At 39.7% G+C, this 67,866-nt stretch overlaps 1 non-coding gene across 1 annotated transcript; it reads left to right on the forward strand.

Moving 5' to 3' along the window:
- The first annotated feature begins 37,702 nt into the window (after positions 1–37,702).
- On the forward strand, positions 37,703–37,839 carry LOC114610113. Its single transcript, XR_003709639.1, has one exon. It is a non-coding gene; the product is annotated as a small nucleolar RNA SNORA48 (small nucleolar RNA).
- Positions 37,840–67,866: the final 30,027 nt, after the last annotated feature.

Here is a 67,866-nt window from a genome sequence, read left to right on the forward strand (position 1 = left end):
ATAAACAGCTGCTGTCCATCACTAAACAAAAGTCACAGAGCAGAACATTGCAAAGGCTACTTCACTAGCCCCTCATAGCTCACCACTGTCATTTCAGATGAAAACTGGTTAGCCATGAGAGACATCATAGCTAGGTACCTACAAGCCTACTTCTACTGACTGAAACTCTGCCTCTGAGTGACTGAAAACTTTGTTTGGCTATCAACTTGGGGAGGAGCTATGGGAGGGATTCAAGAAAGGGTTTCTAGGAGGGAACCAGGGAAGAAAAATTAAATTCTACTTCAGTTAATGTTTTTAAAAGTGCTAGTGAATACAAAACAACAGGAATGCTGTTATACTACAGCTGAAACCAAAATGGTCTCATGAGTCCACAAAACAGTTTGCTGGTTTCTGACAGTCAATTATGCATGTGCTATATGAACCAGACATTCTAATTTTAGATATTCACTCTAGAGAAATAAAAACATGTTCATATAAAGCTACATATGAACATTTATATTTATTTAACTTCTATTTAATCTTCCTAAAAATGAAGAAAATATTTCCAGTGGATGAATGAATGAATGAATGAATGAATAAGCAGAATGTGGTGGTCCTTATAAAACAATGATCCTCATCAATAAAAAAGAATGAACTATTGATATGTTCAACAAAAAAAAAGGATGAATTTCAGATTCATTATATTATTGGAGAGAATCTAGACTCAGTTGTATGATTCTATTTTAGGCATGATCTTGAAAAGTCAAAGTATAAGAACAGAAAAATAATCTGTTGCCAGGGATAAGGGTGAAGGAAGAATAGTTACAAAAAGACATCATGGGATGAGAATTGAGGAAAGACAAAAACTTTGTTTCTTACTATGGTGATGAAAACATGGCCAGAATTGACTGTGCTCCCGTGCTCCCGTGGTTGTGCACACAAGCACAGACACACACACAGACACACATGCATAAGAGAGAGAGAGAGAGAGAGAGAGAGAGAGAGAGAGAGAGAGAGCAAGGAGGGAGAGAGAGCAAATTAAGCTTTATGTTATATAAATTCAAACATAGAACAGAAGAAAACATAAACAAAAATAAAGATAAGATTGGGATATTTGGTATGAGTTGGTAAACAGAAAAAGCAGACAATGGTGTGTGTGTGTGTGTGTGTGTGTTCACTTGCCTGCATGAATGCATGTGTGTCTCTGAGTGTGTGTGTGTGTGTGTAGGTGCACAAATGCACATATGCACATGCATATGTATGTTAAAAGACAATCTCGAGTGATTCTCCTTAGGCATCATCTACCTTTCTGAAGAAAGAGTCTCTCACTGTCCTGAAGATTCTTGGTTGGCCAAGAAACCCTATAATCCACAAATCTACCGGTCACTGTCTTCCCAGTGCTGGCATTGAAAGCATGTGCCACTGCATCTGACTTTTCGTTTTTAGTGTGAGTTCTGCAGAGGAAACTCTGGTCCTTGCGCTTGGAAGACAAATCTTCTACGTTCTCTATCTAGCTCTGATACAATAGGTTTCCACTTTGAAGGCCAAACTTTACACCTTTCCTTCATTAGAAAGACGCTCTATAACTGAGCTAAATCCCTTCGGCTAATTTTTAATAGAAGAGTAAAATAATAGTACTCATATCTTCGGGATAAAAGAAATGGTAGGAATAGGGAGAAACAAAAGCATGGGGGGCAGAAAGATGGTGGCAGGGAGCATTTGCAGTGGTCTAGGCATGTCATGACAAGTTCTTTACTATGATGGCTGTGAGTACAGCCATTCAGAGAGGAGAGAGTGGAGATATCGGAAAGATGAAAGGGATAGAGAGGTACCAAAACTTAATCAAATGCTACAAGGTTAAATAGACAGAGAATAAACAGAGAAATGAATGAAGTCCAGAAAATGAATAAGTCTATTCTCTGAGGTCTCTGAGATTGGGAATGAGTTTAGTACAATTTAGTCACAAACCCAGAGATGTCATTTGAAACTTCTGGGATAGACAAGTTCCCAAATTAATAGGAAAGAAAGGGTAACAAAGAGGAAGGGCTAAGAGAACAGAACCCTAATTACTGAGGAAAGGTTCTATTCTCCAAATTCACCACAAGCTGCTCGGCTCACTTCCCCAAGTAAATGAAATGGAAAGATGTACTATCCAGGATAAGGCCTTTGGCACTGAGGCTTGTGAGGAAGATGCCCTATTAGGAAAACACTTAGAAAAGTCTATTAAACAATACGCTCCAAGTGAGCCAGGAGCCACTGCCAAGATAAAGTTACTTATCGTCTCCCAACGTGACACATTTTCCAGGAAAACTTGCTGCGGCCTAAGCGCCCGTCTTTGAAATCTCGTGCTATAACAGTGTTGAAAGTATAAAGCTTGAAAACGTTAGACATCATCATCCTCAGAGCATTGTCCTTTTTGTACATCATTCTCATATTATTGTATCTTCCCATCCTGGAATAGGAACTCCGACATTCCCCTCCAAGTCAGCACAATTTAAGTAATGAAGAATGACGTACCCTCTGACTTATGTTTGAACAAACTGTCTTTTAAAGATGCTTATTTTTTTTAACTAAATCAAAGTTTACTCCTATAAAAACTTAGCCTATATTTTTAATTTAATTTTTTTTTACTTATTCATTTTATATCCTGCTCACTGCTCCCCTACCAGGTTACCCACTCCCAAAATTCTTCCCCCCTCCTCTTCTCCTTTGAACAGATGAGCCCTCCCCCCTTTACTTCATTAGAAAGACACTCTATGACTGAGTTAAACTCCTTCCCCTAATTTTTTATAGAAGAGTAAAATAACAGTATACCCTAATTCTGGCACTTCAAGTATCCGCTAGACTAGGCGCTTCCTCTCCCACTGAGGCCAGACAAGGCACCCCAGCTAGAAGAACATATCCCACATACAGGCAACAGTTTTGGGGATAGCCCCTACTCCAGTTCTTCAGAACCCACATGAAAGTCAAGCTGTGCATCTGTTACATATGTACAGGGAGGCCTAGGTCCAGTTCATCTATTTTCTCTGGTTTGCAGTTCATCTCTGAGTGCCCCAAGGGTCCAGGTTATTTGACTCTGTTGGTCTTCCTGTGGCGTTCCTATCCCCTTCAGAGCCTCAATCCTTCCTCCTATTCTTCCATAAGAATCCCCAAGCTCTATCCACTGATTGGCTGTGGGTATCTAGATCTGTCTGAGTCAGCTGCTGAGTGGAGCCTCTCAGAGGACAACATGTTCCTGTCTGCATGCATAACAGAATATCATTACTAATGTCAGGGATTGGTGCTTGCCCATGGGATGGATCTCAAGTTGGGCAGGTTATTGGTTGTAGGCTACATTTTTTTAAGACATCATAGAGTCAAAAGATGTTATTAAATCAACAGATGAAGAAAAATTCTACAGTAAGATGAGCTGAACATTGACATTGTGGACTTCTTTTCTCCTACCTGGAGCTGTAACGAGTGTAAAAGAGTGAAGATTCTTAAGTAACTAGAGTGTATTTTCAGTTCTGCAGGCTTTCGCCCTTGGTTTACTTTTTGACCTCAGTAAGTGGTAGTATGCTAGTGAGCTAAACACTGAGGTTTCCTGCATCTGATGTTTTTAGAACAAAGGAAGGCAATATTCATCAGATAAGGTATTGTGTGGTGGAGGCACAGGAATGTGCCTTCTTCACAGCTTACTTAGTTTAAATTCACCTCAACTAAGGGATAACTTTAGGTAAGTCATCCCTTAACTAAAAATGAGCTAGATAAAAAGGGTCATTGAATTATGACATGTTTAAACTAACCCTTGAACATTCCTTGAAAAACAAAATAGTAACTGCATAGTTAGTGGAAAAGAAACTCGAAAGACACAATTTATAAATTTATACTGACCCAAACTCTTTATTGTTTTTACTGGAACAGAACAGAGTAAGGGGAGGTATCATTTCCTGCCGGAAGGAAGTTTAAAGGGATACCAAGACCACAGTCATCTAATTAAGACAACTACTTAAATACAATTTTTAAAATTCAAAGTATCAAAGTTTCAAATAAGGACAGTATCAACCATCACAACCTGAAGTCCATTGCATTTAAGAGAGTCTTGCTTACCTTTAAAGGTTGTCTTCACGTTCTCCAAATAGACTCTCTTGCTTTCACATCGTCTTCCTCTGATATCTCTGTCCATCACAATTTAACCTTCCTTTTTTTATTATTGGATATTTTATTTACATCTCAGATGTTATCTCCTTACCCCATTTCCCCCCTCCTGCCCAGGAACCCCCTATCCCATCCCCACTCCTCCTGTTTCTATGAGGATGTGACCCCAACTACCCCCCCACTCCCACCTCCCCACCGTCAAATTCCCCCACACACCGCATCCAGCTTTTATGGGACCAAGGATCTCCTCTCCCACCTGTATCTGACAGGACCATCCTCCCTTGCATATACAGCTGGAGCCATGGGTCCCTCCCTATGTGCTCCCAGGCTGGTGGTTTAGACCCTGGGGGCTCTGGTTGGTTTGTATTGATGCTCTTCTCATAGGGTCGCAAACCCTTTCACCTCCTTCAGTCTTCACTCTAACTCCTCCATTGGGAACTCCAAGATCAGCTCAACGGTTAGCTGTGAGCATCTGCCTCTGAATATGTCAGACTCTTGCAGACCTCTAAGGACACAGCTATATCAGGCTCCTGTCAGCATGCACTTCCTGACATCCGCATCAGCGTCTACCTTTGGTGACTGCACATGGGATAGATACCCAGGTGGAATGGTCTCCAGACAGCCCCTCCTTCAGTTACAATTTAACCTTTCTCTATTTTGTGCTGTATGTATTTTCTATATCTTCTTCTGATCAAAATGTGAAAGCTTTTAAATCATTTCTGAATCCCTTAATTCAGGCCTATCATGAGTTCCATATTTATTCATTATATGAGCAGACTTTATGAGAACCATGCATGTGTTAATGACTTTGATCCCATGATGGACTTAGTTAGGGTTTCTATTGGTGCCCTGAAACACCATGACTAAAAAAGCAAAGTGGGTAGGAAAGGGTTTGTTTCATTCACATTTCCATATCACTGATCATTATCAAAGGAAGTCAGAACAGGAACTCAAACAAGGGCTGGAACCCAGAGGTAGGAGCTGGTGCAGAGGCCATGGAGGATGCTACATATTGACTTTCTCCTCATGGCTTGCTCATCCTGCTTTTGTATACAACCCAGGACCACCAGCCCAGAGATGTCATTACCAACAACAGGCTGTGTCCTCTCCTATTGGTCACTAATAAAGAAAATGCCCTACAGTCTTCTCTACAGTCCGATCTTATGAAGGCATTTTCTCAACTAAAGTTCCCTCCTCTCAGATGACACTCTTGTGTGTCAAGTTGACATAAAACTATCCAGCATGGAAGCTATAGAAGGTAGGGAACTTCCTTGGTAGAAGGGTCTATTGGTCACTAAGGACATGCCTTTGAAAGAAATCAAAGGGTCCCAGTCTCTTCTCTTTCTTCCTCACTGATGAGTTTGAGCTGACACATTTTCTATTTTGTGTTGTCTCATCAGAGGCTCAGAGCAATGTGTGTATCCCCAATATCCCTCCCTGAAACACTACTGGACCAGTAATTCTATAACGGAAAAGCCAAATAAACATTTCTAACCTAATTATTTCAAGTATTTCAATATAAACACAAAGTTTACTGACAAACTGAGACACAAAGTTTGGAAATATCAGGAATTCTAATTAATTGTACCTTGGCAACCTACATATTTATCAGTTTTATGATTCTGGGTTTAAAAAAAAAATCTCTGAGCCTCAACTCCCAATCTGTACAATGAGAATGAACTTACTTCCAAAGAACTTTGGAAGCGAATCATTCTTATGAGAGAGGACAAGTAGAATAGGCATTTGTTCATTTGAAGCAAAGAAGCTGAAGAAAGAGAAGAAAGAAAAAGCTACACCATCAAAAGAGATCCAGGAAAATCATCAAGCACACTGTTTGGGGAACAGAAAGTGGGTCAGTGTGACTTCATATAAACAGAGATGACCATCAAAGGGTGAGTCAGCAAACACAGTAAGGAGCATTTAGAGGACAGACTAGGAGATCCTTGTTTGATACTCTATCCCAAGAGTCTTAGCTCCACAAGGAAACTGATGGCAGGCCTGAGTTACCCTTAATTCAGCAAGCAGGAGCCTCCAAGGAGCTTCTACACATGGTGTCTATGAGCTAAGCCAAATTTTTCTACAGGGAAAACACAACAGACCATTAAGCCTTTGAATACTTACTTTTGCCTATTTCTAATGCATCCTACGATGAAGTTGCAAGAGGAAATTATAGAATGGATAGAAAGAAATCCCTAAGATATTGGGGAAGTAGAATATCTAATATTTTGAAAGAAACCACGAGAGACATAGAAGTTCCTGAGAGAGGCCTATTTGGACTAGAACTATACGGTTTGAGAAGATGCAATGCATGAGCAATGCTAGCAGCTTAAATTTTAAGATGATATCATGGATATCTCATCATCGGCCCAAATGTTCATATCTTTCCATAAATCACTACTTTTGCCCAGGCATTCCTCTCATCTCATACATGACTTTCTTTGACCTCCTCCACAAAGAATTTAAGAAAAAAGGAAAGGAGAGGGGGAAAGGGAGAAGAAGGAGGAAAGAAAGAAAGAAAGAAAGAAAGAAAGAAAGAAAGAAAGAAAGAAAGATAGAAAGAAAGAAGGAAAAGCAAGGAGAGTGAAAGGAGAGAGAAGAGGGGAGAGATACCACACTGCTCACTCGTTCTATCCTTACTATGTCAGAAAAGGCAAACAGCACAGGTTAAAAGGGCACTACGAAACCAACACTGAGTGTAGGAAAACATATAACAACGAAATAAGGTATCCCTAACCCAGAATGCCCTGCATTCGGGAAGAAAATATATATTATCAATACTTGACGCTCAACGTATTTATTAGCTTTACAGTTGTAAGTTATCCAAATCAGGGTCCCCCATGGAATAATAGGAAGCAGTTAAAGAAGGCTGAGTGACAGGATTGTCTACAGAAGTATGTGTGGGGTGCTGAAGAAATACTTCAGGATGCACAGGGTCTTAAAGGCCAAGAGAAGAAACTGTTCCTAGAACTCATAGGGAGATTGCAGCTGCAGCTTCTAGGGAAAAGGTGGTTTTCCCTACTGAATGGAAGTAGACGTCTATGAATATAGTCACTCCAATCCTCCGGCTAGCAGGAACCAAATGCTGTTCCCAGCCTCTCGTGCCCTCTGGCACATCCTCTGGTCTAGATTCAAATGGAAGCCACATGGCTACAAAACTGACCTGAAGCTCCTCACAGATGCAAGCCTGAGGCACAGAATAGAGAAGTCAATATAGAGAAGAATAGAAATTATTAGGAAGCATATACAAAATATCTAGATTCCTGGACCATGTCAGTTCCTTTGTCATTGACCTTGATACGGACATGTAGTCACCATACCTCATCAGCCCAACCCACATAATTTATGATGCTTTACACATTGGAGACCCCTCGAAAATATTTAATGCATAAAAAATATAAGAATGTTCACATTCTAGTTAGAGTTAGAGATAATAGTAAGGTTGGGGACAGGTCAGAAGCTAAAAGAAAAGTAAATTCTATATCAAGTTTCAATCTCCTTGGGTCTTTGCTCCAGATTTACAAATCCACAAAGAATCTTATAAGAAAGGGTAGCAGAGAGAAGAAAAAAAAGTACTATCATGTGTTTTTCCAAGACTCTGTTAAACAGGGAAAAGCACTTATCTAGAGACACTTTGGTAAATGGATTCAACATCATTTTCATATTTGATATTATACCAGTCTGCCTACACTCTCTGTCTTTCCACTAATGGCACCAAATAATTTCTTCATACCAGGAAAGTTTCCCCTTACTCTTCTTCTGTATTCATTTAAAATGTCACTACATACTTGGCTCTTCTGCATACTTTTGCCTTTTTTAATTTTAGGCATATTGCTCGCTAAATCATACCCTGAAGGATAAGTTTGAACTTTTCTATCATAAATTCAAGATATATTACAATCCTAGTATTTGATAAATAGCATCTCTTTATTATAGTTATAAATTATATCATAATTATTCAGTAATACAGATACTTATATTCTGTTTGCAAAAAATTAAAGATGGCTAATTTTCACAAAGGTACACATTAAAGCAAAGATTCATGTACCATATTCTTGGAATGAGAAGAACACATAAACTCTTTCTCTCCCATTTCCATCTTGTACCACTTGTGGTAGGCTTGTGGGACTGATTCTTCATAGTACACACACACACACATACACACACACACACACACACACACTGTATCAATATCATTTGCCATGTGACATCACAGTTCCTCCCAGTGGGAAGAGAGGATATTCTTCTCCTTGTCGTGGCTGCAGCCTTTTGACTTCATTAATAGAATTTGAACTCCTAACATATCCTGAGGCTCAGAAAGGGCTTAAAGCGCTTGTACTTGCTCACTTTTTCCACCACCATTGCCATGACAGCATGCTCCAGTTGTCCCACTGATCCCAAGAGAAGAATGAGGCACAGAAAACAAAGCCAAGTCATCCAGCCAAGCCAAGCCTACATTAGCTGACTTCCAGACACAGGAGTGAGCCCAGATGATCCCCACATGATCACCCAGCTGAGCCAGGCTGAGATCAGCCAACCCTCAACTGACCTGCAGATCTAAAAGATTGTTGTGTAAGAAACAGCATCAAGTAGACCTCCTTCACAGTGCCTGCTTCTCCTCGATGCAGCATCATGAATTAGCAGGATAAGCTCAGCCTGATGCAAATTAGCAGGATAAGTTGAGAAGCATTGATCTCTTTGAGCCTCGATTGGCATTGGAAAAGAAGGGGCTGGACTCCTTATGTCAGTGTATAGGCTCTAAAATTTTAGTATTAAAATTGTTGTGATATTGTTGTGTATTGATATGTGTATTGTTGTGATCGTTAGAGATTGTCACTCCATTATTTGTTTCCTCTTTTTCATTCTTTTCCATGAATGATAGAGCAGTGGTAATAATAGAATCTGATAGATAATATGATCATCAGTTACTACAGCATATATACATATGTATATATGTATATCTATTACAGCTTATATATAATATATTATAACATATATACATATTCACACATCTATATCTATATAGATATATAACTCAGTTAAATAAAATAACTTTTATGTTGGGCAAAGGACAAAGCTCGGCAATCAGAAACTTACCATAGGTAATAAATAAAAACCAATTATGCTAAACACATTATTATTATTATTATTATCATTATTGTTATTGTTATTTTAGGTTTTTCGAGACAGGGTTTTTTTGTACAGCCCTGGCTGTCCTGGAACTCACTCTGTAGACCAGGCTAGCCTCGAACTCAGAAATCCACCTGCCTCTGTCTCCCAAGTGCTGGGAGTAAAGGTGTGCACCACCACCGCCCAGTGCTAAGCACATTATATACACTATACAGAGGTTTACAATATTTATTTATGCATTCTATAGATAGGCAGGTATGTCTCGTCTAGTTGTTCCTATTAAAAGTAATGCTTCGGTGGATTTTTTTCTGTCTTCTACCTTCTTTTCTTTTTTTTTATTGGATATTTTCTTATTTCATTTCAAATTGTTATCCCTTTTCCCAGTTCCCCACTCCTGAAACACCCTATACCATCCCCCCTCCTGCTTCTATGAGGATGTTCTCCTACTCTCCCACCCACTCCCACCTCCCTGCCCCCTAATTCCTCTACACTTGGACATCGAGCCTTCACAAGACCAAGGGCCTCTCCTCCCATTGATGCCTGACAAGGCCATCCTCTGCTACATATGCAGCTGGAGCCATGGGTCCATCCATGTGTACTCTTTGGTTGATGGTCTAGTCCCTGGGAGCTCTGGGGAGTCTGGTTGGATGACATTATTGTTCTTCCTATGAGGTTGCAAATCCCTTCAGCTCCTTCAATCCTTTCTCTAACTCCTCCATTGGGGACCTCATCGGGAACCCCGTACTCAGTCCAATGGTTGGCTGCAAGCATCTGCCTCTGTATTTGTCAGGCTCTGGCAGAGCCTCTCAGGAGACAGCTATATCAGGCTCCTGTCAGCATGTACTTCTTGGCATCCACAATAGTGTCTGTCTTTGATGACTGTATATGGGATGAATCTCTAGGTGGGGCAGTCTCTGGATGGCCTTTCCTTCAGTCTCAGCTCCACAATCTGTCTCAGTATTTGTTCCCGTGAGTATTTTGTTCATCTTTCTAAAAAGGACTGAAGCACCTACACTTTGGTCTTTCTTCTTCTCGAGCTTCACGTGGTCTGTGAATTGTATCTTGGGTATTCCATGCATATGGGCTAATATCCACCTATTAGTGAGTGCATACTGTGTGTGTTCTTTTGTGACTGGGTTACTCAGGTGGACACTTTTTTTTAAAGGATGGTCATGCCCCTCTTCAAGCTTTTTCCATAACAACATTATTGCTTTCAGTCACAGATAAACAGTTGTGCTACATTTGTAATAGGTTTTTTTTTACAGAAAAAAATCAATGCTAGAAATTAAACCCATAATTTCCATGCATGCCTAGGAAGTCCTTTACCACTTAGCTACACTCCCATCCCAAGAAAATTATATTATTGTACAGTAACAGAAGACTACATGAACAAATAGTCACCTTCCAGTTAGTATTCCTGGAGGCTCACTGGGAGTCCACAGCAGCCAGTTCTCTCCAGGTCTGAATACATGTAGTAGCCTTTTTTTACGTGTTTCAGTGGGAAGTAGGAACATGTAAGCCAGAGGAACACATCTAATCACAATGCGTTATGGTTTGAACTATGTGCCTCAAAAAGAAATGCTGGCTTCTTAGCATCCTGTACCTCTGAGAGTGCCCTTAATTGGAGACAGGGACTTTATAAAAATGATCCATCAAAATGAGGAGACCAGGGAAGACCCTGATCTGAAGTGACTATCATTCTTATAAAAGAGAAAACTTATAAAGAGACATTGACCAGCACAGAGAGGATGAAGCAATGAGACACAGGGAAAGACAGTGTCTATGAGTCAAGGAGACAGGCCTAGGACAGATCCTACCGTCTAACACAGATCTCTGGCAACTTGATGCCAGGCTTCTAGCAACCAAACCTTGGAGAGTAAAATTCAGTTTATGTTAGGTTGTCACAGCCGTCCTGACAAACTAGTGAAAGCATCCTGGTATACACATATCACAGGCTAGCCCATTCTAAGCACAAAGGGACCCACTTGGTCAAAAGAAACTACTCGTAAATTTAGAAACCACGCTTGCCTGTAAGCCAGATATTGTCTCCATAATAAAAGAGGTACATCTGCTACAGTGACTAGGCCCTTTCTATGTTTCTTGAGCAATGATTAAAAAAAAAATATGTCTGTGGATTTGTGGCTGGCATTGCACAAGGGAAAGGGGAAATTGTCTAATAAACCACTTTTGAGGAGTGAGACTTCTCATACTACCCTCGGATGGTCATGCAAACTCATCATAAAGTTTAAACCATGAAATCATTTTGATTTTTTTTTCTTTTTAGAGTGTGCGAGCGCTCAGCTTGTACTTGTAGAGCCGAGGCATATGCTAGGGAAGTGAATTATTCATAGGAAAATAGGGGTCTCTATTCTTAGTTACAGAAATCTATTTACATTTTAGCATTGGCAAGACTTTTTGTTTCAAAGTGCTTGTGAAAGCAAATCTCTTCATTCCAAAGTCAGACCTCCATATGCTAATTTCACATGTTGAACGTATTTGAAATCGCTTTCTCACAACCCGTGAATCCAAACATCTTTAGGGAAGCAGAAATTTATTTGCAGTCTTCAGTAAATTCTATCGGTTCCAGATAGCTTTTATATTTGTGTCCCTCAGTATATACTAACTTAAACATCATCTCCCAACTCCTGCTCTCTGCCTTGGATATTTCTGTTGATTTTTCCTCCCACCCTGTAGCCCCATGGCACTAATTACCATATCTTATAGATTCTATATTCATATCATCTGCATTTGTTTAGAACTATGTTGCCTTATTTCAATTCACTTGCCTTTGCTGCTAAAGCAACCTATTAAATGTACCCCATCTCCAATACATTCCTGCTCAGCTAAGCCAGCCATTTAGTTTAATGACCTTTTCATACAATGTCAAAGTTATTATACTTAAAGGCTGACCAATTCCTAAAAATAATATCCAATGTATGATGACTTTATTATGTATATGGTCCTCATTTCCCCTTCTTTACCCACTCCTACTCTTATTTGCTATTTACCACGTGTATTCATGTTCCCTTTCCCACAGCTTTCTTCGTAACTTTCATCTTACCCTGAGTGCCCTTACTGCTCATCTCTGCCATTCACCCAATCCCATGGGGCCAATTTCAAAAGTAACGCTTTCTTAGTTAAAATGTTCTAGAGTTGTACAACTTCCACCCTATGCCTAAGTCCAGTGGATTTATGAACCCAATCATTTGGAGTCTATATGTGCAAATTCCATGTATTGCATGACCTCCTCACTGGAATCTGGTTGTCTTCTGAAATCCAATTCCTTAATCTTGCTGCAGTAAGACCTATCGATAAACAGCTATAAAATTTCCAGGAAGCTTCGTAACAATTCAATTCAGAATTTGCAATCAAATATGTTTTCTGCAATTTTATTTTAAATTCAGATTTCAGAGCTTTATAGATTTGGGAATTATGAAAAGTGTTGTGGGCCTGTGTGGTACTTTCCTCAGGTTTAAAAAGCCTTATAGATGGACTAATTTCCACATCCTTTATTTTGCTTATAGACGTTGCATAAGAAAAATTATTGTCGAGCAGTGATGGCGCACGCCTTTAATCCTAGCACTTGGGAGGCAGAGGCAGACGGATTTCTGAGTTCGAGGCTAGCCTGGTCTACAGAGTGAGTTCCAGGACAGCCAGGGATACACAGAGAAACCCTGTCTCGAAAACACCAAAAAAAAAAGAAAAAAGAAAAGAAAAATTATTGTGCAGATGCTATATTGAATATTTTATATTTACACATCAATAGGAACCAACCAGACAAACAGACACCATTTCAGAATCCCTTAAAGAATCAGTCACGTAAGTGACTAGAGGAGCTGACCAAGCAGACATGAATGAGGACGCCACAGAGTGGCACTATCAGCAAGTGTCTGCTACCTCTAGGGTATACAGATAAGGTTGGTGATAAAGATGCATGAACCCAGGGTTAAAGGGGGAAAAGGCATCCTAATAAGTCTGCCCAGCAGAAAGAGTCAAGTTAGTAAGTCCTGATGTGACCTACAGACTCAATTCAATCCGAGTCAGAATCCCAGCGAGCCATTTCACAGATGTCAACGACCTGATTCTAAAAACTCATGGAAAGAGGCAAGAGATTCATAATAGACGGCCGTCTAAACTTCACGATGATTCCTAAAGTTCAACGGTAAGTAAACAATCACCCTAATTTGAAAACAGGACATGGAGATAGCGCACGGGAGAAGCTGTACAAGACGATAAATCGGCATGTGAAAAGACAACTCACGTATGCCATCAACGCTGACAAGCATCCAAGGCTGGCTAGAGAGCACCAAGGACTCTGTTTTGTCGCTGGTGGGAATGCAGAGCGAACGGTACAGCCATTTTGCAAGCCACTTTGTTAGGGGCTTATTCTTGTTTGGTTTGGCTTGGTTTGGTTTGAAGCAGGTCTTTGGTAGCACAGGTAGGCCTCACACTCATTATGTAACCAAGAATAGCCTTCAACTTTCGATCCTCTTGCCTCTGACTTCTAGAGACCGACTAGCTCTCGGAGCTCATCATAAAATGGAGGACTCGCTTTCTCAGCGGGGCTTCCCCTTCTCCATTGACCTTATCTGGAGTGTATCTCTAAGCTCAGATGCCTGCCCTTGCTGGGGGATGAGCTTGCCCAGGGCTTCCTGCAAGTGTTGCATGATTCAGAGCGTAAGTCCTACTCAGTTCCCCTTGCCATATGATAATTACGTACTAGGTTATCCTTTACATACCCTCTGCCTGAAAATTAAAGTGGAGCTGTCTCACTGAAGCTGCCTCCAGAGGTCCTTCTGTCATCCTCACAGCCGTCTGAACACTGCTTGCTGCTCTCATGGGTCAGTGGTCAATGACCCCTGAGGAGAAGGGGAACTCACACACCACCATGCTTTGTGTATGCTAGATAGTCTAACAGAGTTACAAACCCAACCCTGGTTTCACTGTGTTATATGAAACCAAGCACACTTGGGTTTTTTGTTTTGTTTTGTTTTGTTTTGTTGTGTTGTGTTGTGTTGTGTTGTGTTGTGTTTGTTGTTGTTATTTTGATTTTTTGTTTTTTGTTTTTTCCAGAGCTGAGGACCGAACCCAGGGCCTTGCGCTTGCTTACTCTACCACCGAGCTAAATTGCCAATCCCCCAAGCACACTTTTTCTCATGGGAATATAAGCCTCCTTAATACTTACCCAAAAGAATCCAAAGCGTCGGTTCACACACACACACACACACACACACACACACACACAAAGCACAACGCTTTTTACATGGATATTTTAAGTCTTATTTGTGACAGCTCCACCTTGTAAGTGTGTATATAAATTAACAAATTGTCATATTCAAAACAACTATTTTTTCCACAAAGGTAACCTGAGACCCAGTAGAATTATAAAAAGCATTTACTTGGACAAATAATGGTTTGTGTATGTCACAGTACTGGAACAAGAATTGCAAGTGGACGTCTTTTATAAGATGCACATATACAAATAGAGCAGAAAAAATTGTTTGGTCCTGGCTATAAAATTACCTTACTTGGTCTGCCTTGATAGAAGGCTCTAGTTATACATTTAAAAGTTAATTTGTGGCTTTTATGGGTTGAACTTGAGTTTCATTTTTTTTTCATATTGGCATTTACAAGAAATAGCTCAGGTTAAGTTTCAGTTATGTTTGCAGGTCAAACAAGGATAAAGTCACTTATGAGGCCTGACTGGTTTTTGTCTACTCTGGAATTCTTTCATGCCTGGTCTCCATTTGAATTCAGCTCAAGAGTCTAGACTATTATTTGCTACCAATTGCTATTACTGTAGATGAGATATTTTCCACTCTTATAGAAATGTGTAGTTTACTCAAGGAGTGCAAAGACCTTTTAATACTCTTATGCCTCAACATGTAGTACCAAGTTACATATCTTAGATTTGTGTTGTGTTCAAATGGTTCATTTAAAGAATATCTGTTTGAGTTGCTGACTTCATAAAAAAATTACTAAATGAATTTTGGACAGAATTTCCAACCACTTCTGAAATGGGCACAAACTGCCATTTTGTATGTGAAGCCACACCCAAAGTACTGATTATTATAAAAAAAAACAAAAATATTGATTAGCTCTGAGACATGCTAGAAATGTTCTACATCCTGCAGAATCAAGTTCTTAAACAAGATTTAATCCTTTCTGCAAAAGCAAAAATGTGTATTCATCTCATTCATGTACAACTATCTGTCCTTAGTAAATGATAAAATTTTATGTGTTCCAAAGAAGAGTTTCTTTCTTGTTTATTAGTAAATGTTTTATTTCAGTACCTGTTTTACATGCCTAAAACTCCAGAATCACATGAACTTTCTCAGGTATAGAGGAGTCACAAGGGGGGAAAATTTAAGAAATCTTAATGCATTGTGGTTCTCAACTTTCCTAACACTAAGACCCTTTAATATAGTTCCTCATTTGTGCCGATCCCCCAGCCATAAAATTATTTTCATTGCTACTTCACAACTATAATTTTGATACTGCTATGAATCATACTATTAATGTCTGCATTTTCCGATGGTCTTAGGTGACCCCCATGAAAGGATCATTCACTCTCTAAATGGGTCATGACCCACAGGTTGGGGACCTCTGCCTTAAGGTGCCCTCTGAGTGATCACAATGTGCCAGCACAGATAAAGCAGTTGTAACAAATGAACCATCCTAACGGAGAATATTGACAGAGGGAGATGTCGCACATATGGAGGGAGGGAGGCTGTAGACTGGACACATCACCACCCCACCCCCGGTCCTTACATCAACATCTCAATAACCAGGGTGATGAGTGATGATGTTGGGTCAGGCAGGGAGATTCAGTGAAGATTCTTATTGCAGAGCCTTCGTTAATGACATTAGCATTATAGTAAAAGGGAAATCCATAGAGCTCCCGCCTCTTTTGCCATGTGAAAACCCAGTGAATAGTCTGTGACCGAGGCTTCAGGCCCTCATCAAACTCCAAATCTCTTTATACATTCTCCTTTGTTTTCCTACCTTCCAGAACTATAAGAAACACATTTCCATTGTCTGTCCACCACACAGAGAGCACTTTCTTATAGCAGCCCCAAAGGACTGAGATGGATGATACATGTAAAATCTACATGTGTTTCTCTCGATTTTGTAGTGAATCTAAAATGGCTCTAAAGACTAATAAGGTATATAGGTAGATAGATAGATGATAGATAGATAGATGATAGATAGATAGATGATAGATAGATGATAGATAGATGATAGATAGATAGATAGATGATAGATAGATGATAGATAGATGATAGATAGATAGATAGATAGATAGATGATAGATAGATAGATAGATAGATGACAGATAGATGACAGATAGATAGATAGATAGATAGATAGATAGATAGATAGATAGATAATAGATAGATAGATAGATAGATAGATAGATAGATATTAAAGATGACAAAGGTTGAATATTTTGATTCAGGGAACCGAGTCTGATGCCTAGCCTCAAATTTTAGGAGCATACAAAAGTCATCTGTGACCATAAACTGTCTAAGAGCCAAAGACTGTCTTGCTCCTGGGTTCCCGGGGTTCTTTTGGATGAGTGCCCTCAAGTTCAGTTGTTTATTTGCATCTACTTTGTCACTTGGTTTAGAACATACTGTGTCTTTGTCACAATTTGTTCCAGCACCTCTGACCCTCCAGCATTGAGCTGGAATTTGGGAGGGGAAAAAAAACCCTCTAGATCTTCATTAGCAAAGAATAAAACACAAAACTTACTGGGCATCTGCTCCTCCCCACTTTCTTAAAGAACTCTTTTCTCATCATGATCAAACTTGAATATTTGGGGGTGATCTCTGACAGTACAGGAAATAAGGGAACTGATTCTGTGTTCTCTACCACCAAACTCCTTGTACCCATAAGCTACTGCTCTTCCCCACGTCCTACCTTTGTAGGTCAGTCCATCGTGCTCAAATAACCTTCATTCCTTCTACCCTAAGAGTCTGTGGTTCAATTCGAAAACCCTCACTGAGTGTCTCTAGTAAATGAGCTGTTCTTGACAATGTGAAAAGAGAAGATGCCAGACACTCGAATGTAACGATTTGGAGGGACCAGTTCTTTCACCCTTCTGACATTAATATCCTCGAAATGGAAGGATGATAATATTTACTAATACTAACTAAGATCTACAGTTGTAAAGAGAACTGGCATCTGTGGTGTGAACTGTAAAGTCCAGAGCAAATAAGTGTTCCGCTATTTCTGCTGGACTTCATTCAGCCATTTATTTGATGCTCTATGAGTAGAGGGTAATGCTCAAACTCTCCTAACCTGGACAGCCATCCCCACTTGCCATGGTTCATGGCTTTGTCACCATTTCCCATCTGTTACTACCATTATCTTTTCTGCTCTAAACAATTTGCAGCATGCAAGGACTCCATGAAAAGGAATCAGTAAACAGCCAAAATCCCCATCCCTGAAAAGGCTGTGCTGACTCAAATGAGTATGATGGCTCCATGTCCCTTGATCTTTGTTGATGTCTTTCCTTTTTAAATGTCTCCAGATAAATCAGTATTTTGGACTTACACAAAATAATAATAATAATAATAATAATAATAAACCACTTGTGATGATTTCTTTGGACCTAACCTTTTTGCATGGATTTTTGAACATAATTGTGTTGTGATTTCTGTTACCTACTATGTCAGTAAGAAATACTTTCATAGTTAAACAATTAAAACTTATTTCGATGCATTATTTCTTTAAAGCACACATAGGAAGTAACATAATTTACAGAAACAAGCTCTTTAAAAAGACGTTTTAAAAGTATCTATACCTACTTGTTTTCTCCGCTTCTTTTTGTACTTATACTGTGTACAGGCATGAGATTTCTCATAATATGTGAGGCTGTCATAAGTACATGTATCTTTCTGGGGAATGGGTCTGTATGCATCACTCATCCACAGCCCAGTAAACAGTAGCTGCCCCCTGCAGCTAGGACCTCATGGAGAACCAATTAAAGTTACTGTGAGTGAACTTTAGACCTGCTTTTGATTTTTTGCTTTGCATATGACAGGGCTTTGGGGCTTTCTCCAGAAATTGTACTATTCGTTTTCTGTGTTAGAAATTGCAAAACTCCAATTTTATGAGAAATCTGGATGACTGTCACATCACCCACTGCCAAGATGAAGGATAAACAGAGATGAGGGAGTGGGTCCTGAACAGTGCTATCTGGTCTCCAAGGCTGCTGGGGGATCCTTCTGAAGCTTAGCTCGCAGAGACACTTGGAAGCTGCCTTTGAACAGCTTCATTTTTTCATTTTTATTGGATAAGAAATTACTTGGCATTCTGCTCAGCGAGGAACACATTATTCTGTCATAGCTACATAGACAAAGAAGCATTCTTAAAATGAATATCTCATAGAGGACAGATATAATTTTTGAAAGAAGTTTGGCTCAGCAAGGTAAACAAAAAAAAAAAACTCCGAAGAAAATTTACAGAGGACAAAGGCCTTTTGGTCATGTAGGACTCTATTTAAAAGAGAACATACTCCTTTCTACAGTTGCTGGCATTTCTTCCATCAGAGATCATCTTAAGAGAGGCACAAAGTGACAGGGAAGGGTCTGGGAGTAGTGGAGGGGGAACTGCAGCCAGGATGCAATATATGAGAGACAGATTTTAAAAATTAAAAAAGAAACCCTACTAATGTTCTGATAGCCAAAAGACTATCAATACATAAAAGGCATATATGGATCTCTGTATCCAAATGAGAAGTTGTTTTGTGGGTGTAGAATATCCCTTCCTAGACTAACATTCTATCTTTCATCGTGAAATATTTTCTAGACGTGGAAATACCACACATGACTAGTAATAGCTTACCTCTCTTACATGATCAGTCTCTGTGCTACAAAGAAAGCAGAGGGCAGGGTACCCATGAGCACATTTACCATCCCAGTTCTGACTTCATGCCATCAAGAACAACTAACATCCTATCAGCTGTAACGGGCCTGCGTCCATACATCCTCTGCTGTCCGCAAGGACCTCTGAAGTACACGCCTGAGTGGTAGCATCCTTAACTCAAGAGTTTCCTCAGAAGACCTGCAATGCAACAATTTCATGTTAAGAATTGTAATCAGGGTCACGGGACTAAAAAGAAAACTTGTTAAATCTAACGGATGGGTCTATATCTGTAAGACCCACTTTAAATATAGACAGGGAACTTCAGCAACGCCCCTCAGGCTCTGAAAAGGTACGCCCATTCACCCCAGCACCAAATACAAATTCTAGTCCACAGTCCCTCCCTGAAAATCTAAGAGACTGCTGTAGCTTCAAATTCTGAATCTTTTGAACATTGGAACATTAGTAGGGTTTCTCTTTTTAATTTTTAAAATCTGTCTCTAATATATTACATCCTGGCTGCAGTTTCCCCCCTCCACTACTCCCAGTCCCTTCCCCCACCACCTCCAATCTCCCCCAAATTCTCTCCTCCATTTCCCTTCAGAAAAGAACTTGTCCCAAGGATAACAACCGAACACACCATAACAAGTTACAATAGGACTAGGAACAGACTTTCATTACAAGGCTGGAAAAAACAATTCAGTAAGAGGATCCCAAAAGCAGGTAAAAGAGTCAGAGACACCCTCCACTCCCACTGTTAGGAGTCCGACAAGAACACCAAGCTACACACTATAACATATGCAGAAGGCCTAGCTCAGATCCATATAGGCTATACGATTGTCACTTCAGTCTTTGTTAAACTCTATGAGCTCTGCTTAGTTGATTCTGCAGGCCGTGTTCTTGTGGCGTCCTTTACTTCTCTGGCTCCTACAATCCTCCTTCCCTTACATTATGTAACTTCCCATAGCTAGATTCTGGGAAGCACGGACAACCATTAACATTTCTGCTGCACCAGGTAGATTTGATAACTGATGGACTGCATAGCAATTAAGATCCTTTTTACTCCCAAGAATTTCTTATTCTCAGAAAACAATGAACTCTGAATGTCTGAAGTCTTGAATTTAAATTTCAGGGATTCAAAGACTCAAAAAGTTTAGGGGCACATAGCTGTATTACCTAATCTTCTAAAAACTCTTTGATCTTTGTACTCTTTTGATAAAACAATAAAAACAAAAATAAAGAAAACACAATAAACTCTGACATTGTGCAAAAAAAAACATTTCTGCTGCACAATATAAAAAAAATCACATGCTGCAAAATATAAGAAAATTCACCTTGCATGTGAGATGAAAAAAACATATCAGTCTTATGCCAATTCATTTATGCTTTGGGATGACTGAGGGTAGGGTGGGAGTACTAGACCTGATGGGATGGATTATGAGAACTAAGATCATTACTCCCAATTAAAACACAGTAAGTCATATGGAATTTAAATATCTCCTAGGAACACCAAGCAAGCAAGCTAACTCTCTCCTTATCTCAGGTTATCCTAACTTGACTGACCTGAGCAATGAGGAAAATTCTAAACTAATTAAGGGAGATCCTATTGTTTTGGTCCTTTTATAGAAACTAATGTCATTAGGTTCTAGAGAGATGGTTCAGAAGTCAAAGACAAGCTGCTCTTTCCGAGGACTCGAGTTCAATTAAACATTCTCAGAGTGGCCATTCTGTGCTTTCTACAAATAGCATATCCAAAATGAACCCTGCTGCTAGCCTTAAAAGACAAAAATAATTCCCTTCTATTTGTTGATAGAAAGACCATTTATAATTATGAACTTTGCAGAGTCTATGGAGAATCCAAGGGACCTAAAAGTTAACCTGCTTCCTTCCATTTGTGAAACTGACATGAAAAAACTCTTAAATGATAGATGATCCTTTCAGTCTAGGGGATTCCAAGAACATGACTAAGGAAGGAAAACAGAAAGAGATAGATGTCCTTTGATGGGAGAAGATGCCTCTCTTTCTGTGTACTGAGCAGCTGCCAGAGCTGAGCATGTGGGCCCTACAGTGGGGATTCAGACTGCTGACATTTTCTGGATGCAGCAATATCTCCCCTCCCTGTCAACAGCAGGAGACAATGAGCATGTGGCAGTTTTCTATTTCCATGATACATTGTAATGTCTAAAAAGCAAGTCCATTAAAATAGGAAAATGACAACTCCATATAATTTCATTAACTTGTATAGATGTTGGGGTATGGTTTCCATTGGTGTGATGTCTCCTGTTTCTGAAAGTTTATTGCACAACAGATATTGATGTTTAAAAATAAGGTTAAAAGATAAGAATGGGAAGATAATTACACATCTTAATTTTATCTCAATTCCTGGTTTCAATTTTTTGTTTTTTTTGCTGATGTCACCCTCTTACTTTATACAATATAAAAGCTCAGGAAATTTGATAAATTATAACCAATGCCTTCTTTAAAAATAAGAGGTACAAGAATAAAAAGATTTCCAAATTAGAGTGCACATCTGTAAGAGCTATATAAACATCATGGTTCTAAATTTTTAGAAATAAAGTTAGTAGATAAGGCAAATTTTAGAAAGTTATTCTATATTCATGTATTTCAAAAATGTTGGGGGTATATAAATATCAAAAATACTGACATGTATGTATTTTCTGAGATACTGGCTTTTATCTTTTATTTAGCAAGAATTTCACAACATTAAGATAATTTAAAAGCTTGGAAAAATTAAATGAATATTTAATAATAAGAGTGAAAGCACTTTCTATATATTCTAATTTATTTAACCCTTATAACAGAAGGTGTGACTGTCAGTCACATTTTATAGAGAAAGCTAAAGCAGTCAAAAATTAAGCTACGTAGCCAAATCATCAGATGACAGAGCCAGAGTGAGCCTAACCCAGTGAGCTTAACTCTGGAGCTGTTGTTCAACTTTGTTCTCAGTTTTTTATTGCTTAAATGGTGTGGTAAACGAATCTCCCACTCATGAACAGCAGGCTGAAAGGAAGGCAGACTTGACGGTATAAGTAAGGAATTCAGTTTGAAGAATGTTCAGCTTAGAGTATTAGCAACACATTCGAACGGAATACCTGGGAATGATAGGACAATGGCTAGGATAGGTCTGAAACTTAAGGGAGAGGAAGAGAAACTGAGCAGATATCAGTGAGCATTTCATTGTCCCAGCTGTAGGTAAACTACCCCAAGGTGTAGTGATTCAAATGAAGCCTTCCTAAGTGACTGTGGTGGTTTGATAAGCTTGACCCACAGAATGGTGCTATTAGGAGGTATGGCCTTGTTGGAGTGTGTCACTGTGGGGGTGGGCTTTGAAGCTCCACCCAGTGCAGAAGAGTCAGTCCTCTTCTAGCTGCCTTCTGATTAAGATGCCAGAACTCTCATCTCCTTCTCTAGCACCATGTGTGCCTGGACACTGCCATGCTTTCTGCCATGATGATCATGGACTGAACCTCTGAACCTATAAACCAGCCCCAGTTAGATGGATGTGGTCCCTTAAATAAGTTGCCTTGGTCGTGGTATCTCTTCACACCAATAAAACCCTAACTTAGACAGTGTCCTGGTTAAATCCCTCCAGTATTCATCAGCACTCACTGTACCTGTGACAGTGTAATAGTCATTGTGGGAATTCAAAAGTCTTAAAGTAATATTTTAATATCATAGTCCCCCAAAGCACTTACATTTTGGTAAGAAGGAAAAAAAAATGAGATCAAACAGGAACAAAACAGCTCATTTGATTGGTCAAACACATTTACAGAATTCAGAAAACTAGGGGATCAAAGAAAGAACGTTAGCTCGGGAGCATCAGGGAGTATTTAAGGAAGGAAGTGGAGATTGATCCACGAGAGATTGAAAAAAAAAAAGATGAGAAGAATAAAGTTGAAATTCATCATTCCATGTGTCACTGAATTTCAACACTAAAAGCTCTAACCAGGAGAAAACAATTTATTAGTGGATTCCATTCAGGCCTTTCTGGACAGAAAGAGACCTCTACTCTTCCCAAATATTAAGAGTTTTACAGAATGATTATAATCGATAAGTTAATAAACTTGAGCAGAGAGTCCTAGGACAGCTGCCAAGGCACAGACACAGAAATGGGCTTTCAAAGATAACAGCTTCTGGAAGCAGCTACCTCCAAGACCAGCTCCGTTCCAGGCACTCGGGACCATTTGCGCCAACCGAACAGCTGATGCTGCCTTCGCTTTCTCTCCACACTGAGTGATTCAAGACCTGAACTGACGTCTCACATGAACTCATTCAATAGACTAAACTCAAATCACGTCAGACAGACACTCCTACCTGAATGAAGTCTGGAAATGTGAATTTTTAGCTTTCCGTTCTCTGCAGAACAAAAGGGCTCATTGAAAGGAAGTTGATGATTTGCTAGGCAACACAATCTACATGTCTGTCCTAATATCTACGTCCAGAGGTTGTGCCTAGGATAGGAATGACCTATACAACCACCAGTTTTGACTATACTCACTTTAAAAAGCATCTCAGGCTTGCTAAAACAACAGATCAGTAAATAGTAACTTGGCATTTCTGCCTTCACTCTGGCACAGGAGCCAGCTATTGTGCTTCTGCCATTTCTTCTTTATTCAAAAAGAGATTATATTTTTTGCCTTTTGTTGCTTAATTACATCTTGAACTGTCATTTCTGAGTACTGGAATTATTTGACTACTGAAGCACTTAATAGCACTTGTATCTGATTGGCAGAAGTGTTCCTAGCCAGTGTTTGAAATGCAAGGGGGAAAATGATCACCTACTATTCCCATTCACATTCATATTGAGCTAACTGTTTCCGTCTTGATTTAATAGCCATCATCATTTAATATCAAGGGGAAACAGGATGAGAGGATTGATCACACTAATAAGTATACGGTACTTGTCATATGTCAAGCACTATGCTGAATAATCTGGTCCAGTCTATTTGGAGTTCTGTAGACTTGTATATTTATGGGCATCTCATTCTTTAGATTATGGAAGTTTTCTTCTATAATTTTGTTGAAGATATTTACTGGCCCTTTAAGTTGGGAATCTTCATTCTCTTCTATACCTATTATCGTTAGGTTTGGTCTTCTTATTGTGTCCTGGATTTCCTGGATGTTTTGGGTGAGGAGCTTTCTGCATTTTGTATTTTCTTTGACTGTTGTGTCAATGTTTTCCATGTTATCTTCTGCAAATGAGATTCTCTCTTCTATCTCTTGTATTCTGTTGGTGATGCTTGCAACTATGACTCCTGATCTCTTTCCTAGGTTTTCTATCTCCAGGGTTGTCTCCCTTTGTGATTACCTTATTGTTTCTATTTCTATCTTTAGATCCTGGATGGTTTTGTTCAATTCCTTCATCTGTTTTGGTTGTGCTTTCCTGTAATTCCTTAAGGGAATTTTGTGTTTCCTCTTTAAGAGCTTCTACCTGTTTACCTGTGTTCTCCTGCATTTCTTTAAGGGAGTTATTTATGTCCATCTTGAAGTCCTCTATCACAATCATGATGTGTGACTTTAAATCAGAGTCTTGCTTTTCTGGTGTGTTGGGGTATTCAGGCTCGCTGTAGTGGGAGAACTGGGTTCTGATGATGCCAAGTAGCCTGGGTTTCTGTTGCTTATGTTTTTGCCCTTGCCTCTCACCATCTGGATATCTCTAGTGTTATCTGGTCTTGCTGTCTCTGACTGTGGCTTGTCCCCCCTGAAAGCCTGTATGTCAGTACCCCTGGTAGACCAGTTCTCTCTGGGATTAATTTGGGTTGGAGAGCTGTGACACAGGGTCACCCCTGGGGTACAGAAGGAAATTGTAAGGGTCCTGTTCCAGCTATTCCTTGGTTCCTATGTCCTGGTGACTGGTCTGGTCCCGCTTGGACCAGGAATTTGAGCAGAAGTGGTGGTCTTACCTGTGCTCACAGGTGTGTCGGCACTTCTGGGAGATCATCTCTCTCCCGACAATATTTGGGTATGAAGTGCTATGGCATAGAATCAGCTCTCGGCACAGACAGAAACCAGCAGAATCCTGTCCCAGGCTGCTCCTTGGTTCCTGTGTCCTCTATGCTAAACACTCAACCTGAACCATTTCATCTAATTCTTCCTGCAACTAGAGAAGTTTTACCATGATGGTCATTTGAGGAACAAACCACATACACATACATACATACATACATACATACATACATACATACATACATAAATACATAAATACATAAATACATAAATACATACACATACAAATATATGTATGTGTGTATGTGTGTGTGTGCACACACACATATCTGGATCTGTGTGTGACTGTGTGTGTATCTAGGTGTATGTTTGTATAAAATACAAAATAATCTTACCAACAAGCTGATGGTTTTACAAGTATAATTACACTTTGAAAAGTTTCTTTCTAAAATACAGGAGTCCACAGCCAAAGGTGGGATTCAGAAGGAATTCTATGTTCCCTATGAGGAAGTGGTACATTTTTATTAGACTCTCCTCTGCATTTCTATAACTGAGTTGTGGTGGTTCTCAAATGTCTTATATGATCACTCTGTTAACCTTGAAAAAGAAACCATAACGCTAGATTTATTTATATACAGTAATATGCTCTTATGCTAACATCAGGATATGTGGAGATTTGTATATTTTTCATGGAGTCTATTGGTTTAACTCCTCTATCTAAAGAGTTGGGAGAAATCAAAATCATGATACAAATACAGTTAGAGATCCATTTTTGTCAACTTAAGCCAGGTCTCAGCCCAAGAATAAAATTGTGATGGGAGCTTTTAATCACCAGAATAGCAGTGGAGAAGGCCAATTATCAATGATCAACTTCCCAGGTCCAGACACTAGTGACTATACTAGCAATAGATCAAGACAGGAATGAATTTTCAAACATGAGCAGAGAGCCTTACATAGAGCCCCAGCTTGCTGTTAATTTGTGATATGTTTTAAATAAGCCATTTAACTTCTTCCTCCCTTGGCTCCTCATTTATAAAATCGGGATTAGAATTAAACTCGCCAGATATTTTTCAGTATTAATTATTATTTGGAAAGTAGATGAAGTCCTGAGTGCTAAGACCGACACCAATGCTCTGCTCTGTTTTGGGTCATCTCTCTAAGTTGGCAAGAGATTTTAGTCAATTCTGTTTCTAAACAAGGTCTTCAAAGGACAGCCCAAGCAGTTAAAGTTATCCTTTTGAAACTTGCTACCAATGACCTTTGTTATATAAACCAAAAATGAGCAATTACTCACAAGGAAATAGTCTAAAAGCATCTGTAGCTAAGCAGTAATTGGGTGTTTAGTAAAACATCAATTCAGTGCCATTTTTCTCCTACTAACCTAGAAAGTCACTAATAATATGAAATTATATTAGCCACTAGCATTTCATTATAGATACCACATAGGACTTTTGAATGACTACAACAGACTTAATAAAATAAAATTGAAAATATTTCCTGTTGACTGTATTCAGATGGACCACCACATTTTAAACTAAATGCAAGGGAAGGTGGGGGTAATCTCAGAGGGGTTGCAGAAGGGAAACCATGATAAGAATATATTAGATGAAAAAAATCTATTTTGAGTAAAAGAGAGAAAATACTGGTAAAAATGTATAATTTTTCTATGTAAATGAGAACATTAATCTTAGCCAACAAATAATTATGTAATGTTGTTATGTGTCAAGCAGAATTCTAGTCTCTGGCAATAAAGATAGATAAAATCTTTACCATGGTGGATCTTACCTTCTAAGGGCATGGGAGGAGAGAAAAGAAAATGTAAGAAATAAACATAAATAAATTAAACATATCAAATGCCTAAAAAAAAATCCATTATAGGGGAGAAAAGGGAAGGGAAATTACAGAGAATGATGACATAGCTGGAAAGGCTGAAGTGAAGTAAAAACAGTCATTTTGCACAGGGAGGGCCAGAAGGCCTTTCTGGGAGGGGTAATTTGAATGGCAACCTGTATAGCCTTGTTAATAGCTGTTTGGAGAAAATACATTCCACACAGAGAAAAGAGCAAATGCTAAAGCCTGAACATTCTTAAACTATTTTAAAGTGGGAAAATCAATGAGAGTAGGAATTTATTAGTACAAGGATTAAAAATACGGCATCTGATTCCCAGCATCCACAGGAAAACTCACAACAAACAATCCAATCCAAGAGGATCTGACACATTCTTTGGCATCTGAAGGCGTCAAGCACACATGTGGTTCAGGCAGACAGACAGGCAGGCAAAATATCCATACATATACAAAAAATATGATAAAATATGAATAAATAATGACGTACAAAAGAATGCAGTAATTAGATAGTAGGGCTTCCGTATACTTCATGAATGTGTAAAACTTTATGAGGATGCTTGTTAGAGACAGGATATCAGCTTGTAGTTCTCAGACATTAACGTATTCTGGAATCAGCTAGAGAGTGTGCAGAAATACAGATTTCTCCGCCCCACCTCCACAGTTGCTGGTGATGTAGAAGCCCAGAGAATTTGCATTTCAAACAATCTCCTAAGTAACCCTGAGAAACTGAAGGAGTTAGTCATTAAACAAAGGAATGCTTTCCCTGAGCTGTTCTTGCTTCCCCAGCAATATAAAATACTGAAGAGGCGTTGGATTCCAGTTCTTTATGAAACTTTAAGAAAAATACTAAGGTTCTCTCTTTTTTAAAAAATATTTATTTATTCTTTTTTTTTTTACTTATTCACTTTACATCTCTCTCACTGCCCCCTTCCTGGTCACCCATTCCCACAATCCTTCCCTCTCCTCCTAAGCAGGTGGAGCATCACTGGCTGACCGCCCCCTACACACACACACACACACATACACACATACACACATACACACATACCTTGGCACATCAAGTCTCTGTGAGGCACAATCTCTTACACTGAAGCCAGACAAGGTAACTCACATGAAGACCAAGCTGCACATTTGCTACATATGTGTGAGGATGCCTAGGTCCAGCCCATGTATGCTCTTTGGTTGGTGGTTCAGTCTTTGAGAGTCCCAAGGGTCCAAGTTAGTTGACTCTATTGGTCTTCCTATGGAGTTCCTATCCCTTTGGGGTCTGCGATCCATTTATATGTATCCATGTGTCTACCACAAGTATGAAGTTACTCTCAAAACCCAGAAGAGGCTATCAGACACCTTGTAGTGTTACAAGCTACTGTGAGTCAGCCATTATGGGTGACAGGAATTGAACTTGGGTCCTCTGGAAGAGAAGCAAATGTTCAACTTCTGAACCATCTCTCTAGAACCTAATGATATCCATTTCTATAAAAGGACAAAAACGATAGGACCTACCTTAAGTGGCTGTGAATGAAATAAGTCATTATCAGTTTTATACACAGCTCATAATAACTAAGAAGACCCCAGCTGTTTTGATTTTCATTCTTGTTATAAATAGAATATTCTCTCCATTGTTCCTAGAAAAATAGCATGTGGCAAATGCCATTTGCCTTCTTTTGGTTCATTCAACATGAAAATAAATAAAACCCACCATGAATTTTCATGGGGCACTAACCCCTTAAAAGGTAGCATATGACCAATATAAAATTTTGAAAATGTATTTAGTACAGGCAACGTGGAAATTCATTTTCTGAGTGTAGGGATATCAAAATAAAGTCTCTATCCCCAAGGTTTTTCCATGGTCTTGAGCATAAATAATATTGAGAATCAACATTAAGTGTTGGTGGCAATAGACCAAATTAGTAGTCAGGAATAAAGCTTCAAAGAGCAGGGCAGTCATTAAGAGTTTAGGTATAGAAAATGACTTAGCAAAGAGGTGGCTAGTAGAAATTTGTCATTTTGAATCCACCTGGTATCTAATGATTCTTTTCTAAGCAATCTCCTTGGGAAAATCTCCAACTTGAGAACTTAGTTTCAGCTAATGTTCTTCAAACAATATAGGAACAGATGAAAACAAATGGAAACGTGCTTCATAGGCAGGTGTTAGTTGTCTAACTCTATGGTGTTTTGAGGAAGATAAAAGGACAAAGCATAGTCTGAGATCAAGCTCATGGCAGCAATTGTGACAGTGACATAGTCCTTAGCAGGCTCATCTTTCCATGACACTTGTGTTTCTTGCTTCTTTCAGGGATGCTTTAGTGCCTGCTTGTGTTTTCTGAACAAGAGTGAATTCTACCAGCCTCCCAGTATGCTCTAAGGTCTTGAATTCCTCGGGAGCTGTTGTGGGAATTTTCCTACCACGTTGTTTTTGCAGGGTAGCTCACTGATTGGGCAGTAGAAGAGGTAGGCGGAACCAGAGTTGGGTGGAGAGAGGAGAGAGGAGGAGGGGAGAAGGAGAGAGGAATGAACATGGAGGAAGACAAGATGTATGGGTTGCTAGCAGTCTCAGCAATTCACATCAAAAGGTTAGATGTTGGGTTACAGTTCTAATTGTGTGGGCATCTTGTGTGTTGAGCTTTTCCAAATATATAAATCTATTGGATAATCTTTAAGCTTTAAGAGTCTCATTACTACCGGGTACCACGAGCATGACGGATATTGTCTGGGGCTTAGCTGAGCATTATGGGGTTGGCAGAGTTGAACCCGGGGCCATGCTTTGGGACATGGACTCCACGAAGCTGATCAGTGGAGGCAGCTGTCGCGCTAACGTCTCATGGGTCTAGGGCCGGTGCTCCTGGTGCCTCTGGCTGCTTCTAGTGCAGGAACATGGCGGGCGGTCCAGATAGCTAGCCAGACCACGCAGCAGCATTTCAAAATATCCCACATATCAGGGAGCATACGTGAGTGATTGAGAGCTAAGTTAGCTGATGGATAGCTAAGATAGCTCCTGAGTGTTCTAATCAAGAACTAATTGGTCATAACTTGCATGTGAAATAGGTATGGAAGACCAGATAGAAACTATGTAATCTGGGTAAAAAGATCATATAATACCTTGATAGATAAGTAATGTTGCAGAAGTAGCAATACACTGTAAAACAGGTACTTGACTGAGATAGTTAAAACAACAAATGTATATAAAGGAATTCATGGAGAAATGATGCAACCTAGGGAACTTTAACCTCACTGTTTGGTCTTCCTAAAGCTAGCCAGCCTATCTGTTTCGCATGTACACGTATGTGTGGATGGATGCCAGAGGCATGCTTTGTGCCTGCACAGTTTAGAAGAGAGTGTCCAATCTCCTGGAACTGGTGTTGTGGATGGTTATGTGTCATGACATGTGTGCTAGGGAACTGAAGCTGGATCTTCTGCATGAGCAAGTATTCTTAACTTGCTGAGTCATTTCTCCAGCTTTCCAGCTTTACTCTCAAGAACCAAAACAGAAACCATAAAATCCAGGCTGACCACACCCTGGTAGTCGCTACGCCATCCATAGGAGTGGATCGACCAGAATTTGCTTGTCCTCCTCTACTGACGAGCCGTCACCTGCATAGCATCTACGTTCAACTTCTTTGGTTTGCTGCGTTCATGTCTCTAATATTCTGCACATGGGTTTGCTTCCCATCCACTCCAGCAACTAGGTCTTCATATTATTATTCTATCTTCTTTCCTGTATCTGAACTCCGCCCCTAGGCAATCTGAATCAGAGGTTGAGACCAAATTGGCCTACCTCAGCATATCTTAAATTGTATTTAAGTTTTAAATCATGCTGGTAAGGATGTAGAGTAAAGCGAACACTCATGGAATGTCTGGTAGGAGTGAAAACCTACACAGCCACTATTGTACTTCCCTACCCCAACTCTCCTCAGATCCTCCCCATCTACCTTCCCAACTCAATGTTCTCTTTCTGTACCCCTGCTCCTACTCCGCCATCTCTCTCCTATCTCAAGAAAACAAACCAACTAAATCCATGTGCATGAAAAATAATCAAGATAAATCATCAAACACTAATACCAAAAAAAAAAAAAATTGCAGGCTGAAGAGATGCCTCAGTGATTTAGAGGACTGACTACAATTCCAGAGGTCCTAAGTTCAATTCCCAGCAACCACATGGTAGCTCACAACCATCTGTAATGGGATCCTCTTCTGCATGTGTCTGAAGACAGTTACAGTGTACCCATGCATAAAATAAATAAATGCCAAAACATACACAAAATAACCCAAAGCCATAGAGTTTATTTTGTGCTAGTCAACTACTTCTAAGCATGGGACGTGCCCTGAAGTGTGGCTGATATACTTGGTATCACTCCATTGGATACCTGGTCTTCCCTTTCCCAGCAGGTATCATTTGTAAATAGCTTCTTGGTTAGGGTGAAGTAGAATTCCTGTCTACTTCTCTCTCAGTGCTAGGACCTCGTCTGGCTTAAACCTGTGCAGGTCCTTGTGTGTGCTACTACAGTCTCTGTTAGTTCTTATGTGCATCAGTCCTGGTGTTCCTGGAAGACACTGTTTCTTTGGAGTTATCCACCTCCTCTGCCTCTTGCAACCTTTCTGCCTTCTCTTCCATTTATATCCCTGAACCCTGAAGGGGGTTTGATAAAGACATCCCATTTAGAAATGAAAGCTCAAAAGTCTCTCATTTCTTGCAAATTGTCCAGTTGTGGGTCTCTGTTAGTTCCCATCTACTGCAGGAAGATTCTCTGATGAGGGTTTTAGCAATGTTCTGATCTTCATGACAAATACAGGTGAAGAGGTTTTTCTACATATTCACAGGAAGTGCCTTACTATTTTTTTTAAAAAATGTATTATTAGAACAGATGTGTTTCCCACTAGCTTGAATTCAGCCACTCCCACGCACAGAATACGATGAAGTGACTTATTCAGTAAAAAGTGATTTATGGAGAGAAAAAAAAAAGCACACCAAACCAAACAAACAAGCAAAAACAAAAAACAACAACAACAACAAAAAACAAACAAAAAAAACACCACAGTAGTTTTGTAATGATTGGAATGAGGTGGAAAAATTCAGTTAAGAACAAGAATGCTTCTGCACTTGGACAACAGTAGGAATCATGAGATTTAAAACCATAAAGGTAGAATATTTAAAAGGAAATATAGGCAAGGCTCTGGAGTAAACAGGTGGAGATGCATCAAAAATAACTTCATAGTTTTCAGCACTACCCTTAAGAAGAAGACATGCTGGTTTTGAGAATCAGCCTCATAGCATAGTTTTATGGAATTTAGAGAACAAGGAAGGGTTTTAGTGTGGATGATCAACTAGGCAAGTGCGATGGGGAGGTCAAAACAGTGAATCAGCCTTTAAAGGTCTTTACATTCTCTTCCTAAAACGTCACTGGTGACTGTCAACATTTCAAGAAAGCGATGAGGCAGAACTCAGACACCAGGAAGTAACTTCAGTGACAGAGTGGGGTTACATATACAAAACTATTTAGGTAAGTTTGGAAATGAAGACAAAGTTAAAAACAAGAAACAGGGATTCAAGATGCTGATGTTGAGAAAACAGCATCCTGTCCTAATTAAAGAGCATTTTTAAAGCCTTAAAAATGGTGTCTTCATGGCATTATGATCAACATTTCAACACCTAATAACTGGACAAAGAGGGTTTCATTGCTGCATTTCTGTACCTGTATATGTGTTGGTCCGTCATTTCACCCTTTATTAGCTTTTCTTATCCTTTCTTTCCCCCTCACATCCATCATAATATCTTTTTTAATATTCACGTCCTCCTTGCCTTTGGAGTCCATATTTGAGAAAAAGTATGCAATGTTTGACTTTGTAAGATGATCTTTGATTCTATTCATTTTCCTTCAAATAACACATCATTCTTCTTTATAAATGAAAAATGTGTCATATATTTTTTCATTATTATCCATTTGTGTCTTAGCTACCTTTCTATTGCTATGATAAAACATTATGACTGAAAGCAACTTGAAAAGGAAAGGGTCTATTTCATCTTACAGTTTACAGTCCATCACCCTGGGAAGTCAGTCAAGGAATTCAAGACAGGAACCTGGAGACAGAAACTGATGGAAAAATCTGGATAAATACTGCTTACTGCTTGTTCCTAATGGCTTGGGCAGCCAACTTTCTTATATACCCCAGGACTCCCAGCCTAGATATGACTCTACTCACATTGGACCTGACTCTTACACATCAATCATTAAATAAAAAAAAAAAGTCCCACAGGCTAGTCTACAAGCCAATCCTAGGGAGGCAACTTCTCAGTTTTGGTTCCTTCTTCTCAGATAACCCCAGCTTGTGCCATGTGAACAAAACTAGCCACCAGAGCAATCTGTTAATTGGAGTCTATGCTGATCTCACAGTTTGAATATTGTGAAGCAATAAACATGGATATGCAGTTATCTTTGTTGTAAGTTGACTTAGATCACTTGATGGCATACCCACAAATTTATGGATCATATATTTCACGTGAATTTTTAACTTTTAAGAACCCCCCCCATACTGATTTCAAAGTTGCTGAGCTAACTGTTCTCATTTCAGAACACTCGTCTTCGTGGATTATGACATAGTACTTGATAGCATAAATGCAGTCACAGAAAAAATGCATAAAGCAAACCCCAGCCAAGGAACTGACAAGTGTTCTCCACACCTGTCTATTCTCTAAACAAACTTAGGTTTGTCTGATATAAAAGCTAGACATGAAAAGGAGGGTTTTAATTCAAAGTTCACACTCTTCCAAATGCATTTTTTAAAAAAAAAAAAAAAACTAGATGCTTTACAAAATCCAGAGTGCAAGCTAGGACCCAAGTTGCAGAGCAATTACATGGATTTCTGCATTTGGAAACTTGCTCTTTCCAAGCCGCAGAAATGAAAACAAAGCGTATATGAAAAATGACTGTCCCGCTGTTCCATGAGTGTTTGCATGCTGTTTCCCAGCAGAGACCCAGCCTCAGACTTGTGCACACTCAGAAAGGTAAAAGACAGCATTCGGGGAATGTGAGATTGGAGGGATGGAACGCATCCCTTTTGTTCCTTGCCAAGCTTACCTTGACATTTACTTTTATAAACACAATCAGCAAAGGCTGTGCAAAGAAATTAGCTTTTGAATCTACATCTGGAGTTCTTCTTGGCTGCCACATTTTAAACCAGCTAAGAGAGTCATTCTCTCCCTTTCAGCAATGCTAATTTGCGTTGCATCTCTTGTCTAACTTCCTTTTTCACTAGGAATAGCATCTTCTCCTTGTCACAGCAGGGTGACATGAAAGCCCTTAATGTCACCTTTGTTTTAGACTAGCCATCCTAACGTGTGCTGATGGCCAGGCAAAGGGAACACGGAAACACTGAAAATTACTTTGTTGCTGGGGTTACAGCTCATTCATTTCTTCTTTCGCTCCTATGTTAGAATGTTATCCTAGAACTGAGTTAAGAAGATGGAGGTGTACAGGTACGTCCATCTAAATGTTGCCTTGAATGTGTTTAATCTTCCTGAACAATTCAAAGGAAGACAACAGATTCAACACATTATTCTTGGGATTTTGTTATTGTTCTTTTAAAATCTTAACCACCGCTACCCCTCCAAAAAAAAAAAAAAAAAAGATTCAGATGAGATGGTCTGAGCCTAAGAGGGATTGGGGCTCTAATTATTTATATAAGTCATATGATGACGTTTTATTCTTTCCTATTTCATGTTTATAAAACAGTGTTCTGAGACTAAATTAGCATTCTAACCGGGCTTTGCTCTGTATTCTCTCTCTCTCTCTCTCTCTCTCTCTCTCTCTCTCTCTCTCTCTCTCTCTGTGTGTGTGTGTGTGTGTGTGTGTGTGTGTGTGTGTGTGTGTGTGTGTGTTTTCTTTTTTGCATTCTTACCCCTCAGTAACTCAGGTACACCTTCAGCTCCTGGAACTCAATACAAATTTTTCCCATTTAATATTACGCCATCCCATCTGCAGACACCAAACCCAGACACTATTGCTGATGCCAAGAAGCGCTTGCTGACAGGAGCCTGGTATAACTGTCCCCTGAGAGGCACAGCCAGAGCCTGACCACTACAGATGACGATGCTCACAGCCAACCATCTGACTGAGCAAGGGGACCTCAATGGAGGAGTTAGGGGAAGGACTGAAGGAGCTGTAGAGGTTTGCAATCCCATAGGAAGAACAACAATATCAACCAAGCAGGCCCCCCAGAGCTCCTAGAGACTAAACCACCAACCAAAGAGTACACATGGATGGACCCATGCTCCAGCTGCATATGTAGCAGAGGATGGCCTTATCTGGCATCAATGGGAGGGGAGGCCCTTGGTCCTATGGAGGCTCCATGCCCCAATGTAGGGAAATGCCAGGGTGGGGAAGCTGGAGTAGGTGGGTGAGTAGGGGAGCACCCTTATAGAAGCGGGGGGGGGGAGGAATGGGATAGGGGGTTTGCAGAGGCGAAACTGGGAATTGGGACAATATTTGAAATGTAAATAAATAAAATAACCAATTTAAAAAAAAAAACAAGATTACTGAAGGATAAAAGGATTGGCCACTAGTCATATATAAATCCATAGAGCTGCTCACATTCCTGATTTATTGTATTGTCGTGCTCATAATGTCAACAGAGCTCTGTTAACTTAAATACTGTATTATACTTGTAGATCACCTACATGATAGAGTGAAGACTTGTGATCATTGTTCTGTTTACTTGGCCAATTTAGAAACCCAGTTGTTCCCAGTTCCCAACTTGATTGAATCGACCTCCTTGTACAGATCCTCCCATATAGGGAAGAGTAAGAGACCTCTGTGAAACCATGCCTCAGAGGTTGTCACACATATGTGACATCTATACTCCACATATTAACGTCAAGAATTTACTTTCCAGTACATGTGAAGGACGAGTTTACACAATGACTGCCAACTGAGAAGCAGGGCCGCTTGTCCTGTCTTATGCTAAGCACACCTCGAAATCATTCTCTTTTATTGAAATTAAATGTTTCCTTGACTTGACTTTGGGTCTTGTATAGACACCCAAGACTGATATTTTCATACAGATGAGTATACGGAGATGTCTGCATCAGTTATACTTCCAAGGATTGGAAACAAACAGGATGGGGAGTGAGGAATGTTGGCATGGAATTGCAGTCTCAGCACCAGTGTGATGTGTCCCCATAGAGTCTTCCGAAGGACTGTCCCCTCACAACTCAGCTGAACTGAAGCAAGGAGCCAGGCCTCTGTGTCATTCTTACCTCATTCCTCCACTCACATCAACCAGCCATAGAAACTACGCAGCTTCCAAGAAGGAGATGAGGAGGGAATTGGGAACAAGTTCTCTGTACCCAGCACTTCTGATCCCCAAGGGAACAGGGTCACTGTGACTACAAATTCTGCTATGAAGTACGTAGCACAGAGTGGACTATGGGGGTGGAGAACAGAAAATGCAGGGACACAAGCCATTCCCCTTGTCTTGCCCCAAAGTGTCCAATGGTCCTGGTACTGCCTTAAAGGACAAAGTATACACACACACACACACACACACACACAAATCAGGAGAGTGCAATGGCAACATAGACAATAACTACTAACTGATAGGAATGGTCACTGTAAGGGGACTAGACATTTTATTATGACCAAGAACAAACCAACAGAAGAGTACAAACATTGGGGAATTGAATTTGCTGCTTTAGAAAATCCATCCATTTTTTTTACATTAAAATAAATCTCTTTATCATTTATTGCCAGTTATCATATTGGTGAGAAAAACCAATCTTTTCTGCCATTATGACCCCAGTATCCGATTGAACTGAGGCCAGGCTGACTCTGGTGACCAGGAGCTTTGCCAGCCGGCTGGTGCATCAATCCTGTAAGGAAGTTTTGATGGCTACAGATTCAAGACAAACAGGTTCTGTGTCCACATAACTCACATTCATGTTTGATTTGTCTCAAGACGCTGCACAGCCCCCTGATTGCCCTGCAATCCTAATTCTAAAACCTTGGATTCTGTAGCTGTCCTCTAGTTCAAAAGGGCATTCTCTAATCCCACTGTGTCTCTTCTTCCCACTGCCTTTTCTCAGTATGTACAGTAAAGCTTCTTGGATTCCCATTAGATAGGAAACTGTGACTCTAGGGAGATGAGCCAAAATTAGCCAGTTTTCCCCTTAGAAGAAACTTCTTCTCCATAGACACAATTCTATTTGCTTTAAAACCGTAAACTATTTAACATGCAATAGCAACCTTTTCTCCTTGCTGAAGCTGACTAAAAAGGAAAAACAGACCTCATATTTAAGACAAGAGTTCAAGGACCTTTCTCAGTCGAATCAACCTGATAAAAATGGCTTTTCCAGGTTGCTATTTTTAGCCCTCATCTTTTCCCTACCAAAATATGTTCTCACTGGTACAAAATGTTAGCTTACATGCACTAAGACTCATTTCTCCCCAATTGTGGGATTAGTAAAAATAACTCCACCCAAGTAAAGCAAATGGCATCTGAGTGTTTGAAATGATGTCAATGGAAGCCAGATTTCATGTGACTCTAACAGATAACTATGTCAGATGACCGTGTTGAGATTAATTGTTTGAGCTATTATTACTGCATTATATAAGCGTATTGAATTTATCGTCAGCTTATAATTTGCACACTGTAGACATAGGAGACACAAAGGTCCTATTATGTAGGGGAAAAAAACATTATATTCTTCTGCTCCCATTCCAGTTTTACCAGATGGTCCACATTAGCAAATCCTGGACATTGTCGTTTAAAAACATCAGTCAGCACCCCCTGGCAATGGGCAAAAGACTCCTTTTGGTGACTGTGTTCTTCTATCAGTCAGGGGCAGATGGCAGTCCTTTGTTCATCCTAGCTTGATGCCTGGCTTGGTGGCCAAAGCTGTCCTATGCCTAGGACACATAAAAAACAAATGTAATCAAATCCATACAACACAAAGTGGGAGGAGGAAGACAGAATTGCATTCCACCATGCCACTCAGTGCAGGTGAAGAAAGATGCCCACAGACCCACCCTCCATCCCCACAGAATGGGTAGGCCATAGATACACAGAGCCTAGCCTATGATACAACCATGCAACACAGCATGGGAAGAAGACCCAGACCTGTGGAAAACCAGGCCAGCCACAAACCTGCCCTCCAGCACATGGCAATAGGCAGGCCATGGACACTTGCTTGCCAGAGGATGTCACCCAGGGACCTGCCAGTTGCATGATGTCAGTAGGAACCACTACAGTGTGTGAGTATGGGATGGGCAGATAGGAAAGAAAGAAAAGTGGACCAGCTTGAGCGTTGTGAAAAGCAAAGGAACTGGAGACTCAAGGATGGAGAGGAGTAGCCTGTTGTGAGTGGACCTACAGCCATGATGAGGTCCCAGCCCAAGCTGCTGCTGAGGACCATGTCTGGGACTGTGGCTATGCATCAGTAGGGGTCTGTGTTGATGTCCCCATCAGGGGTCATGTGGATGCCTAGAGGATGTACAGAACTAAACTGGCCCTGCTCCTCACTAGCTCTGGAGAGCCTCACTGGTGGCACCAGTCACCTGTCATCGCCCTGTAGACCCTGTGCCTAGCCAGGCAGCACATTGGAGCTGGCCCAAATGGTGGGGAAGTGGGGGAGCAGGCCCAGCTGTGTGATTATAGGTGAGTTGACCCCTCCATGTGTCTGCCTTAGAATGACATGGACACAGAGGTGATCCCTACTTCCTACCTCTGGGGTCATGAAAGCTGTCCACTGGGTCTTGAGTACAAGAGAACTAGCTCTGCCCCTCAGCAGCTGAAGCACTTGGGAGAGCAGGTCCTACACCTCACCTTGACAGCACAGCAGAGCTGATGCTGGTGATGAGGGTCCAGGTGAGTTGGCCCTGAGGGTGAGAGTATGGGAGAGCTGGTCCAGCCACTCATCTGCCATGAGGTAGTGTGGGTGCAAGAATGATGCTCTCCCTGCTCACCACCTGTAGTAGTTAGTAGTAGAGAAAGCTTGCCCTGAGGGCCTGAAAGCAGGAGACCCCGTTTGAGGCTACCTCCTCATGGGCTGAAGCGCTTGGGAAATTGGAAACCTCACCTGGGATACACAGTGGAGCTCACCCTGATGGCGAAAGCACAGGTGAGCCCCAAGGATGAGACAGCAAGAGATCTAGTCTAGCCCCTAGCAGGCTGCAGCACTTGCAGAGTGGGTCTGACTGAACGGCACAGTGGACTGGCCTAGGAGACATACATACAGATGAGCTGACCCCGAGGGCATTACAGCAGGAGAGCTGACTCTGCTTCCTGCCAATGGTAGCATTGGGTAGCCTAGCCAGAACAGTTCTGGAAAGCTAGCCATGGTGGCATGAATAAGGAAGAGCAAGTTGGATGTCCAGATCAACTACCTACCACCCAAGCTCAGATCCGGGGCTCTGAGTTGGCCTACCTCAAAATCTTTTTCATCTGCTAACACTTGGGACCTGTGAAAGGGCCAGTCCTGGTGATCCAAAGCTGCAGGATCTCCATGACACAAGACAACAGCAGGATAACTGGGAAGAGGCCTGGGGAGGATTCAATACTGATGGTATCACAGAAACCAGAGATCTTGAACCAGAGCAATGATGCATTGTAATGAGTACTTGCAAGTCAAGTTGTGTGGACAGAGCGATATACTGTGGGACACACTGTGACACACTACAGTTTCCATGATGAGAAGTATTTTGTGCTTTGTTGTTATTATTGGTGGTGGTGGTGGTGGTGGTGGTGTGGTTGTTTTTTGGGAGGGAAGGAGGTTGCACATGCAAAGAGTGGATGTGAAGGAGAGGGAGATGAACAGGACTGGGGTGCATGATGGGAAACTCACAGAGAATCAAATGTCTAAAAAAAAAATCAGTCAATATCTGTCTCCATCGTGCAATACAGCTTTCTCATCACAGAAGGGAAGGCTTCTTTTCTGTGGATGTCTGTGGTAGAGAATGATCAATCTAGGAACAAAAAACATAAACATCTTTGCACACTAATTCCCTCTCATTCCATCATCAGAGCCTGCTTATCTCTTCCTAGTCTTAAACCTAGGTTCTAAACTAGAGATCTACTTGAAATATTCCTGTAGCTCTGTTAAGAGAGACACTGGATAACCCTTCACCTTGTCAGGGAGAGCTACTAACAATGATAAATAATGACCCACAGGCTAGCAAGGAATATCATGAAAACTGATTCAGCATTGGTCATGATGAAACCAGGTTTGACCAAGATACCCAGGCTTCCTGAAAAAGTTAGTTTCAAAGATGTGCTTTGAAAACAAAAACAATTAAAAATCAGGAATTATTTTTAAGGCGGTTGCAGGAAAGGTACTTGAGACCATAGAAGAATAAGGGTAAGGAATGACCTAAAGTACAGTATGTATCTGAGAAAACTAGAGATCTAGTTTGGTGGCTGCAATTAAGTATATGGATACTACTAACACAGAAGGAACTAGAAAAGGCAGATTTCATTAATTTCTGAAAATCTGTAAATCTGTCAGAAGAAGACTTCATCTAATTGAGTAGACTTTTGAAAACAACTCATGTTTGGGAGAAGAAACAATATTATGCCCAGATGCATAATATTGTTCAAGAAGATTATTCTGACAGAAGAAAGATGAGGCAAGAGGAGAAACATCGGGTGGTTGTTTCAAACAAAAAGAACTCAGAATATGAGGGAAAGGACAGCCCAGGAGAGGGAGGACGAGATAAAAGATTCAATGACCATCATGCCATCATGGAGACTGGGTCAGAACAACAAGACTTCTAATGTAACTGCTGAGCCATTAGTAGAAGTCAGATTTTCCCAACATCTCGAACCTCCCCCAAGATGAATAATTTATGAGCCACGGTGATATGAAAACAGGAAAAAAACATGTCTTATTTATGAAATATATGATGAGTCTTATTTTATATTTTAGCATACCATGGATAGCTATTGTGCCTCTACTTCATAGATGAAAATTAAGAGGATGACTAAGATTCAGGAGTAAAGGTGACTATATCAGACACCTCTCATCCCACCATAGATGCTCTTGACAATTTTCGTCTTGGTCTAATTCCATGACAAATCCTATACAAGCTTTAATAGTCTCCAATTGCCCAGATCTGGTGCTAATAGATCATCCTTCACCTTCTATGCCTTTGAGTTTCCCATTGCCGCTGAGGGAGACAGTCCCACCTCAAGTGTCCAACCCCAGTGACGGACTTCTTCCAACAAGGTCACACACTCCAACAAGGCCACATCTCCTAATAGTGTCACGTCTTTTAAACCATCACAGAGATATTCTTAAAATGTAGCCCTGAGTGGCCTGGGACTCACTATGTAGACAAGGCTAGTCACAAATACACATAAATCTGCCTGCTTTTGCCTTCCAAGTGATGGAAAAGGCACTTATCATTGTAAACTTAGATTTTCAAAACTACTTTAATAAGGGTTCTTAAACACTTGAATCTCCCTTGTAATACACCACCCACCAGAGGTAATGGAAAGGAAAGATTAGTAGGGTAAAGGGAATGTGGGCCTGTTTAGAAATAGTTCTTTGGGGTGATTCCAATCTTCATTGTCAGGATATCAGCAGCTGAGTTCACATGAATCAAAAGAAACTGCAAGGCTCTGCCAATCAGCTCAACACCATACAGAAGCAGAAGCAACACGAAGCTACCAGAATATCACAAGAACTTCTTTGGTGTGTTTCTCTCTGTGTAGTCACAACAAACAATGATCAGTGAAGAAAGCAAGGTAAACCAATGACACAGTGTTTTCACCAAAGACCAACCATCAGCACAGCCCAACAAAGAGGGGCAAGGTACACAAATGCCACAGTGTCATCTACTGTCTATAGGTTTATACTTACACCCTTTCCAAACATTGTGTGCCCTCTCAAGCGTCCACCCCAGGAAAACATTACATGCTCTTTCTCTAGTCAGCTTCCCAAGAAAACACTATATGTCTGTTCTCACCAAAACATCCTCCTATGTGCCTGCTTCAGGACACACTGCCTATGTGTCCTCTCATAAGGCAGTTCCCTGAAAAGACATCACATGACACAACTAAGTCTCCAAAGAAACCAGAAATTACCTAGCCTAGTTTGACCTATTTTTAACTCTGACCTCTCTGGAGGCCTGAAAGGGGCAAATACTTAGTAACAGTGACAACAGTAAGTTCCATACTGTCTCCTTCAAAGATTAATGATTTCATATCTTAGAAGAAGGACATACAAGACAAGACTGGGATTCTCTCTCTCTCTCTCTCTCTCTCTCTCTCTCTCTCTCTCTCTTTCTCTCTCTCGTGTGTGTGTGTGTGTGTGTGTGTGTGTGTGTGTGTGTGTGTGTGTGTGTTGAGAAAAAAGCCTAAAACCTAATGAAGTAAAGTCATAAAGACTCAAGAGGAGTCAGGGCTTCAGACTTGAGCTAGGTTGAGGATCAAGAATAATAATGATAACAAAAAAAATCAATGGCTAATCTAGGTTGTCAATGATGGGCTTAGAATCACCACAAGAATAAACTTTTGAAAGTATCTATGATAGATTTTCTAGACTGTGTTAATTAAGGTGTAAATGTGGGTGGCACCATACCATGGGCTGGGATCCTGGAGTGAAGAAAAGGAGACAGTGAGCTGAGGACCACCACCCATATCCCTGCTTCCCGACTGAAGATGCAATGTGATCATCTCGTTCGTGCCCTTTCTTCTGTGCTTTACCCACCACGAAGGATTCTACTTTTAGACTATAAGTTAAAGTAAGCTCTTCTATCCTTATTTTTGCCAGGCATTTTATCTCCGCAATACATAAAGTAGCTAATATATGCATATAGAAGAAATCTTTCCATTGAAACTTTGGGCTGAAAAGATGATTCAGCATTCAAGGACACTGGCTGCTCTTCCAAAGGAAGAAGTGCAAATCCTAGCAACTCAAGATGCTCACAAACAATTGTTACACAAGATCTAGAGAGCCCAATGTTCTCTTTGGGCTTTTGCTAATATTGCACCCATAAGCTACAAAGACATCCACACACATAAAAAGTAAAAATAAAGTTTACAAATACTAGAAAACTTCTTTTGCGTTATCAGCCATATAATAATTGATTCAAGCAGGAACTATTAGTGGATCCTAAAACCCCTGGGTCAGAGTTTAATACAGAGAACATTTACACATTCTGAATGAAACTCCTATATAGACTACAGTGAAAGAGAAAAAATAATAATAATAGAAAAATCTGCCAAATGCCATTTTAGCTAAGAGATCAAATTTTACAATCCTCATTTAGGACAAAATGGTAATACATATACTTTATGGCATGAGTCACAGCATTTCAAGTCATCTGTGCCAAGAAAACTGGATATGAAGTGCATCCACTTGTCCCTCACAAAGAGAATTATTCAGAAGTACTGTGCTAATCAGAATTCCTGTAAAATTAAAATGACATAATGTGTTTCACAGGGAATCAAGTCAATATGCCAAAAATCGAATATTCTAAAATCAGTTCACTGAAAATCAATTAAATGCCTAAATTGAAAACTTATGTCCACATGCCAACTTCCTGATGTTAAAATTTATAAGTGATTTTTTGCTTTCAACCATCTGGAAAATAGTCCACCACATTCAAAATAATTTATAACAGCAGCAATAAGAAGCTCATACTGCCATCACTGACTCGTCTGTTAGTAGACAAGGCAGGAGTTGGTCCCAGACAACTGGGCAATCTCAGCCTAAACTAAGAAAAGAATAAAACACTCCACTCAACTGATTATTATAAACTTTGTTAACAATTAAAACAAATACATTTTGGCAAATAGAAAAACTTTTTAAAGTTTTCAAATAGGCACTAAGCAGAATTCTCAGCAAATTAACTAAGGTGTCAGAAAATATCTCAATGACATGCAACAAGTATAATTATGTTTGTGGCTAAATTGATTTAAAAAAAAAGAGGAATAAGTTCAACCAGGAAGAGTTTAGGCCACTGCTACATTGTCTTCTATAGATAAGAGTTTATAAAGTGTAGAATAATACAACCTAAAGCATCACACATAATGACTATTATTGTAGCATAAGGTATAGGTTGTGTGTTGATGTGTGTGTGTGTATGTGTCACAAGATGGCTCCAAAAGCCTTCAACGTCTGTAGAGTATGTACCTAAAAATCTGAGAGTATCTTGGTTTAGAACATCCATATAGAAGACAAGGCAAAGATAACTAAAGATATGGTAAGAAAAGAAAAAGAAAGATATACAAGAAAACCAATATCTGGAAAAATACAACAGACGAAACATGTGGACCATCCACAGAGGAATGGACTTAAAAATGATTATCAGTATGAGGCTCTGGGACCTTACACATAAGCTATGCAGACCAGATGCTGTGCCGTCAGCATGAAGATGGTCCTTGAAATATAGAGGCTACCTTGTCCCAGGGAGGGCAGGGGAAAATAGTGATCTCATACAAAGAAGCAGCTGCCAAGAGCCAAAGGCCTCCCTTCATCATCTCTGCATAAATGTGGCCACACACAGACACTGAATGCTAACATTTTTATGAAGCACCAGGGCTTCGGAGTCAACAAAAGTGCTAGTCAATGCAAAATAGCAGTTATGATTTGAATCTGTGGATCTTGGAAGGATTCCTTTTCGTTTTTAATGATATCATAATCTTTTGTCCTGTGTTTAACTGAACTGATACAAAATATAGTAAGAACCTGATCCTATTTTGGTGGGAGGATTTTTATTTGTGAGTGGATCTTTATCCTAATACCTTTGGGAACCAGCCTTTCCAGATTTCTGGTGAAAACAATGTTATATATTGATAGCAAAGCCCCAGTTTTTGTTGACTGTTTCATAAACTACAGATAGCAACTGTTCGTGAAATAGAGTCACATTGATTTACCATTTCTTATTCAGAATCATGAAATCTGCAAGGAATGGGCAAGTAGAAACATATGAGGTTTGTTTGGCAGAAATATAAATGTCATTAAAATGGTAAGTTTTTATAGTCCCTTTAAGGTTCATGATAACTGCAATTTTTAATATATATTTAAAGATTCGATAGGGGCTAAATAAAAAAGCAATATATTTAATTCATTGATTAATGTCACAGTTACAATAATTTGCACACAGTCTGTGATGGATAATCTTGGTTGTCTTGTTGCCTAGATCTGAGATCAGCTAACAGCCAAGTCTCTGGGCATACTTTTTAGGACTTTACTTGATTGAGTTATCTGAGGTGAGAAGATCCACACTCAATGTGGGCAGCATCTTCCCATCATGGTCTAGACAATAGCTCTAGAGAAAAAGGTTTCAAGTCAGTACGACTGAGCCACCCAGCCTCATGAACTGAATAGTTACAAGTACTCAGCCTCTCTTCTGAGAAGACTGCTGTTGTTGCACTACCAAGACCATATTGTGTAAGCCAGTCTAATAAACCCCATCTCAGTATATATTCATTATATTTGTTCTGTTCTTTTAGAGCAGTGGTTCTCAACCTTCCTAATGCTGCTATTCTTTAATACAGTAACTCATGTTGTAGTGCCCCCACAACCATAAAATTATTTTGTTGCTACTTCATAACTGTAATTTTCCTACTGTTATGAATTGTAATATAAACACCTGATATGCAGGATATCTGATAGGTGACTCCCAAAGGAGTCACAACCCACAGTTGAGAACCACCGCTCTAGAGATATTTGATTAATACACTGTCAAAACAGTGATAATAAGTGTAACAAATATTAAACTTGTAAGTTATCTTAAAGGAAGATCTACAGAACTAACATCACTATTTCCTTTACAAATTAGCTAGTATGAAAGAAATCATCCCCAAATAGTTAGTGTGTGACCCAGGCAAGCCACCTAAGGTTGTTTCTCTATAACCTTCACTTTAAAATAAAAGATGAGCCCCAAGATCTCTTTATTTCTACATTCCATGCTTGACTTATAATTAAATTTATTTTGATATGGCTTCCCCTCCACAAATGTTGTAATCCACATTTACTTCTATTGCATATGTTCTTAGAATAGCTTTAAATAAATTTAACTTAAAGCCAAGAATTGCTAATGCAATCACATTTTTCTCCTCAGCATGTTTTTATAATTTTACTGTTCGTGTTCTAACACATTTTGGTTGCTAATTTAGAAATTAGTTAATTCACTCAGATGTTTCTGAAGATCGGTGCTATGATTATGAACACTTCTCTGTGACATTATCAATAGACATCTAAGAAAGAGCCTAGCACTAATGACATGCCTGAGCAGGAGACTCCTCCCCAACCTTAGCCCTTGCTGCTAGCCCTCACCCACCCAAGGTTGCCTTCCTGAGTTGGGTCCTTTCCCCAAATGTATACATACATATATATGTATAAATATATAAGTATATGTATGTATGCTTGATACCATGCACAGCACCAAACATGTCCTTGTGGCATCTCAAACTATACTGAGACAGAACTCAAATATTATCAAGCTCCTTGAATGATTATAATAAAAGGCAAGATGAGAGACACAAACTGTGGGGTTGTAGTGTACTCATGGGTCCGTTTTTTTGTTGAATTGTGGGTCCCACAGCTGCACCCCCAAGGGGCTAGGGCCATTGCTCAAAGGGTCAGAGATGCAGGAATTTGACTCTGTTCACTCTACACTGGCACAAGTGGACATGGGGAAGAGAAGTTGCAGGACTCCATTCAGGGTGGGGAAACACAGTTTGAGGTCCCAAGGGAAGGGGAAGAAGCTCTGGCTGTGTCCCTCAGGGATGAGAGTCTTGGGTCAAGGCGACTCCTTTGGCTTGGTCATGGCAGGCTCTGCTTGCTTGCTTGAGTTAGTGGCTTCCTTGGCTGGAAACGTAGAGAAGTCATCTGTGGGAGATTAGGCAGTGACTTGGTAGTTGAAAACCTTCTCCACAGTTCCCCACGGAGGGTCCCAAAGAAGAGAAATAGGCTATGGTCTTCAGATATTTATTGTCATGTCAGAAAATGGATGAAGCTATACCCAAGTATTTTAAGGGTGAGCCTGAGGTTAAATACCTTTTGTAAAGAGGAGGGTCTGGGAAGGAATGCTTAATTGGGCATGCCCTCTGGCCTTTAGATATCTCATTAATATGGAGATCTGTCTTGAGGTTCTGTGGCTTATAGCCATGCTCTCTACCTGTGGAGGGGCTAGTAGGGGTGTTGTCCTACATGACCAGAAGACCCCACTCTGTAGAGGTCTTCAGCCTTGTGTCAGAAGCCTGGAGTCGGAAGCATGTCGAAAAGCATGCCATCCCTTTGCAGGGAAACCTGTAGAGTCTCCAACCTGCAGGGTCTCTGGCGATTTCTAGCCAGTGCTCAACCAGAAACCATGCTGTCCTTTCACAGTCCTACAACAGTCTTGAGGTTTATGATTTTCTAAGTCCTAAACTTGAATACAGGACAAAAGATGGGATTGGGATGTTTCTTAGTAGAACCAGTCTCCACCCAGAATCTATTGCATTTGCATATTATGGTTTGAATGTGTAGAGTCTACCTCATTCTCGCAAAATAATCGGTATTTGTGGCGGCCACACAAGTGTAGGGAAGTGCATCACTGGGGCAGATCCTTGCCACATGTTATTCCTAACTGCTTCCTGTTTTGCTCTCTGCTTCCTGTCCCTACCAGATGTAAACTGAACTGTTCTTCCATAGCCTCTCCATTAAGACAGACTGAAACTGTGATTCAAAATAAATCGTTCCTCCCTTAACAAGATTTCAGTAAAGTCAACAGCAAAAGCAACTAATCACAATATTCAAAGTCTTCTCTTACCTCCTCTGTTGATTTGAAAGCTGCTTTCAAATTTTAAAACAGACTAATTCACCCAGATGTTTTTGGAAGACTGGTGTTATAGAAGAGTTGGTTCTTTGCCTCTTACCTCTTTATTTCCCTCACAGCACCCAGCTCTGGATTCACATCTAATAGCCTTGAAATCATTTTCAAATTAAAATATAAATGAACACTCAGAGTTTTCATTCCTGTAGCACAGATTTAGTAGGTAGGCTCAGTCAATAGGTCAGGAAAATACCAGTCTGTCTTTAATATAAATTATATTGAATTTAAAATGTAAGTCATAAAGCCCAATAAAATTTTGTGTGTTCAGAAGTAGCATTTAGTGAGTGTTTGCTGTCAACTGTCTAGAACATAGGATCTAAACACTACACTCACTGTTGGCAAAGGTTTGAAGTGTGTATGGGGGGGAAGGGCAGAGAGTGTTGCATTAAATCCAATGCCTCCTTTATGTAGTTTATCACTGAGCTGCATGCCTTACACCTGGTATGTATATTTTTAAAATAAAGGACTTCCTGTATATTTAACTATTTCTAAGTTCTCAAGTGAGGAAAGTCATGCAATAAACATCTAATGAATGCCAAATATGTTCAAGGCGTTCTGCTGGTGAAAGGTGAACAGGATTGACAGCACGGCTTTCGTGGAGCTGGCTTCCTAGCTGCCGAGCTCAGTGGTGATAAACTTGCATTTTAAATAAATTTTATGAAAAGAAAGCATGAACTAATTGGAATATATGACAAACTGATCCAACCGGAGTGGCCAGAGAAATGCCATTTAAGCTAAGCATTGTTAAGGAATAGTAATCAACCATGGGATGGGAAGAATATTCTGGCTGAAGGGAAAACACGTAAGGAGACCCGGGAGTGGGAAACATGAGAACCACAAAAGGAAAAGAAACAAAAGCAGAAGGAGGAAGAGGAGGAAAAGGAGGAAGAGGAAGAGAAGAGAAGGAGGAAAAGAAGAAGGAAAAGAAGGAGGAAGAGAAGAAGGAGGAAGAGAAGAAGGAGGAGGAAAAGAAAGAGGAGGGGGAGGAGGAGGAGAAGAAGAAGGAGGAGGAGGAGGAGAAGGAGAAAGAGGAGGAGGAGGAGGAGGAGGAGGAGAAGGAGGAGCAGCTTTTAACTAGAAGTCAGAGAACAAAGAGATTCCCTACAAGGTCGTTAGGAGTTTCAAAAAATGCTTTCAGTATTTAAAAAACTATAGAACCTGAGGTGGGTATGAACAGATTTCTTTCAAACCACTATGCTTGTGGTAAGAAGAAAGGATGTAAGAGTGGGTTCAAAGAAATGATCACCTGGATGTTGATCCATGTAGTCAAAATAAGCAAAAATGTATCTCTAAGTAGACAAATGAGATGGGTCCCAGGACCCTTAAAATATAAATCAGTAGGGTTTGATAATAAATTGAGCATAAAGCTGATGGAAGAGAAGAAATAAAAGTTCACTCCCTTTCTTCTGACTGATGAAGCTCATAAGGAACACATGAAAGGGTCCAGCTTGGGTGGAAGAGTAGTAAGGCCATTTGAGTGATAAGCAAGCAAAAACTACATAGCAAGAATGTTGTCCCTGGACGGTTGCAAGTGTAAGCACTAGAGACACCCACATCTATAGACTGTTTTCCCAAAGTCTCAGAGCTATTCTGTGAGATGGGCTCTGTATATTCTCTATTTGCCAATGAACAAAGTGAGACATGAGGAACTAGGTTAGCTGTTCAACCTCACAGGTAATGTGCAATAGAGTCCTCTGGCTACATTGGCCAACCTGACTACCCCAGGGACGTTATCTAGAAGACATTGTAGATTTGTCAGTCAATGGATTCATGGGTCTAGAGTTTGTAAAAGTCTGAAGAAAAAGAGAGAGGAAAGAAAAATACTAGAAATCTTTTTTTAGGAAAAATGATTACACAAGAGAACATAAGGTTGCATTTCAGAATTAAAAACATGACTTGATCCTTAGAGACCAAACGTCCTTTCACCAGAATTTTTTAAAATTCGAAAGGGAACAAATCCCTGAGCCCTTCTCAAAGGATTTTGTCTTTAATACAAGGAAGACATCAATACCATAGGATTCTGCCTAGAGCAACTTGAGCATGGGGCTCATATGTCAAGATTTCCTCGTAATTAGTTTTGCTTCCTTAACAAATGCATCATTTGCATGAGTGTCATTCTGTAAATCATATGAGTACTTAAGACACTGCTTTCACAATAAAAACATTAGTGTAATAATTAGATGATATGAATTCAACACGGGACCAAGGACTTCGTAGTTCACTATGTATAGTATATTATCACTCCTCACAGCCTCCAGACAAACATGTTATCATAAGAAAAATAATTACATTTATTGAATTATGTTTGTGGCTGTAAGAAAACATAGCTGGAGAGGGAAGGGAAAGCAGTCCCTGTTCAGTATTCTATTTTTGGCAAGCACTCAAGAGCCTTCACGTGAGAAGGGAGGACATTGAGAATAGATAGTGAGAAAGTAGAGTTCCAGGATGAGGAGGTGTGTGACTACCTTGAGTCTTCTTATACCCAGATATTCTGAGTACTTAGAATTCCTCAAGTTTAAAAAAACAAAACAAAACCTGCATATGCATTCCACCCACTCGCCACCACAAGAACTAAAAGAACTCAGAGGCATTCAGAGGCATTCAGCCTGTGCTGACTTGTACCACACGTTTCATTTAAACTCTTCTGGTAACATCAACCTTCCCATAGGAGGAGCAATCTGTATTTGTCCAAAAAGAGAGAGCAAGAGATTCTGTGGGGAACTTCTTAAGAACTTTTAAAGCCAACATTTGAATTGTAGCATGAGAAACTCGCCCTTCCAAACCCAGGCCCTCTCCATTTTGCCTTTCACTGAAGGCTTATTCACCGGCATACTGAAATTACCAAATTTTCATCATGCATTTATTAATGTTCTCTGATCAGTAGTAACTGAGTATCCAGAACTAATACAGTTTGTTTTATAAAAAAAACAACTCTGAATATCAAGTCTGTCCAGTATTAGATGGAGGAATATACATGGAGATGCTTACAGGTGTATGCGTATACATTACTTGAAGCCTGGTAACTGAAAAGAATTTTCAACTTTCCAGATCTTTTTTTTTTTTTTGAAGTTCAATTTTTGTACACTTCAATTAAATAGAATTAAATTATTTTTCCCTCCCTACAACCATTTCTATGGCCTCTCAGTCTCAAATTGAAAGCATCTTTTTCTTTAATTAGGATTGTTACATACATACATTTGTATATGTATGCAGAAATGTATAAACACAACTTGATGAGTCTGTTTCTGTTGCTTGTATGGATATGGTTTCAGGGCTGATGACGTTGCATGGATAACCACTATTGGCTAATACTTTCCCAGCAGCTACTAGTGTCCTATAGTTCTTTGCATAGGGGTGGGACCCCATGAAATTTCTCTCCTACCATATTAACACAACTATTGATACTGCCCCACTGTTTCAGTCTTGTTTATGCAACCGTCTCTAAAAGAGACTTGTTTCACAGAAGAGTTCCTGATAGTCTGGCTCTTAGAAGCTTTCTGATCCCTCTTCCACCATGTTGCTTTAGCCACAGACACAGGAGCTGTGTGACACAGATGTCTTCCCTGGGGCTGGGGTCCTCAGCATCCAGTCATCTCTGAATTGTGTCCAGTTGTACTTTTCAGTGGTGGCTCTATCAACTGTAAAGAGAAGCTTCTTTGAGGAAGGGTGGTAACTATAACAGAGGGATAGCTAACCAACAAAGAGTGTCCATGGGGTCAGAACTAAGAGAGTGGCTGGTTTCTGTAAACTACTAAACTTGCTACTAATTTCCAGTGAATTCAAACACTTTCTAGCAGTTTGGAAGACAGTGTATTTTCAAAAGTTACCATCAACTATGTAAATTTATATGTGCCTCTGTTCACTGTTCATAGGGTCATTGTAAATATTCTTTTAAGGTTACAATATTTGCTACCAACTGGCCCTGAGTTCTTGCACGAAGATTCAGACTATTAATGTATTAACTATGGATGGAGAGGACCCCTGACCTCTATGCTTGGAGATATGAGAAGCGATTGGCCCAAGGAAGCAAATCAGAGCCTTATGTACCACTGATCCTTTACAAACTGACTTTTAATCAATGAAATATCTCCTTTAAAGTATAACCAGTAGTGATGGCCTCAGAGTGTGGGCCATAGAATTGCTAACTCCCCCTCTATAACACCGTTAGAAACAAACCTTCCTATTTAGTGAGGATTCTGTACTCTTGGACTTATCAAGGAACAAATTAGCCATCAAAGGGAAATTAGTCATTCTTAGTCATTCTGGAGCTAGCTTATTTTAATAATAATTTTGAATACTCTCCCCCAACTTGGCATTCTAGAAATAATGCTTCACAGAACTTTCATTTCCACAGAACAATTTTGATTAGAGGGAGCCAGTGACTGTGACTTCTAGGTTTTTACTCTAGGACCACTGCAGCTTCTAGCCACACATCTTGTAAGAGAGACAATGATTGTGATCTTAGACAGCTGGATTTTTTTTTCAAGCCCTTTTATCTGAATACCCTAAAACTCTACAAGAAAAATATTCATATACTCTTTCTACAGAAAAGGAAAAGAACAGTGGTGAGTGGCTTAAAATACCAAACAGTGGGTATAAATCACTCAATACCTCATCCCCTCTCTGCTGATGTAAAGTCCATTGTCATAGCAACGAGGATCAAAAATAGCAACCTATGAGAAACACTAGGTTTACTGGAGCACATGGAAGTTTTAGTTTGGTATGGAGCCAAATCTTGAAAAAATAATCTTAGACTAATACCTACGTGCTATTTTTATCACTACTGAGATGTAATGTTTGAAATATAGAGTCAGGGGGGCAGTGTTCATTTTTTTCTCACTTAACAAAGACAATTAAAGATAGCATAAGCTGATTTATGGAGTAGAGAGACTTGAAGTGCTCTCGTTAACCATCCTCCAGTCTTCTAGCTCAGCTCGGAGAAATGTGGCTACACAGTAAGAAAATAATAGCATTAATCTGTCCTGTTTGAAGATTAGTATTGGACTGGTACCTTGGTTAGGGTTTCATTGCTGTGAAGAGACTTCATGACAAAGGCAACTCTTATAAATGAAAAATTAATTGGGACTAGCTTACAGTTTCAGACATTCAGTCCATTACCATCATGAAGCATGAGAACTCTCAGACAGGCTTGGTGCTGGAGAAGGAGCTGAGAGTTCTACATCTTGATTTGCAGGCATCCAGGAGGAGCTTGTCTCACTGATCAGAATTTGAGCATACATACCCTCAAAGCCTACATCCACAGTGACACTCTTCCCCAACAAGGTCCTCTACAACAAGGTCAACCCTTATAATAGTTCCACTCCCTATGGATCAAGCATTCAAATACATCAATCTGTGGAGACCAAACCTATTCAAACCACTACAACTGACCGAAGTCTTAATAACTTTTTACAAGAATGAAATCCCCAGACTCCTCTAATTCTCAGACAGAAGTTTATCTTAGATATGGAGAAAGGTTGGATATTTATTCTATATATTAGACATATTTTGTGTTTTACTATAAAACGCCTTCTGTAATAAGCTGTGAAGTTCAAGGATCCGGCTTAAAGACAGCATAGAATATTAGAGTAGGGAGAGGATTTGTGATCAGAACTTGAAGAGTGATGGAACAGGAGCCTATGAGGACATAGTTCATCTCATCTGTCATTACCATTGTGGGTGGTAGTCTTCCTGAGCCAGTAATCTTGGGTTCCATAAGAAAGCAAGCTGAGCAAGCCAGAGGAAGCAAGCCAGTAAGTAACATCCCTCCATGGCTTCTGCATCAGCTCCTGCTTCCTGACCTGTGTGAGTTCCAGTCCTGACTTCCTTTGGTGATGAACAGCAATGTGGAAGTGTAAATATTTTCCTCCCCAACTTGCTTCTTGGTCATGATGTTTGTGCAGGAATAGAAACCCTGACTAAGACAGAGACATAAGCACGTGAAATCTGGCTGAGTTTTACAAAGAAAATGTTTATATTCAGTATCACTCAAACATTAGGTACAGGGCTGTTGGCCATGAGTTTAATATTACCAAATCAAAAATGTTTCCCATTCATTAAGGTTTAAATATAATGAAGACTGGGAGATGTCTGAGCAAGGACAGGAGTTTAATTCCCAAAACCCACAGAAATACCAGGTAAAAATGGCAACCAAGTATGTAATGTCAGCCCTCAAGAGGCAGAGACAGGGGATTGTGGAAACAAGTTGGCTAGCTCCCAAGGACTAAATCATCAACCAAAGAGTACACATAGGGCGACCAATGGTTCCAGCTGAACATGTAGCAGAGAATTGCCTTATCGGGCATCACTAGGAGGGGAGCCCCTTGGTCCTGTGGAGGCTCAATGACCCAGGGTAAGAGAGTAGGTGGGTGGCTGGGGAGAACCCTCATAAAGGCAGGTGGAGGAGGGATGGGATGGGAGGTTTTTGGAAGGGAAACTGGGAAGGGGGATTGTGGGAAATGATTAGCTCACGCATGGGTGCAGGCTGGGGTTCTTGAATCTTGTTGGGCTGTTGTGGTTCCCATGGCTCCAAAGAGACTGGAACACAGGAATCTTGACTGAGTTTACGCCAGACATGGCACCAGGCAGGCGCTATGGGGGCCCTACCCATCGGGGATTGGCGGTAGTTCTCAGTCTGGTAGTTCTGCAGGGGCACAGAACCCTTAGATTGGGGATCCCAGGGCCAGGGGGCTGGCTGGGGACTGACTGGTCTCAAGCCCTTGGGCTCTCAGTCCACTGAGAGGCTGCGGAAGGACTGAGACTGGAGGCATGTGGGCATGCGACTGGCCGGCCCACAGCCTAGAGAAAAGGGGGGTGGGAGGGAGAAGAAAGAGGCCCTGGCAGTGCCTAGCAGGAGAGACTCAGTTACTGTACTTGCTTAGCAGACTCAGTAGCCCAGCTAGCTTGCTTGAAGATGCGGATCCCTGTGGCTAGAACGCAGAGAGGTCCTCCAGGCAGGAAGTTAGGCATGGCGGCTGCAGCAGCTCAGCATTAATGGCCTTCTCCAAGTTTTCCCCACAGCAGGCCCCAGAGACACGAGAAAATTAATGGTTCCAAAAGGATTTATTTTCATGGTGGATGGTAGATGGATCTGGATGTACCCCCACACACTCCCGTGAAACTCAGGGCAGACTGAGTTAAATAGGGAGGAAGAAAGGGGAGAGGGTCTGGGAAAGAATGCTTAATTGGCTCCGCCCTCTGGCCTTCATTAGTATGTAAATCTCTCTGGGTCCTGAGGCCTGTAGTCACGCCCTCTACCTGTGCACTTTGGGAGGAGCTACAGTGGCCTACATGACTGAACAATGTAGGTCCATTGAGACTAGACTGTATGTCAGGACCCTGGGTTCTGGGGACATGGCTGACCACCTGCCGTTTCTTCCTTGAAGTCTCGGGGTTCCAGGCCCATGCCCAGCCAAGAACCAAGATACCCTTACGAAGTCCCACAGGGAATAACATTTGAAATGTCAATAAATAAAATAACCAATAAAAGAATGAAAAAGGAAAATGTGCACTCACAGGTGAACATGCACAAACACAAGCACACACACACACACACACACACGCATCTGAATAAATAAAACAAAATACAAACAAATATGTGTTTATATGCATCGATTGCTGAGGAAGATGTTTTAACCAAAGGCTCAAGGAAGCTGTGTACTACCCTGTGACCTTCTGTGCTGTGGTGAATTCACAGCTATGGGTAACAGCAGTCAATCCTAACGTAAACTCATATGCCTCTCATTTTAAACTACGTGCTCTCTCCTGTTTAACCCTTCATGGTTCTTCACCTTATACTATGACTATTGGCATGTGTTACTTAGTCCTTTGTCAAGTGCATTGCTATTAAAAATGACATAACTGCAAGTATCAGTTCTCAGAAGTTGAGTTACCACTATGGAAGCCATCAGTTTTGAGAGCTTTAGGAGCAATCTCGCCTGTGTGGATGGATGATTCATCTCCCACCTTAAATGGCAAACTCCTCTTAGTCTGGAACTTCATCAACTCTAAATGTATAATGTTGTCTAGTACCAAGACAGGTCCATAAAACTTGCTGAAAATTAAACTGGTTTGGCTGTCCTCATTCTTGTCATGCATTTCATTAGCTGATCATCTTGGAGAGTGATGTCATCTATGTAAATTTCCATTATGAAAATCTGATAATCAGATTTCTCATCCCCGTTATATATTAGGTAGCTATGATTTTTCAAATACTGTTTAGTCCGTTATATGAGTTACCTCCCTTTAATCATTGAAAGTATTCTATTAGAAAATATGTAGAAAGGAAAGGTAAATAACTTTCTAAAATCATAGATCCTAAGGACAAAGTTGGGCTTGAATGTGAACACTCTTAGCAGTTTCATGTGGTGTTGTTACTTCCTTTTACAGGTAAAACACTGAGATTTTAGATTTATAGAGATAACATAGAAAGGCACATATATAGATATATATGATATATAATACATATATACCGTCTCCTCCATTATGAGATCTTGCTATCAGATCAGTACTATAGCATGTAGCTCCCACTGCTGGGTAAAACTATTGATAATTTTCCTTCCATGGCAGCCTGCATAGCATGCTCTGGCATTATGAAAGAGGCCAACTGCAGTTTCACATCTCTGTATTCTACAACCAAAGTGCATAGTGTCTTCAACAATGGGGTCTTTACCATCTAGTTCTGGTGGGCAACCAAGAGCAAGGCAAATAATCTGTATCATTAAGCCTCTATGGTCTCCCTAAGCAGCAACTTATAAGAAAATATTCCAAGCCTGGTACTGGAGATTTTCCCTTAAAAAACCATGGTTTCTGGGAACAGCATTGACCGCCCAATATATAAGGTACCTCTGTTCAAATTTCTTTTTATTTTTAAGGTGAGAACTGATAAGAAAGGAGATGAAAGTTTGACATACTACTTAGATAGGTATCTTCTGCAGCTTCTAATGTCAGGGGAGAAGGAAGACAAAAGAAAGTGAAAGTGCTTCTAACAAGGAAAAGTAAAACATTTCAACATGGTCATGAGATTGAGGAAAATCTGGAATTTCAAGACTTTCAAGTCCATCAACATAGTTGTCTCTGTTTTAAGTCTCAGGGGGTCCAGTTCCTCCTCAGGCAAAATCCTGAGTCTAGGACAGAAGACTCCCTGAAATTCACAAATGTCTCTGGATTGTTTCCGACTGTCATAAGTCTCAGTGCATTGCAGAGATGCTCCTTCTTGGTTTCCATTTTTTTCCTTTTAGTTCTATGTTCGGTCCCCTGAGATATCTTTCTCTAATGTATCAATGTCACTTGGTAAAAGCCATAAGATTCTCTTTTCCACACAACGTGTACAACCTCTGAAAAATGATATGACACCCATAATATGGTCATTTCACCCCAGTCCACTCAGTATAACTCAGTCCACTCAGTTCTGGCAATTGTGCCCCAAGGCACACTGGGGCCTCCTATTTGTTTACCAGCCACCAGTTCTGGAATCTTCTCTTAACCTTAGCATCAACTGACTACTACCAAGAGATACAACGTTCATCTTCAGAATAGCATTTGCTTCTTTTTCCCCCTCTTACAAATATGCTAAGAAACCAAATTTTAAAAAAATAGAATCTGCCCCAGAGTCTTAATGTGGACATTAAATTTGATGACGCTAAACTAAAACATGAAGATCCTTGAGGCTCGCACTAAAGGTCTCAGGGCTGGACACACAATCATAAACCTTCACAATTAGACCCTCAGCTGTACAGTGCCACCTGTCCTCTCAGTAGATGCCTCTTTTCCTTTTTGGATCCTCACCAAAGTCAACAGCTTCTGGAACTATGCCACAACAGTTAGGTTATAGGGCTTTCCCCACATGTATCGCTAGAAACTGTGTGAGCCTCCCCACCTATTAGGGGGTTAATGTTTCCTCTCAAGCCTCCCCTTTGCTACTTTGCTGCTGCCAATGTGAAGTTCAACATTTAGGCTTCTTCTGTACATTCTCTCCCCTTAGTTAATATTTTGCGTTGCAGATTTCTATTTTTCTCTTGTCATGCCTTGGCTTGTTTCCTCTACAATTAAGTGTAACTGATCAAATTCTCTTGAAAAGAACAGTCTATATACTTGGAAGTATTGTTGTCTTTCCTTAATTTCGTGAAGTCTGGTTATTACGTCTGTTGCTTCTCTCTTCAAGACCTTTCTAATCTCTTGCTCACCAAATCTATTGGTATTTTGTTTTGTTTTATTTTCCAAAGCTCTCTCTTCCCTGCTTTCTAGCTTGAACCCAGCATACATTTCCTTTCCTTTTTCTCTTTTGGCGTTTTTTCTGAAACCTCAAAATAGATTTGTGTATTTTTTCTACTTAGTGAATACTCACTCATGAGGACTGTATTCGTAAATACCAAAGTAGGCTGTTTAAAAGGGAGGAAGTTCTTGAGCTTGCCTGTTTCTCAGCCTCTTCCCCCTCCCATCTACTTTCAGCCATGAGAAATAGTAAGTAGCACAAAAGCCTCACTTAAATCCCCACAGATACTGGCATCATGCTCTCAGATTCTCCAACCTCCAGAACTAGGTGTAAAAACAAGTTCTATTCTTTATAAATTACCCAGCTACCTGAATTCTGTTATAGTTACAGAAAACGAACTAAGACAGCTCCATTGGTTAAAGAACAGTCTTAGCAGAGACTGGAAGGATGCATCCACATCATTCAGAGGAGGAATGGTGGGAATAGCATTCAGAACAGGGGAATGGAATTTGCAGAATCAGAGACAGGACAGGGAGGAGACAGGCAGATGAACAAACATCTGAGACATGCTGTTTTGGATGACCAAGGCACGTAGTGTTGTGAATTTATAAAGCCAAAGATTGTGACTAAACTACTAATATCCTTGTAGATCATTAACACAGAGATTTTTTTTCTCAGATCTAAAGTCAATAGAAAAACATGTGAAGTATTTTAAGCCCTGGGTGTGTATATATTATTCATTCTGACTACAAGCCTACAGTATGGGGAATATGGGGAATAATGCAGAGGTAGCCCATGTGACTGAACCTAAACCGATTACAAAACATTAATATCTAGGATATGGGATGCCAGCTTGAGCTACGCTGCTGCTGATGATGATGTAGGGAAATTAATGGAGGATTAAAGAAAAATTACCAGGTAGAACGTGTAGGAGCTGATGAGACTCTATCACAAGAGGAAGAGAAGAACAGGGAATCAAGATTTCTGAAGTAGCTGACTCCACAGAAAAGGGGACATTTAGAACAACAACCGATTCTACTCAAACAGATGAGCAGCACAAATGAATATGTAGTGAAGTGTGCAACTGCTGTATGATACTTTTAACTATTTAAAGATGGTTGCTTTTTAAAAAAGTAATATTTTTTCTAGATTTAGTTTCTATAATAATCATTCTACATTTAGATTCTAGAAGTAGAAAATACACCATATGCTCATAAACTCAGAAGCAAGGCTGTAATGGCATTGTCAAACGGTCACACAGATTTTACATCTCTGACCAGAGATCATACCCTGGTCATATTATTTTCCAAAGCCAATTATGAGACTAGAGTTTTAGTGGCCATCAACTATGGATTCCTCAGTCCTATTCTCCAACCATTTGATCTGACACCAGAACATTATACTCACCTTCTTATTCCTGACACCTTCTTGTCTGCTAAACTGAGACCATAACTTCTCCTTCAACACTATCTCTCTTTCTCCCCTCTAGTTGGAAATTCCCTGTCCACACCGCTTTCCAGAGCCATCATCCAGTGTCAAGAGCTTATATTATTTCTCATTCCATTTCTTCCTAAAGCTCTTGTCCTATCTTAGTTAACTGATCATTCCCCGATGAAGTCTAGGATTTGATTAATGGCATTCCCCTACTTTCTTAAGCGTACAACCTCTGTGTTATCTTGAATTCTCTAGTTTTTCATAATCACCGAATCAGCCTCTGTGTGTCAGAATTGAGACTTTCTGTACTTCTGGGACAAAGAATAAGGGCATATAAAAAAATAAAATAAAATAAAAAAGAATAAGGGCATATCCTGATTTCATGAAGGTAAACATTATTATTTGATCTTCTTATGACACTATAATTTCCACTACCTTCCAGTTTGCAGTGATGAAAAAAATACTTGCTGATATAGGTAAGATGTAAGATCAAAGTGTCCCGTAATTCACGACCAACATATCGGGACAATTGTTCTGATGATTCACCTAAACCAGCTAAGAGCTTTGCAAAAGAAAGAAATTAATTTATTTAATCATAACCTTTTAAGAAAGCACAACTTGATTTATTCTGACTGACATAGTCACCAAGTTTTACATAATTGAAAATATATAACTCTAGTGATTGCATCTGCCATTCCTGCCAGAAAACTGTAAACAATTCCAAAGATATAAATAAAGAATTAATTAAATTAATCATGACACATGGAATAGAGGTAGCCATTAGGGGACTACAACATTTCAATATAAAGTCATTGAAAGGTATCTAAGATATACTGTAAGCAAAGAGAAGGCAAAGAAGCTCATTTCAGTATAAAGTCATCGAAAGATACCCAACATATACTGTTCAGAAAGGCGATGAAGGAAGCAGGCAAGCTGACAGCAATCTTCACCTCTCCCTTTTTTACCCTCAGAGTCATCCCTAGGTCTACAAAAGAACACTTGTTGCAACCTTCCCTCCACCACCATCCACCCATCTCCCATGGATCCCACATATCTTCCCTCCCCTCTTCTTGTTTTATCCCAGCCCCCAAATCCAGCAAGTATTCCCTGTGAACATACAGTTCACTCCTGTCAGGGAAATAAGAAGTCCTTCTGTAGAGTTTCATCTCTCCCTCCATACCTCTAGATCCAACCCTCCCAGTCTCATCTCTAGCTCTACAGCAGAAGACCTTCTGGAGTAACCTGCCTTCATTCTCTGCCTCCAATACAAGGAGATTAAATGATCAGATCCTGGTTGAACAGTCTTGTTTTCCTCCCTCCTGTGGACTGTCTTAGATCCCTAGCCTATTCTCATCCCTAAAAGTCAGCTTCCAATACCTGGAAACACATTTTACCTGGTACTGCCAGTGGCCATGACTCTCAGATCCAAAATTTTCTACCAGGTAACACACAGCCATCAAATTCTGCTAAAAACAGAAGGAACCACGAGAGAAAATGCTCATTCTACAAAGACAAAACCAGGTATCTTCCCAATCCCAGCCTAGGTGCCAGCATATAAAAAACAATCAATAAAAGACAAGATACTATGGCTCTACTATAGCCTAGCAATCCTATCACAGTCAGCCATGAATAGTGCAACATAGCTAAAACACAAGAAAATTGATCATTTTCTTGATAGATACCACTTACCAAAGTTAAATCAAGATGAGATAAACAATTTGAATAGACCTATAGCCCCTAGTGAAACAGAAGCAGTTATTAAAAGACTTCCAATGAAAAAAGCCCAGGGCCGGATAATAATCCTACCAGACTTTCAAAGAAGAGTTAATATCAGATTTCTCAAATTATTCCACAAAATAGAAGTGGAAGAAACATTACCCAATTCCTTTTATGAAGCCACACTTACCTTGATACCCAAATCATATAAAGATCCAGTAAGAAAAGAGAATTTTAGACCAGTTTACCTTATTATGAATATAGATACAAAAACACCTAACAAAATACTTGCAATTGAATTTGAAAACATACCAAAAAGATCATCCACCCTAATCAAATAGGCTTCATCCCAGAGATTCAGGGATAGTTCAATATACAAAGATCAACACATGTAATCCACCATATAAATATATTGAAAGAATATAAGCATATTGAGAGAAATTACATACATGATCATCTCATCAGATGCAGAAAAGGCCTTTGACAGAATCAAAGAGATTAAGGACATATATAAAGCACATACCTAAACAAATAAACGCAATATACAGCAAGCCAATAGCAAACGTCAACTTAAATGGAGAGAAATTTCACTAAAATTAGGAGCAAGACATACCTTTTCAATCTGGTACATGAAGTCATAGCTAAAGCAATAAGACAACGGAAGGAGGTCAAGTGTGTACAAGCTAGAAGAGAAGAAGTCCAAGTATCATTATTTGCAGATGACATGCTAGCGTCCATAAGCTACCCTAAAAATTCCACCAGGGATTCCTACAACTGATAAACACTTTCAACAAAGTGGCTAGATATAAAATTAAGTCAAGTAACCCTCCTATATACAAATGACAAACAGATGAGAAGAAAATCAGGGAAACAACACCTTTCACAATAGCCTCAAATAATATAAAATATTTGGGGGTAAATCTAACCACAAAAGTGAAAATACCTATATGGTAAAAAATTTCATTAGCTGAGGTCTATAAAGTTAACCAAAGTGTGGAAATTAATGTTGCCAGTTTGACAAGATCAGGAATTATTTAGCAGATAGCCCTCTGAGTGTGTCTGTGAGGAAGCTTTAGGTTAGGTTAGTTAAGGCAAACATATCTTAACTGTGGATGATGCCAATCCATGAGTTGGGGTCTGAGACTGAAATAAAGGGAAAAACAAGCAAGCACCAGCATTCACCACTCTCTGGTTAACCGTGTGCACAATGAAACCAAGTGCCTCAATTCTACTCACCATGCTTTCTTTACCATGATGGGCTATACGTTCACACTGTGAGCCAAAATAAATTCTTTCTCCTTTAAGTTAGTCTGCTAGTTGTCATTCTTTTGCTTCGAAGAGACTAAGGTATCTTATAAAAGGAAGCATTTAGTTGGGGGCTTGCACACAGTTGTATAGAGTTGGTTCATTTCCATCACAGAAGGAAGCATGGCAGGAAGCAGATAGGCAGAGCGTTGGATCCACAAGCGCATAGCAGAAAGACCAAGGCTAGGCCTGGTATATGCCTTTGAAACCTCATAATCAACTGCCAGTGACACACCTCCTCGGACAAGGCTATATCTCCTAATCCTTCCTAAAATGTTCACCAACTGGGAAGCAAACATTCAACTATAAGAGCCTAGGGAACTGTTCTTATTCAAACCACCACAGAAGCTCTTGTCATATATCTGGTTACAGAAACAAGAAGAGTAACTAATATACAATGTGTTCAAACACAGAGGAACAGATAATGACATTGTGGTATGTAACACAATAAAATATATTCCAATATGGAAATAAAATAAAATCCTTTTATTTGCATTGATATGGATGGGAGTGTATATAGTGTTAACTGAAGCAAGCTAAGTACAAAAAGTCATATGCCACATGTTCTCACATGCAGGAACTTTTTTTAAGTTGACTTTTAGAGAGAGTAGACTAACAATCACTAGAAGTTAGGTAGGAGAGACGGTAGGAATAGAAGTTGGACAATGGATATCAAGATACAATTCTATGTGTAGAATAAGTTCTAGTATTACAACACAATAGGCTAACTATAGGTTACAACTTATCACAAATTTTATAAAGAAACAAGGGAGATATCTAGGGGCTAAGAAGAAAAGGCATCCAACATACAAGCATAACTTTGATCTCTTGCATCCATGCAAAAGGTTGAGTCTGGTGCTATGTGCTCGTAATACTAATTCTTAGGCAATGTAGGCATGAGGATTCCTGAGGTTCTCAAGTCAGTCTTCCCAGCCAGACAGGTCCACTGAAGAACCTGTTGAGAAACCCAAAATCCTGTATCAAGAAGCAAGATAGACAGCTTCAAGAAATAGCACCCAAAGTTGACCTCTGGCCTCCACCCTCATGAGCACACATATGTGTGCTTACCCATATACATGTACATACAGACACACACACACACACACACACATACACACACCAGATAGAGAAATAAAGATTTCCAACATAGTAAATAATAATTCCACTGACTTGATCATTACACATTACATACATACATCAAATTAGCACATAAACTTTAGCAATGTGTAAATTGTTATATGTGGCTAAAATATGCTTCTGTCTTCTTTGAACTTCTATTTATAAGGACCTGAGTCAACTTATAAAAACAGAAAATCACATATCTGTATAATATGAAATTTGCATCTTGTTCTCTTTTTTGTGCCATGATGTTCAAGAATTAACATATCTCCCAAAAATGAAAAATAAAACTAAATTCAAATTCCAAGTAAGAATGTACATAGTCTGATTCATCTCTTTCCTTTCTTCATTTGTTTAGATATATAGATATAGAGATAGAGATATATAGATATATAGATATTCACATCAAAGAAGGGCTATAATATTACACTGTTAATTTCTACCCTTGAATTCCTGCCAATTAAAAATTGTTTTGCTGGTATATTATAGACAATGTCACCTTACTTAATTATTTGTTTGGTTATGTTGAGCATTCTTCTCTACTAGACCATGTGAAACAGATGCATTCCATGCTTGCTTTTAGCATCTGAAATTGCAATGTAGCTGGTTAATGTTTTCATCAAGAAGTGGACAATTCAAACAATGGAAGAATTTACTATACAGCTGAGAAGAGTTCAAAGGGCTAAAAGTCATTTTTCAACGAAAACTTTTAACAAATATTTGTTGTAGAATAATTGTTTCATCTTTATTCTCTGTATAACTTTGATTTCCTGAGTTTATGGTGTAGTTTGATTAAGAATAATTGTTCTTAATTACTGTTAATTTAGAATGCAGGAACAATGAATGTCATCTTAAATGTTCCATCAACAATGCCATTTTTAGCAGTCCAATCCCATATGTAAGGAGACTTTTCTTAATGTCTAAGAACTGTGATATTTGCTATCCTGATTGAACTATTACACTGCTTTTAAATGCTAAATCAGTGGTAACACATTGCTTGGATCAAACGTGAAATTGCATTTGCTCTAAGATACCAGATTCAACACAAATTCCCTGAAATCCATTTTGCACTGTTTCTTTCCTTCAAACAATCCATTCTTTACCTATGTCATCATCCCTTCAAAATCATATCATCCCTTCCTTATAAGATGTGCTTTCCTTAAAAAAAAAATAATTTTTTAAAATTTAGTGATATCTCCAGTCTTTTAGGGGAAAAAAAATCAATGAGCTGTTATTTGTCAAATGTCTTTGGAAGGGCCTGTGAAGCATTAAGAGTTCTCTGCCAGTTTTTAAAACAGCATATTTCGACTTTGGTGTCAGGATAATACATTTAGAAGATAACAAGGATATTTTGCTCTGGTGACTACACGCTTCCACTCAGCTTTGATGCCTACCTAATATGACTGGCTTGATGACTGTGCTGCCAACAGGGATCACTGACTTACTCGTCACTACTAATGAGAAGGAACTGGGATGGACCGAATACTTAGGTGATGAGACTACGGCACATGAAGACACAGTGACATCATGAAAGTCTGTACAAAGGTTTCCTTCTATTCGAACCTTCCTTAAGGTGGTAAAAGTGAGTCATCCTATAAAATATTGCAGGCAGCCAGACTCCAATGACCCAGGGCTAGAAAAATGAGTTTTTATAAGTAGCAATTTCCTTTCAACCAAACTTAATCTATCACATTAAATTAATATCTCTAATTTACATTTTATTGGTTTTATGGTTTCCTCTATTTATTTTAATTTTATTGTCATGTAACATCTAAAGGCCCTGGGAATTTAAGACTAGCGTAATATTTGTGTACATTTAAATAATATTTTAAATAGAAAATTATCAACATTGAGCAGTCTGTAGATAAATATTTGAAATGCTATTGTAAAGCCTTCTAACTTCTGTAGCTATAGAGGTTTGCATCTGAATTGGATGGAGCTTTCACATTTAATTTGTGATGCCTGGTATTGAGCTATTTAATTTTCATTGATTGGCACTGAAAAAAAAACATTTTATCAAATTTATTTTTCCTGTTGCTTATTGTATGTGAAGCACCATTCTAATTGACTTTATTACTATATCATTTGCTCATTACAATGATCTTTTCAGGTAAGTTCTTCCCATCATTAGGTAACGAAACAGATATGTGGAGTGATTGTAATTTTTCAATAATACTTTTTTAGGTCATCCAGCACTAAGCAATCAATAGAAGAGGCATTCAACACGAGATGTTTTGCCTTCTGTGCCCAATGGCTCACTTCTAAATTATATACCTCTGTAATTTACGTATCATGTAAGATCTATGCTCACCTGAACTTATTTAGATACTAAAGATAAGATCTTCAAGATTCTCATTAAGGGAAGGGAACAGGGAACACTGTTCCTCTAAAAATTCCGTTCGTCTTACTTTCCAGGAACAAATTGTCTTCAACTTCCTAGCACTTCAAAAACTGTTTCCTGCAAGTCAAATGTTGCTTATTTTTGAAAGGGCTGCTTATTTGAGTACTTCTTGTTTTAACAATGGTTTTCCACAGTAATCTGGGATTGTGCCCAAACCACTCTAAGGTTAAAGAAGTTTAAAGTTAAATGATGTTAGAGTCCATTTTATATAATTGTCTTGAAGGAAGATGGAGGGAAAGAATACATACTAAATGCATTAGACACCTGATTAGGTATGTACTTTAATACATTCCATGGTTTTAGAGGGAGTTATAAGTTCAGTGGAGGATTGAACTATATAGTCCTCCAATCTTCCACCATGATTTTCAGAACTATAGTAGAAAATGCAAGCAATTCAAGTTGGGTAATCTGTAGAAAGTTTAATGGAAATACTTTCCAACTTACAAAAGATCACAGGGGTGGTCTAGGAGCGATTGTAAGAGGACTTTACACCCTTAATCTGAAGACAGAAAAGTGTTACAGAGAGAGCTACCTGATTGAAATCATACATTTTGGTGAAAGGAAAATTTGACCGGTGCGTAATGAACATGCACAATACACACACACACACACACACACACACACACTGACCTCTCTTCCTGCCCCTCAGTTCTTGCTGAGACTCCCACTGGCCAAACTGAACTAGAAGCCAAAGGACAAAAGAGTTCAGGAAATGGCTCACAGTCACCGGGAGAGACAATGAATTGTAGCAAAAGATCTGGCCAGGCAAAGATATCAAAATTGGTCAGTGTTAACATTTTCCCAAGCCAGATTTCCACCAAATAGCTGTCCTCCAAAGAGCTCCATATCTGGAAATGTTTCTTGATTTTATAAAATGGAGTTGTTTTTCACCAATGCTTTCTTGACTTATTGACCTCCCAGTAAAAATTTCCCATTTTCCTATCTAAAATCACAAATCCCCGGTACTTTTTTTCTTCTCTTCTGTTTTATTCAAGTATGTACCTTTAGTGCTTAGGCTAGACCTAGCACAAACAGACTTCCCAAATACTTTGCATGCTGTGTGTTTTTTTTATAAGGCATTCAACCTTTTTGTACATCAAGTTTTTCACATATTCAAATAAGATTTTTTTAAAAAATGGCAGCATGGAGTTGGGACGAGTCTTGAGATTCCAGGCCTAGTTGAGGTCCTTCTGGCAGTTGGTTAATGGCTGTCAAGGGGGAGGGGGGACATCATTTTCTTTAGACATGTGATCACTGGTAGGTTCCTCATAGCCCAGTGGATGACCCTATGTCCGTAGGCAGCATTACGTGGACTCAGTAGATAAGTAAATGGATAAATAAATCCATGAAGTTGAAGGGAAGATATGATGGAGTTCCATGGGGAAATAGAGGTGAGAGTGTGGGAAATGGGTATGATGAAGACCTACTGTATACATATATGCAATTTTTCAAAAAAATTTAAAAAATAAAACATAAAAGATAACAAATAGCTATTCCATAAGTTCCCAATGCATATCAACTGAGTTATATGGACTGTACCTGACATATAACATCTGTATGAGTGTTAGCCACTGTGTTACTAAAAACATTAAATTGTCTTTGTTGTTGTTATTGTTGTTGTTGTTTGAGTATATTTAAAACACTGCTGGTTAATTTATCTCAAAGAAAATAATAAAAACTTAAAATTTTTATTCTAATTTTTTTCACTTTTTTTCCTTTTATTGAAAATAGAGCCAGGCAGTGGTGGCGCACGCCTTTAATCCCAGCACTTGGGAGGCAGAAGCAGGCGGATTTCTGAGTTCGAGGCCAGCCTGGTCTACAGAGTGAGTTCCAGGACAGCCTGGGCTATACAGAGAAACCCTGTCTCGAAAAAAAAAGAAAGAAAGAAAGAAAGAAAGAAAGAAAGAAAGAAAGAAAGAAAGAAAGAAAGAAAGAAA

Source organism: Grammomys surdaster, unplaced genomic scaffold (assembly GCF_004785775.1).
Source record: "Grammomys surdaster isolate TR1022 unplaced genomic scaffold, NIH_TR_1.0 126028, whole genome shotgun sequence".
Classification (NCBI taxonomy): domain Eukaryota; kingdom Metazoa; phylum Chordata; class Mammalia; order Rodentia; family Muridae; genus Grammomys; species Grammomys surdaster.